The following is a 72089-nucleotide window of genomic DNA, read 5'->3' as shown; positions in this document are numbered from 1 at the left end:
AGTAGTCCTCATTCTGCATCTCTCATCTTTCATTTTGCATCCCTTAGTGTTCACTTTGCATCCCTTAATCTTTGCATTTCAGCCCCAAATCTACGTCTTACATCTCCCCACTTGCATTCTTGCATGCCCAAACTTCATCTTAAAAACTTTAACCCTCATTCCATGTGTCCTAACCATCATTTTAAACCTTAATTCTAGTCCTAGCACTGTCCTTTACCATTTGGCTCTTTGGAACATCAATTTGGAATTCACAGAACCTAAAATTACCCTAGTTTCAGCCCAACTTACCAACTGCACTCTAAAACTACCAAATGGCACTCAAAATGGCCTCAAGTGCACTAGGGGCACATTTGGCTCTATCAAAAAAAACTTGGTCACCTATAAACCCAACTTAGACTTCCAAATAGCATTTTGGGACTTTAGGAGTGTCACTAGGTGCCTAGATAGGTCTGCCTTTCTTTGTATGTCCTGAACTGCATTCTACATCTCCTAACCTTCATTTTTGCACACTTTTGGCTTCATTCCTTAGTTCATAACCTTCATTCTATACCTTCAATTCTATCCCAACATCATCCCCAACCATCTATCTCTCTGGCATATCAATCTGGCAATCACCAAATCTAGAATCAACATACATTCAACCTAGCCTCCTAACTGCACCATGAAACTAAAAAATACACTTAAACTAGCCCCAAGTGGACCATAAGCATAGTTGGTGCTATTTAAGTGCACTTGGTTCTATCATAGAACACTTGGTTACTTGTATGATCATTTTGGGCCTCCAGACTACATTTTGGGACTCTAAAACTACATCTAGAAGCCTCTATAGGTCCTCATTCTGCACATGACAAAAAACATCATCTTGCACCCCAAAATTAATTTTTCATCTTAGGACCTTTGGAAATAGTATATCAAATAATCATAATGCTCATTTTGATCCCCCTAAACATCATTTTGAATCCAAACCCTTTGAACTTAGTCAAAAATTGAAACAAACTATGAGTCCTAGAGTATCTCCTAATGGTGATGGATGATGGATCTTGACTAGTCCTTTTGTCATTTTATCATTTTCATTGATCAAATTCTATCTATGTCTTGATGGATTTGACCTTGTTATATTTATCAACTTTATCTTTTTGTCTATTATCTCTTTTTAGTCAAGATCCAAAGTCCATCTTCACAAGGTTAAACTCTTAGACAAAATACTTTCCAAAGATTTGATCCTATGTTCAAAACCTCACATACACCCTTTTCATAGCATTATGACATTCCTAGTCTCCCTTAACATCATTTTGATTAACCCTAGTTGCATATCCTATATTGCCCAAAACCCTAGCATCATTTCCAATATCAAACCCCATCAACTTTTCTATCAATCAACTTGTCTTCTTGATCTCATATCCACATTTTGCATGTCCTAAATGTCAGTTTGTGGTGATTGATCAGGGAAGTAATGTACATACTTCATAAATTATTTTTTTGGCTATTATTCACCAATTTATGGCTGATTATTCATCAATTTATGGCTGACATGTTATAACTAATTTTAACCCTAAAGTGGAAAAAATACTTATATAAAAGGGTTTAGGGTTAGGGGTTGTTTCATAAGGTGTGATGCAAAAATTTCTTCTTGTGGCAATATTGAGTTGTGAGGGATTATAGATTGTAATTAGGTTGTAATCACTAGATCATAATAATATTGGACTTGCTATTTGGTGGATGTAGCTTAGGGTTTAAGTGAACCACATTAAATCTTGGTGTCTTATGTTCTCTTTTGTGTGATCTATTATTTTCAGATATTGTTTATAATTTTATGTAATTTTTATTTTTGTCTAAGGTTAATCTTAACAAATGGTATCAGAGTGAGGTTGTTTTTTAGCTACTCTCTATAGGAAAGTGTCATGGTTGAGTGAGAGTCTTATGATTGAGTGGGAGTGATGGTATATGAGGACAATCTAAAGGATAAAAAGTTTAATGGGCAGAAATTTCAGTTATGGAAGATGCAAATGGAGGATTATCTTTATCAGAAGGATTTATGGAAGCCATTGGAAGGAAAAACCAAGAACCAGGGAACTATGAAAAATGAGGACTAGTATCTTTTAGACAGAAAGGCACTTGGAAACATTCAATTATGCTTGGCACCATCAGTGACATTTAGCATTACAAAAGAAAAGATGATGAAAGAGTTGATGAAAACCCTAGCGACACTATATGAAAAGCCCTCTCCTTCAAATAAGGTATTTCTCATAAAAAAATTATTTAATTTGAAAATGGAAGAAGGTGGATCTATTGTGGATCATTTAAATGAGTTTAATACTATTACTAGTTACTGATCCTCTATGGGTATTAATTTTGATGAAGAAATTAGGGCTCTCTTGATTTTTTGGTCTTTGCTTTAAAGCTGGAATGGCTTGGTAATGGATGTGAGTAATTCTATCTCTAGATCTAATACCATACAATATGATGATGTGATTGGTGTTATTTTGAGTGAGAAAACTCATAAGAAAACCTTAGGTGGATCTACATCAGGAAGTGCTTTGAATGCACAAAGCAGAGGTAGAATGATTGAGAGGAAATAATTCTAAAAATTGTGGGGAATCAAGAGGAAAGTCAAAGGGGAAGAGGTCTCAATTGAGAGGACCAAACAACTACTAGTATTTTGGGAAACCAGGGCATAAGAAGAAAGATTATTGGACTTGAAAGAAAAATGAAGGAGATAAACCAGAAGGGAACAAGGAGGTAGATGTGGTAAGTAACAAATATGAAGAGGATGCTTTTTGTATGTCTTTAGAAAGTATTGAGGATTCATGGGTTTTAGATTCTAGTGCTTCATTTCATGCTACACCTCATAGAGGTTATTTCATTGATTATGTCCAAGGGGATTTTGGTCTTGTTTATTTGGGGGATAATGAACCCTGTTAGATTGTTGGAAAGGAAAAAGTTAAGATTAAGTTGTAGAATGAGAATTATTGGCTACTACATGAGGTAAGACATGTTCTAAGGCTAAGTAGGAATTTAATTTCAGTAGGGCAACTCAGTGATGAGGGTTGTGTAGCTACTTTTAATGATAAAAATTAGAAGGTTTCAAAAGGTTCCCTTGTAGTAGCAAAATGAATGAAAGTAGGCACTTTATATCTTTGTACAAGTCATACTGTTCCCTCTACTTTGATTGTTTTAAAGAGAAATGAATGTTCAGGAATAGTTGCTGCAATTGAGCAGGGAGAACAAACAGGTTCTGTAGATTCTAATACGACATTGTTGTACAAAAAACTTGGGCACATGAGTGAGAAAGGTATGAAAGTACTTCATTCAAAGAAAGTTTTACTAGGTCTAAAATGTGTCAATATGGATTTATATGAAATCTGTGTATATGGAAAACAAAAGAGAGTGAGTTTTATGAAGATTGGGAAGGAAAATAAAAGTGAGAAATTAGAGCTTGTGCATACAGATGTATGGGGATCGGCTCAGGTATCTTCCCTTAGTGGCTCTCATTATTATGTTACATTTATTGATGATGCAACTAGAAAAGTATGGATTTATTTCCTTAGACATAAATATGATGTATTTCAAACTTTTAAGAAATGGAAATGCTTGGTTGAGAATGAGACTGGTAAGAAATTAAAATGTCTTAGATCTGATCATGGTGGTGAGTATTGTAGTCATAAATTTGAAGATTATTGCTCCAATAATGGTATTCATAGAAATAAAAATATTCTAAGGAATCCACAAGAAAATGGATAGGCCAAATGCATGAACAAGACTATAATGGAGCATGCAAGGAGCATGAGGATACATACTGGGTTTCCCCTTAACATGTGGGTAGAGGTTGTCAATACTACTATATATTTGATTAATAGAGGTCCCTCTATTCCTTTGGGTTGTGGTATTCCAGAAGAAGCATGGACTCATAAGAAGGTGAGTTATTCTTTTCTCGAAACCTTCGGTTGTGAAGTATTTTCTCATATAGGTTTTGAAAATAGAACCAAGATGGAAGTTAAGTCAAAGAAATGTGTATTTGTTGGATATGAAATTGATGAATTTGGTTATAGGCTTTGGGATTTTGAAAATTATAAAATTTTAAGAAGCATGGATGTCATATTCAATGAGAAACTGTTGTACAAAGATCTACTGCAGCAACATGAGAAGAAAGAAGATGATTATGTAGTGCTAGATGACACTCCAAAAGATGATGTTCCAACACTTCCTCATGATGTGGAACAATCACAACAAAAAATACCATACACAACAGTCAATTTTAGATGGTCAACAAGGATAAGTACACCTCCAAAAAGATTTTCTCCCTCTTTATATTCTATTTTACTTACTGATGCTAGTGAACCAGAATGTTATGATGAAGCTGTGCAAGTGGATACTAAGATTTAGTGGGAGTCTGCAATGACAAATGAAATGGACTCCTTGCTGAAAAATAAGACTTGGGATTGATGCAAGCTGCTTTTAGGTAAACGATCTTTACATAATAAATGGGTTTCCAAGTTGAAAGAAGAGGATGGAGGTAAGAAAATATTTAAAGCTAGGTTAGTGGTAAAAGGATTTGCATAGAAAAAAGGTATTGATTTTGATGAGATATTCTCTCCTATTGTAAAAATGACTTCTGTCCAAATTAATTTAAGTATTGTGGCTACTGAAGATTTTCATTTGGAGTAGCTTGATTTTAAAACAACCTTTCTTTATGATGATTTGGATGAAGAGATATATATGGCACAACTGGAGGGATTTGAAGTCAAAGGTAAGGAAAACTTAGTGTGCAGATTGAAGAAAAGTCTATATGGCTTGAAGCAAGTACCTCAACAATGGCATATAAAATTTGATAGTTTTATGCATGAGCATGAATACAATAGGTGTCATTTCAATTATTGTGTTTATTTTAAGAGATTGGATGATGATAGCTACATTATTTTATGTTTATATGTTGATGATATGCTTGTAGCTGGTTCTAACATGGATCACATTAAGGGGATGAAATGCTAGTTAGCACATGCATTTTCTATGAAGGATTTGGGGGCAATAAAACAAATCCTTGGTATGAAGATTTATAGAGATAGGAAGAACAAAAAATTGACATTATCTCAGGCTGATTATATTGTGAAGGTGTTGAAACATTTCTCTATGGAGAATGCTAAAGCTGTCAGCACAACTTTACCTAGTCATTTGAAGTTGACTAAGGAGATGTGTCCCAAGACACAAGAAGAGGAGGATAAGATTTCCAAGGTACCATATGCTTGAGCTGTAGGAAGCTTGATACATGCAATGGTATGTACATGGCCAAATATTTGACATGTAGTGGGAGTTGTTAGCAGGTATATGAGTCATCCAAGGCTTGAGCATTGGAATGCTGTTAAATGGATTCTCATATATTTTAGAGGAACATCTAGTAAGTGTCTACATTTTGGGGACTTTACTATTGATTTACAATATGCTAACATAGATTTGGTAGGGTATATTAATGATAGAGAAAGTACTATAGGTTATGTATTTACTATTGGTGGGGCAACTGTGAGCTGGGTTTCTCAATTGCAGAAGGTTAATGTGTTATCTACTACATAGGTGGAGTATGTTGCTTCTACAAAGGCAACCGAGGAGATGATATGGCTTTAGTTCTTCTTGGAAGAATTGGGACACCTTTAGAGGGATAATTATTTGTTTATAAGTAGCTAGAGTGCTATTCATTTTGCGAAGAATTCAACTCTACATTCAAAGACAAAACACATTCAGTTGTGGTACCATTTCATTTGGTCAGTTTTGGATGATGGATAGTTAAAGCTAGACAATATACATACAGATGACAATCTAGTGGATACGTTTACAAAGGTAGTGACAAGGGAGAAGATGAACTCCTCTTTAGCTTTGGTTAGTCTTCTAGACTAAACTCAATAAAAGAACAACATGGTCTAGGGTGGTTTGATCTAGTGGGAGCCTCATGGACTAGCAAAATAGCTACAAGATCAATCTCCAAGTGGGACATTATTGTCTAGTGTGGAGTTTGATCAGTCCCCAAGTGGGAGATTGTTAGTTTGTGGTGACTGCTCAGGACAGTACTATACATACTTCATAAATTTATGGCTGATTATTTGCCAATTTATGGCTGACATGTTATAACTAATTTTAACCCTAAAGCAGAATAAATACTTTTATAAAAGGGTTTAGGGTGGATTGTTTCATAAGGTGTGATGCGAAAATTATTTCTTGCAGCAGTATTGAGCTGTAATGGTTATGGATTGTAACCAAGTTGTAATCACTAGATCATAACAACATTGGACTAGCTATTTGGTGGACATAGTCTAGGGTTTGGGTGAACCACATGAAATCTTGGTGTCTTGTGTTCTCTTTTGTGTGATCTATTATTTTTTGATATTATTTATATCTATATGTAATTGTTATTTCTGTTCGAGGTTAATCCTAACACTAAACATCATTATCAACCTTAGCATACCTTCCTTTTCATAATCCAACTTGCATATATTAACCTCTAACATCATTCCCAAGTCTAAAATCTAACTCTTAATTTTGCATACCATAGAGTCATTTTCATCCCCTTTAGTCAAAATCCAAAACAACATTCACATTTTCATTTGCACCTCTTTCGCTAGGACATTTGCATCTTGCATATCAAAACCCCAGGTCATTTTATAGCTCCATAGATTGCATAACATACCTAAACCCCTAAAAATAAAAAAAACACTTATATCTTGCATACCCATGTCCTAATTAATAAATTTTGGCCTATTTTACCAATTGCATACCTTCTGCTTACCAACTACATACCTTGAGGGCCCCAAGTGCACCAAGGGTATAGTTGGTAGTTTTAGGGTGTAGTTGACAGTTTTAGAGCACTGTTGGTAGTTCTAGAAGGCACTTGGTAATGAGGGATTTCATTTTAGGTTCTAGAACTCTAAATTTCATTCTCATAGCTTGCATTGCATCCCTAAACCCTAGAAAACACCTAAAAATACTCAAATCATTCACACTTTGAATTTTTAGCACCCTAACACATCTTTTTACCAATTGTATACCTTTTTCTTACCAACTATTGAGCTGTCATTTTACATGAAATGATAGGAATTCTTGCGAACTCCTCTCTTGAAAAGCTGATTCTGTGAATCAACTCCAAGGTTCTAAGTGATCTTGTGAGCTACTTGAATCCGCTCAGTTGAAAATAAATGTGAATGTTCACAAGGAGGCCTTTTCTGGTTTGTTTTGATTTTAGATGAGATGAAGAATCTGCACACTATTTCACAAATAACACTAAAAAAGAACTATGTTTTTGTATTTTTATATTTTTTAGGAATGCAATCTAACAATGTAGCTAGTATGAAATCCTATTTTAACAATGGGGTTAATAAAGAAAATAATAATAACTTTAAAGAAAATAACATGAAATTAAAATCCTAACAGACATAAGCTACAGAAAACAACACACCTACAAGTTAAGCTTTCACAGAAATTGGTAAGTAACCAATGAAAGTAGGAGCAATGCTTCCTCAATTCCACTAATGCAATAATTGGTGAGAAACTTAGTAATCGTATGGTATTTCACTCTTCATCAAATTTCAAGGCCATAGAAAGTGCACTCATGTGAGATAGAGAGTTATGCAGGCACAATTTGATGATTTCTTCTCAAGCTAGATACATCAGCAAAATTCATCAAATTGTAACAAACAACAAAACTAATAAATCACACAACCAAAAAAAGTAATAAACCTTTGGCTCAATCATAATTCCATGAACAAAATCAACAAAAAATATGACACATTCAAGCAAGAATCACTACACTCCAAATGTGAGCACCAAAAGCATAATTTTATTGCAAAATAACAACGGACCTCATTACATATTACAATGGGGTATTTATAAGAAATCATCTCCTCAATTTGTGTTGAGAGAGAGATATTATTCATGCAATAAAATGCTTTTAATCAACAAAATAAAATAATTATATACAAACTATGATCTAATTGGTGCTTAATATGACTCCATCCATATTTTATTCATTAATTAGATGCATGAGCTTTTACATGTCAAAAAAAAAGAAAGTATGAGAGAACAAAGAATGAGAAAGCTTTGAGTCAAAGTGGAAGTGTCTGGAAGTGCCAAAATTGGAAGCTGATCCTTTATTGGGTGTTTGTAGGAGTTAAACTACCTTCAGAACATGCTTTTGATGCATGGGAAGCTCTATTTTTGGAATTGGTAGTTAATTGTTGACAATGCTTTTCTAAAAATGCACACCTGTGAACCTATGGAGTTGTGCACCTCAAAATGGTCCAAAATTTCAAAAAGTATTTGAAGTGGGTTGAGTTTTTATAGATCTATACATTTTTTTCAATATACATGAGTCAAAAGTCTAATAGAGTTTCAAATTCTCTTAGTAGAAGATAACTTTTGCTGAAAAAAATTAAGATTGAGGTGGTTGGGTTCAAGGAACTTAGTAGTTTGTATCTAAAGGCTCCTAATTTTGGTGAAGTGTGAAAGGATTGTATAGAACCTATTACACTTGACAAGATGAAGTGTTTGGATTTCATAATCTAAGATGGTATGTTATTCAATGGAAGCCAATTGTGCATTCCAAGAAGTTCAATGAGAGAGAATCTCATCAAGAAGAAGCATAGTGGAGGCTCGACTCACTTTGGTATAGATAAAACCATTGCTTTGGTTGTTGAGAACTATTATTCATCATAGTTGTGACAAGATGCCAAGAAGTTTGTACAAAGTTGTAGAGTATGTCAGATGGAAAAAGGAGTGAACTAGAATGTAGGGTTGTATTAGCCATTACTTGTACTAGAGAAGCCATGGGAGGATGTTAGCACAAACTTTTTTCTTGAATTATCAAGGACTCAACAAGGGCACGATTCTATTTTTGTGTTGGTTGACAAGTTTTCAAAGATGATACATTTCATTCCTTGTAAGAAGACTAGTGATGTTGTACATGTGGCAAAGTTGTTTTTTAGAGAAGTGGTGAGACTACATGGTCTACCAAAGAGTATAGTTTTAGATTGAGATACCAAGTTCATTGGGTATTTCTAGCATACATTATGGAAGAAATTAAAGATATCTGGGTTTCGTTCTTCTTCATCCCAAAGCTATGTTTGGATGTCTTCCCTTGAATTTTTCTATAATCTCAATAATTTTACAGCATCTAGTAAATCCAAAGCCTCATATTTTTCCTTGACCTTCTGTTTATAATTTTCTACTTTAATTCGAGTGTCAGCAAAATCCATGAGTTTGGTATCCAATTCTAACAAAGCTTCTTCAATCCTGAAGGCTTGTTAGATATCTTCATCATTAGCAGCATCCACGAAAGTCCTCTTAAAATTCTCCACTACTACCTATATAGGGAACAACTTCTCTTGTTCCTCATCTTTACAAATATCTAAGCATGCATCGCTATAGTGTCTGTCTACTTCCAAAATTTGCTCTTGGGCTTGGTCCTTGAGCCGATGAATCTCTGCGTGTAACTTTTCCATTACTTTTTTACTATCTGCTATTTTCTCTATCCAATCATCAATCATGTCCAACTCTTCCCCTATATATACATATATAAAAACTATGTACCTTTTCCCCTCTATGGATTGTAAAATTTGTAAGTCCTTACTCAAGGCCCTTACTTCATCCATAATGTTGAAGTCTTACTTCAAAATTGCCACCATTTTATTCACGTTCTCCTTTGTAGTGTGTAGTAACTTTAGGTTCCCCTAGATTATTACAATTACCTTCTCTTCAAAAATTTCTTGCCACTATTGAAAGGCTTTCAAAAATGGATCCACATGTATAGCTCCCCCTTCTCAAGTATGGTATTCAATGTCTCCTCAGGATGCTCAGGATCAAGAGGACCAACTACTTCGGCCATATATCCCCTCAAGATCTCATTTTTCCTTCAAAGTGTTTAGAGTTCAACCTCTTCCTCCTGAAGACTTCTTTGATTCCCATAGTCACCATCAATTGGGATGTATCCCATGTAGGTTTTCCCAGCATAACCTCTTTGAGTTGATAATCTTGGGGACCAAGACTTTCTACATCTATGTCTTTAGGAGGAATGACCAATTGTGTGAACAACTCCTGGTCCTATGTATTATTGACAAATGCCAATAGTCTTGCCTTATGTAACGGGGACTTAGTCTTATTCAAAATCTCAAAAATCTCAAAAATTTCCTCCTCATCAGTATGGAATTGAGGTTTGGTACTCCTCATTATTTCTTTTCGGAGCCATCTTGGGATGTGCTCAGCTAAAGACTTGCCTTTTGAGGAAGGAGTATGCTCTGCCACCTCCTTCCCCTTATCACTCCTCCTTGGAGTTATTTCCTATTGTGAGGGCTCTCCTTTTAAGATCTCTATCTTAGTAGACCCTGTAGCTTGCACCTTAGTGTCTTGGGAAGGTAGTTGAGAATATTCCACCATTTTTCCCTCCTTTGACCCCTAATCAGTTGCCATTTGTTCTAGTTCCTCCCCTTGTGATGGTTCCTTTCGAACCTACTCCTCTTCTGAACTTTTGGTTAGAGGAGTAATTGAGCCTTTATCTACTGCCGTGACTTGTGGTGGAGATGGGGGAGTAAGATCAAGACCTTGTGAGTTTGGTGGCATCTGCATATAGTCTTCTTGTTGAGGATCACCTATAGGGGTATCCTTGATCTTATCCCCAACTAGCTCTATTCCGACAGGTGTAAAATAAAAATTTGACATTTCAAAAATGTCATCACCCTCCTTACTTTTCTCATCCACCCACTATTGTACATCATCTTTCAAAGAAGAGACTTCCAAGGGTCCTACTTGGATGAATGGTGATGTGCCCATAGTACTCCTCCTTTCTTGCTCTGTGGCTCTAGCTAGTCAAGTTCTTTTTTGTAGGGGCACTTGTTCCTCTTCATCTATTTCCTCTTCTTCTTTCTCTTCTCATTCTAGAATGGTCTTGGGAATAGACAAAAAAAGACCAAAAAATACACCATTCTCTTAGTCACCCTTTTCCTTTTCTTCATTTGAATCTTAATCCTCTTTTTCTTTGTAGAGGCAGAAGGTGATGCTAGCTCTTCTTGTGAAGGAGGAATGTAAAATTGCTAAATCTCTCCATCTTCCAACTAGCTAGGCACAAAGGGAGATAATTGAGGGTCATCCTGGACTTGAGCAGCTCCAGTATCTTTGGACCCTTGTACACTCCCTTCCTATTGCTAGGAAGGTGCTTGCACTTCACCCTATTCTATTTCAATCCCTTGAGGGGAGGTCCACTTCCTTTTGTTCTTTCCCTTCCTCTCTAGAGGATGATAGTATCCAACCAGGGGATCAAGTTTGTATACTATCTCTGGCTTGATGGGAGACTAGGCCACAAAAGTAGGAATTGCAACTTTCTTCCCTCTACCTTTCTTAGGGTGGGCTTGAGCATGAAAGATCACAATGTTAGGTAGTGGATCAAGTTGAAAAGGCTTCTTGATCCAATCCTTTGTCATTCTGATGACATGCCTTGCCTGATGATTAATATCATCACCCTCCTCCCTGGCAACCTTGACATTCATGATGGGTCTCTCTCCTATTTTGTCTAAGTTGAATAGAAGGTCCATCAACTCCTATGAATCTTGTTGCCTTATTTACTCTAGGATGTTTAGTTTGAGAGCCATCTCTACCAAATAAAATGTCATCCTATAATAGTCTCTTATACGAACATCATAGTCATTTGTTGCATTCATCCAATGGTCTTCAACAACATCTTCATGGTGGAACTCCCTGCCAGCTAGATTCTCCACTTTCCTGATATTATCAAAATAGAGCCTAGGGGAATTGTACTCCTTGAGGGGATAATTCTCCCACTCCCACTTAAAGGATGGAATATCTTGCTTCCATTTCACCTGGCATGGTCCTATGAGCAGAGTCCATGTCTAACAAGGTCTTTGTTGTCTCTTCACCCTCTCATACGTAGATTCAATCTGTCGTGCAATCTCCAATAGCACCAGTTTGTCACTTAGATATCTGGGGAGCTTCTTGGGGTTGACAGAGGCTCTAGCTATTCGCAAATATGTGAATGTCTTAAATTGGATGTAATAGGCTCTGAGAGCTATTATCTGCACTATTGCCTCATCAGATAACCTCTTTGCATAATCACCCTCTATGAATAGGATGACCGCGGTGATGAATGTGTCATTCATGATTCTGTATTCCTTGCTCTGTGCTAAGAGCTTCTTTCTCACTAGCTGAGGGTAGACAATGTAGGGCCAGACACTAGGATCCTTCATATTGCATCTTTTGTACAAACTGGGGTAGTTTGTCACCTTTGCTGCTAGTAGATATACCATATAAGAAGTCATATAGAAATTATTCTTGTCTTTGACTGCCCACAATTGCTCACATAGGTTTTTACTTAATAATGTGGCCCAATCTAGTGGCATCTTCACCATCCTGATTGTCTCAATGAAATTGACCATGAAAGCACTGAGGTGGCAAACTACTGGTAGACCCATGACTCTTCTCAAAAGAATGATGGAATAGCCAATATCCTCCTTCATATATCCCATAGTCATGTCCACCTTTCCTATGACCCTACCTAGAGGAGTCTTCTCAATGAGATAGGAGTATTGGATGATTTTTGATGCTTCTTTCAGGTGCTCCCTATACCACCTCTCTGCTGCTTCATAGGAGAGTCTTATGAATTGATCTGCCCTCAAGAGATGAAAGACCCTTTCAATATTGTTAGGTCGTAGGTCTAGTACAACTTCTCTAGTTACAATCTTAACCACTCTCTCTTTAGGAATGAAGTGTTTAGCTAATTTCATGATCAACTTCACTGATTGCACTGATATTGGATGTGAAGTTGTGCTCACCAACCTTTATCGGATTAAGGTAGATACCAGAGCAGATCTTTTCTTAGGCTTGTTATAGATTATGAGGAACTCTCCCAAGTTAGTGTGTCCTAGATTAGTATCCTTAATCTCTGTATAATCATCTTGGAACCTTGACTTTGATGGCACACCTTGGAACTTGAACACAACAGGCTTAGGTGCCATTTTCTCTCTAGATGTGGATGCCATTATATATACACAAAACAAGCACAATGTTTATTAGTTCAAAATAATTAAAATGCAAAATCATTCAATTATTTATTAATGAAAAATAAAAATAAAAATAAAAATAAGATGCTCAATTTTGGTGCTTTTATTTATATTTATTTTTAAAATTTTTAATTTTTTTAATTTTTAATTTTTTTTTTAATTTTAAAATTTTGAGGGTTTTGGTGTGTGGCAATGGAGGTGCCCATGCAGCGCGTTCGATGGTGTGCATTTTGGGGAGCATAGTGCATAGTGAGGAGGTAGTGCAGTTGCAACATGAAAATACATGCACGACATGAAGTTTGTTGCACGTAGCAAAGTGTGCCACAATGAGGGTCACATATTATGTGCAGTGTGGTAGGATGCATAGGTGTGGCACAGAGTTTGTGGGACACGATGTGGAAAGGGTGTGCAGTACAGAGGGGAATGCATGTGGCACTACAATGCATGCTTGTTGATGTGCACAATGTCGAGAGTCATGAAGAGCATGCACTACAAAGAGGGTTTTACGTGGTAGAAGATGAGAGTGGTGCAGGTGTGGCACAAGGTATACATGACACATGGTGTGTTGTGTGCACTGTGCATGAGGGGTGGTGCGGCAAGGAGTAGATGCATGACACATGATGCAAATGAAGTGCGCACAATGGAGGTGACACGTGCACCCTTTTTTTACAAGTGTGAAGCCCAGAAGGGGGTCAATCATCGTGCATAGGAGTTTTGGAGGTGGTTGCTAAAAATCAAAATGAAAGAAGGGTGAAGTGTTTGGGGGTGGCTGTGGTTTATATAGCCCTACCCACCCTTGTGTTGTGTGACACCCTTTCACAAATGCGTAGGTGCGTGTCGCTCACCACCAAGGGTGGTGCGCCCACCGTGCACTACATTAGATGTGCAGGTTCGCAAAAAAAAGATTATTATTATTATTTAATTTATTATTTTTTAAATTTAATTATTTTTGTCCTTTTCCAAATTTTGTTTTGGTTTTTCTTTTTCAATTTTTACTTTTTTTTGACTCTTTGAGATTCTCGAATCTCGAATTGTGAGTCCAAGGATGGAAAAAAAGTAGGGGTCCCCATTCCTAGAGGGGAATGGGGTGTGCATTGTGGAACCACAACAAATATCCTTGAAAAAAGGAAGAAATGACAAAGGCATTTCCTCATCAGTAAACATCCTTTCAATGTGTGTCAAACACCAACAAAACTTCGAACACTTTGAGTGTATTTTGAATGACTTTGCCATCAAAACTTTAGGATCTAGAACCTTCAAGCTTAGTGTGTGATTCGTGCATTCATTCCCATTGACCTCTCAAGTTATAGTCATTTTAGGTTTTCAGACAACTTAGAAACCTTCTTCCACTCCTCCTAGCTCATTCATTGAAAATCTTCACAAAGGTTGTTTACCGATTTCTTGCTTGACTAAATGAGAGAATTAGTTCGAGGGCTCTTAGCGAGCTGTCACTTTCTTTTAACTTTTTGGCAAATTTTGAGGAATCATTCCATGTAGCTTGTAATGTTACTACTTGATGAAGAAATATTTTAGTACAAGATACTTTATTTTATAATTGTATTTTTTTGTCATTTTAGATCTTTAGAATCCTTCAGTCTTAACACCGACATTTTTTATTTCTTTTTCTTTTTTAAAAAATTTTTGTATCCTAACTACACTTAGATTGATTAGCCAAGACATCAGTGTCATTTCTTGGATTCCATCTTTGGTTAACATCCCTTGCGTTCTTCTTTTAGAACTTTTAGAAACTCTCACACCAAACAATGATCTTTGCAACCCTTTGAGAAGACCCCTCTTGTTTGAACCAATTGAAGTTTGGATCATCCCTTGCCATATTTGACTTTAATTTGACAACACCTAAAACAATCAATTTTTTAAATTTGCAAAGTGTTGAGAACTTGTTGGTCTAGAACCTTGATTTTTAGATTGAAAGTCTCTCCATTTTTGCATGCAACGTCTGTTTCTTAGTTGGTATAAGACACACAATCATCCACATGTTTTGACAAAGAAATACCTCGTCCTGAAATTAGAACCAAAAGAGTAGTTAGTAAGATAAAATCTCAAGTGCACCTCACCCCCCATGGACTGACATGACTTTAAAAGAAAACACACAACTAAAAGAAAAACACTCTTGTAGAAAATAAACACACTTGTGGGAATAAAATCTAATTTAATTGCAAAAATAAAATCCAACTAATTTTTGTTGTTGTTGTTGTTGTCTTTTAGGTTTCAAAATAATGTTTCAAAAATTGCCCATTTACTGGCAAGAGAAGAAATTCCCCCTGTAAGGAACTGAGCCTAAAAATGCTTTCTCTAAGAATTTCTATGATCTAATAAGGGCTTGTCCACATGCATTGAAAGTTGGTATGGCTGCCTAGCTAATCTTTTGCCTTATCTCAAAGTAGAACAAGGTCAAAAACCCTAGAAGATTTTATCGTGACTTGCTTGTCGAGCCATCTTTTCATGACAACTTGATGTTTAGCCATATGCTCCAATGTAGCAGTCTACTTTTTGTCCATCTCTAAAAGATTCATCCATCTGATTTGTACTTTGTCAGTATGCTTGACATATCCACTCATGAATCTTGAGGTTAAGTAGGAACAATGGTTCTTCTCTATAAACAAGCAAGTATGGAGAAGTCCCCAAAGCATTTTTGACTCTAACTCAATCTATCCATAGGGCATATTTTAGTTGCATACACCAATTTCTAGGGTTCTCCTTCAATAATCATCTTAAGTTCTTGTTCGTAGATTCTGCCACCCCATTTCCTTATGGGTAGTAGTTCGAAGATAACTTGATAATGAATTGATTTTTAGACATCCATTAAGTCAAGAATGGGGATGCAAAAGTAGATCCATTATCACACACAAGGGTGAATGGCATTTTGAATCTGGTAACAATATGTTCTTCCAAGAGGTCTATTACCATCTTAGTAGTGCAATTTTTGAATGTTTTTTCTTTTGTCCAACATGTACAGTAATATGTAGTGGTGATGATAAATGCATGCCCTTTTGATGATGGTGGATTGGCCAAACCAATAAAATCTAGCCCCCACTTTGCAAAGGGGTGCACCTTGTACACTAGTTTGCTCTAAATATTGTGGGCCAAAAATAACCCAATCTCAAGATCATATGAGTAATTTCTTTTACCAAACCATGTCCTATACCATACTTGTCATGAAAATGTTTCAATACTTCCTTTGCTTCATCATAGGCTAAGCACTTTAGATAGATCCCTTCATAATTTCTCTTGTACAACTTTCTATCATGTAGCATATACGACTCACACTTCATTTTGATTCCTCTACATTGTGAGCAATTCATCCAACTGGGGCATTGGTCCTATAGTCGATAATAAACAATATCCTGATACCAAATGTATGTCACCACACCTTGACCAATATCAATTTGAGATACAATCATTTTGTTCTGATCATCTTCATTTGTTTCACTATCAAACTTAAATTTCTTTTCATTTCCATCCTGGTTATCAACTATCATTCTTGACAACCCTTGACTTCTCACTAATCTCATAGGTTGAATTTCTAGATCGAATTCTTGAAGTATGGCCATCTATTTACCTCTCCTTTCACTGAGTTCATTCTGCATCAAAAGTGTCTTTACTACTGGATCAGGTACAATTGCATACACCTTACTTCTTAGTATGTAATGATAGAAATTCTTCATAGCCTTGATTAATGCAAAAGTTCTTATCAAGGTTTGAGTAATTCAACTTGACATTCTTCAGAGGGCAACTCATGAAAGCAATTGGTCTTTCATCTTCCTTTTCCTTCTTCTACGTCAGGATCCCAACACAAGAATGTTATGAAGCAAAGGAATATATCTTAAAAGGTAACTCATAATTAGGAATTACTAAGATCAAAGCCATAGAAATGGCCATTTTGATATCTTTGAATGATTTCTTAATCTTTGGAATCCATTCCATCTTAGCCCCTTTTTGAGTAAATCATTAAGGGGACAAACTATTTCTATGAATCCACTTATGAATTTCTACAAAAAAATATCTTCCCAAAGAAAGACTTGAGTTCTTTTCAACCATGGGGAGGTGACAACTTTAGAATAGCTTCAATTCTATTAGGATCGATAGAGATTCCAGCTTTAGAAATGCTATGACCTAGGAGCTTTCCTTTAGTGACCCCAAATGAACTTTTCTTGGGATTGAGGGATATGTTATACCTACGACATCTATTGAATACCCTCCTTAAATCAGCAATGTGAGTGCTTCTATATTTTGAAAAGATGGTTAAATCATCCATGTAGATGACTATATACTTATTTACCAATCCCTTAAAAGCTTCATCCATGGCCCGCTAAAATGTAGCCCCTACGTTAATCAATCTGAAAGGCATTCTCTTGTAGGAAAAAGTTCCCCATTTAGTTGTAAAAGCTATCTTTAGTTGATTTCCTTCATCAACCATCACTTGATTATGTCCTAAATATTTGTCTAGGAAAGACATCATTTTTGAACCATTTACAATTTGTAGAACCTCGTCTAGTGAGGGTAAAGGATAATTGTCCTTTTGAGATGCCATGTTCAAGTTACAAAAATCCATACAAAGGATAATCTCTCCAGTCTTTTTCCATACAGGAACCAAATCAGCCACCCATGTAGAATGGCAGATGGGGAATATGATCTTGGCATCCAATAATTTCTTAACTTCTTTCATTACTAGTGATTCAATGATAGGATTAATAGGCCTTTGTCTTTGTCGAAAAGGCTTGGCATCTGGTTTCAATGGGATGTCATGGGTTATAATCTTAGGTCATATGTCTTTAGTACCTCAAAGCTCTAAGAAATAATATCTTTATACTCAGTAAGTAATTTTAGCATTGCTTACCTTTCTTGTGCATTGCGCACTTTTCCTATCCAAACCATTCTCGGATCATTTTCAGTTCCTAAGTTGTATTCATCACACTTCTTGATCCCCTTTTCTTGTGTCATTCTTTTATTAAGTGTTGATTCATCACAATAAAAAATGTATTCTAACTCAACCATCCCCTTTGGAATAGTGTTAGTCTTTAAATTTAGGATCTCATTTTCATCATCAAGTTCACCATCCTTAGTGTGTCATTTGGATTGTCATCAATTTCTTGTCCTTTAAAGTGACCACTGCACATGATAAATTCAAGTATGTGTTGATCATCCTGAAAGACTTGAAAGTTTGTAATGTTGTCCAGAATAGATAGAGCAACAACCAACTCTACTGAATATATTTTCAATTTCATTCTTTCGATTGGTTTTAGTGCACTCACTGAAATAGTGAGAGCATCTTCCACCATGTTCTTCCTCCTTGGAATAGACCTTATGTTTAAAGCTTTAAAATCATCTAGTAAATCCCATACTCTCTTCCTGTAAGCAAGTAACCTTTTTTCATTGTAAGAGTATAATGATTTTACTTGCTGAATAACCAACTGAGAATCACCTTTGACTATGAGAGCTATGACTCCTTTCTCAAGTGCAAAGAGAAGTCCTCAAATCAACGATTCGTATTCTGTACCATTGTTAGTACATCTAAACTATAATCGACATGCTGTGTAAAAGGACCTACCTTTTGGGTTAAGCAATTCTATACCTGTGCCAACCCCTAATTTACATCTAGAATCATTGAAGCAAAGTGTCCAAATTGGATCTTCCTTGGGCTTTCTAACCTTGTGTTTGTTCATTCTTAACTTCTCTTTCACTTGAGAGTTAAAATATTGTTTCTTGGGAACCCATTGCAAAATGTCATGGGGTGGACTTGATGATTCCCCTTTATAACATGTTGATAGAGGAAATCTATGTTTTTCTTGTTTGTCTTGAATTTCCTTTATCAATTCTTCAATTTTGTCTATTTTGGGTTTAGGATGAATGACGACTAAAGTCCACCCTTGGCCTTTCACGTACCATCTTCTTCTCTAAATTTTGATCATCCCTAGGGGAGGAGAAGACAAACCTCCACCATCTAAAGAGGTATCACTATATGATAAATTTAGATCTTCAATTTCCTCTTCAACCTTCTCTATCGACTTAGTTGAGTTTATAGGACTTTGATCTCCCACGGGTCCCTTTTCTAGAATTTGGTTATCCTTGCCTTGCATCATATGTGTTAACACCTTTGTGAGCTCTTCTTAGCATGATGAGAATTTTAATTCAGAGTGGCTAACTTTGTGTAATTAGAAAAATCCTAGGAGGAGTAAGATATTAGGGTCAACTTCTTCTCCCAAGCATTGCAAATTAGTCACCATGCTATCTATGAATTGTGTCAAAATCTCATCCTGATTGCTTGATGTTTTGGTGGAAATCATATCAAATGCCATCACTTTGTATGAGCCCAAATTAGAATGGAGGAAGGCCACCTCATTTGGAGCATTGTATTTTGTGACCATCATTTTCAATTTGGGTTCAACATCTATCTTGATTTGATTGTTCAATCCTTGCCATGGTAACCATAACTAAGTGAAATATGTAGAAAACCATCCTCTTAGGCATTCCATCCATTCTCTACTCAGAAGCAACCCATATGTATTTGGAATTTCAACTACATGTATATCAATGACATCTTGAATTCGAGGATCAACTGTCAATTGTAATCAAATGTCTTTCAATATGCCGATGAATTTTACCTCTATTTTGTCCAACTATATCACTATCCAGTTGGAAGGTTGGGGACTTACCCCTAACCTTTGTGCTATTGATAGTGGCATGACATTATATGAAGCTCCTAAATCAATCAAGCAATTCTAGAGATTCTTTCCATATATCCTAATGCTAAGAAAGAATGGGGGTACTTCAACCTTGTCTTTAAACATAGTGGGCATCACTTCTACAACATTTACTTGTTCAGACCCTACTTCTCGAGGAACAATATTCTCATTATGGCATACCTCTGTATGATCCAGAGTCATCATGAGCGCTTCTCATTGTTGTAGACAATTTTGCAACATGTCAAACATGGACATATTTTCTTTGGTTCATTTCAAGTCTTCAACAACACTATACTTTTCAGTAGACCAAGTGCAATTTTTCAATAACATAGGTATGTTCAGTTGATTCTAATTCTATTTTCCTCCATATGGTGGCCTAATTGGTGTTGGATTGTTACTTGCTCTTGGATTAGGAGGAGTTGGTTATAAAGCTGGAGGAATTCCATCTGTCAAAGGTTCCTTTCTATTTCTCAGATTATATGTATTTCAATTGTCATTATGAAAAGCAAACACCTCTTCATGCTAAAGGTCAGGTTCTTGACTGAATGGAAAAGAGAATTCTTCACTAGCTAGTTGTTCTACCTACATATTCTATATAGAATCATAGGATTCTAGTAGCATAGCATTAAACTGTATAGGAGGAGCATTGACATTCACTTGTGAACTTTGAGTCATCTCCTAATTCCCATTATAATATGAACCATCATTGTTGGATGCATTTTGATTATTGTCATACTAATTAACATCTACATATTGAACATTGTTATTATTGTTGTCTGCAAGAATGCTTCCATTATTTGGCTGAGTGTTCCACTATCAATTTTGTCTTTGGAAGCCATTATTACAATTAGGAGGATTAAAATTGTTCCCCCCATTATTGTTTCCTGCATTATTGTTGTTGTATCTACTAAAGTTCCTATTATAATTTTGGCCATAATTGTTGTTGTAAGGACTAGTGTTGTTTCTTTGGAAGATGTTGTTCTATCCTTGTGACAACCTTAGATGAGTCAGTTCATTGTTCATTTGGGGCATAGTCTTTTTCATCTGACCAAATTTGGAAATAAAACCATTGTCTACTTCAGTAGGCTCTACTGCCTTTTGCTCAAAGCAGGGAGCTTTCAAAGGTTCAAAGCCTGGATACATTAGAGCAAGACTTTGCAAAGTGGGTGCCTATTGTAATGGAACTAGATTCATAGGTATGAATAACTAGGCATTGTGGGTACTCTGACAAGGTATGTTGGCATCGTTGTGATAGTTGGAGTTGGAAGCATTATTCCTCCTCAATTAGGATTAGCTTGCTTAGTGGAGGTAATTGCTTCTGTGAAGACTTTATCCGATGTGTTAATATTTGTTATAGGAAGCTATAGGAATTATTCTCAGAAAGATAATAGTAAGATGGTCCATAGCATTCAGAACAATCTAAATGGAAGTGATGGTTGAAGTGAGAAACCATCTCAGCTAGATCCCTTTTGATTGATATGAATTGTTGATATATCATAGTCAGGTTAATGAATGTTTTAAATTGTTCCGGGAATAATTTTTTGAAAGTATTCCAATCTCCAATACATCCAGGTGGAAAATTAATGTATCAATTGAAGGCAATTTCCCCCAAAGAGTAGGAGAATAAATGAAGCCACATCCTCATTAGCAACCTACTTTCACTTGAAAATTTCTTTGAATACCTTGATGTGATCTTCGGCAATTCATGTCTCACCATAGATAAAGCTTGGGAATTTTTTTTTAGGATTCTTAGGGAGGTCATGGAGTGCACCTCTCAATTTTATTGGCGAGTCTAAAACATTTGCCAAAAAGGCCATCAAAGGGCTTGGTGGTTGTTGAGGTGTAGCTATTGAAATATGTGGCAGTCCACCAGGTGGTTGGAGTGGAGGTGGAGTTGAAGAAGATGATGAAAGTTCAAATGAAAGTAGGTGGATTCAGGGTATTCCCTTATCACTATGTGGTCTATGAAAATGGGTAAGCTCAAGAAACTTGTGTGCACTTGGTGAAGACCTCAATGATCACTAAAATGGGGATTCTGGATTAGAACCCTCTAGTTTGCATCAATTCTAGAAAAAGTAAACCTCTATAGAAGTACACTTTCTCACACCATTGAATTTTGTGCACCACAAAGTTTTGTGAATGTACACACCTATGTAACTGTGGATTTGCATACCTACGGAGCTACACACCTACAAACCAAAATTTCTCAAAAACTCAAAAATTTTTCTAAACTTGTGGGAAGGGCAAATTTTTGCAAAAAGTGTAGAATTTCAAAACTTTGGAAAATATTCCTTCCTTTTTCGAGAATCAAAAGTGTGGCCCTCCTTCTAGTGCCACTTCTATTGGCCTGTTGTTTTACACAATGCTAAATAGTAGGAATTCTTGTGAACCCCTCTCTTGAAAAGTTGATTCTATGAATCAACTCCAAGGTTCTTAGTGATCTTGTGACCTACTAGGATGTGCTCAGTTGAAGATAAATGTGAATGTTCATGAGGAGGCCTTTGTTGGTTTGTTTTGATTTAAGATGAAATGAAGAATTTGCACACTATTTGACAAATAACACTAAAAAAGAACTATGTTTTTGTATTTTTATGTTTTTTAGGAATGCAATCTAATAGTGTAGCTAGTATGAAATCATATATTAAGAATGGGGTTAATAAAGAAAATAACAATAACTTTAAAGCAAATAACATGAAATTGAAATCCTAACAGACATAAGCTATAGAAAACAACAAGTCTGCGAGTTAAGCTTTCAAAGAAATTGGTAGGTAACTAATGAAAGTAGGAGCGATGCTTGCTCAATTCCATTGATGTAATTGTCAGTAAGAAACTTAGTAATCGTATGATATTTCACTCTTCATCAAATAAAAAGGCCATGGAAAGTGTGCTCATGTGAGATAGAGAGTTATGAGGGCACAATTTGATGATTTCTTCTCAAGCTAGATACGTTAACAAAATTTGTCAAACTGTAGAAAACATTAGACCTAATAATCCACATAACCAGAAACAAAGCAATAAACTTTTGGCTCAATCACCATTCCATGAAAAAAATCTACAAAAAATATGACACATTTAGGCAAGAATCACTACACTCCAAATGTGAGCAGCAAAATCATATTTATATGATATCATCTCCTCAATTTGTGTTGAGAGAGAGATATTCTTCATGCAATAAAATGCTTTTAATCAACAAAATAAACTAATTATATACAAACTACAATCTAATTAGTGCTTAATAGGACTCCATCCATATTTTATTCCATGATCCTTTACATGTTAAAAATAAAGAAATTATGAGAGAAGAAAGAATGAGAAAGCTTTGAGTTGAAGTGGAAGTGTCTCGAAGTGCCAAAATTGGAAGTTGATCCTTTACTGGGTGTTTGTCGAACTTAAACTATCATTAGAATGTGCTTTCAATGCATGGAAACCTCTATTTTTGGAACTAGCAATTAACTATCAGTGGAGCTTTTCTAAAAATGTGCACCTACAGAGCTGTGGACCTATGCACCTCAAAATGGTCCAAAATCTCAAAATTTTAGTGAGTGTCAAAATTGAAATTCTGGCATCTGGGTTTTTTTCTTCTTCATCCGAAAGCTATGTTTAGATGTTTGCCCTTGAATTTTTCTATAATCTCAATAATTTTAGTCACATATAGTAAATCTAAATCCTCATATTTTCCTTGACCTTCTATCTAGAATTGTCTACTTCAATTTGGCTGTCAGCAAAATCCCTGAGTTTGGTATCCAATATTAACAAAGCTTCTTCAGTCTTGAAGGCTTGCCAGATATCTTCATCATTAGTAGCATCCACAAAAATCCTCTTAAAATTCTCCACTACTACCTCTATAAGAAAAATTTCTCCCATTCCTCATCTTCAAAAATATCTAAGCATTCATCGCTATCGTGTCTCTTTGCTTCCAAAATTCTCTCTTTAGCTTGGTCCTTGAGCTGATGAATCTCTATTTGTAATATTTCCATTACTTTATTACTATCTGCAATTTTCTCTATTCAATCATCAATCATGTCCAACTCTTCCCCTATATATACATCTATCAAAACTCGATACCTTTGCCCCTTTATGGCTTAGAAAATTTGTAAGTCCTTACTCAAGGCCCTTACTTCATCCATAATGCTAAAGTCTTGCTTCAAAAGTGCCACCATTTTATTTATGTTCTCTTGTGTAGTGTGTAGTAACTTTAGGTTCCCCTAGATTATTAAAATTCCCTTCTCTTTAAAAATTTTCCCCCACTGTTGATAGGCTTTCAAAAATGGATCCACATGTGTAGCTCCCTCTTCTCTAAGTATGGTATTCAATGTCTCCCCAGGGTGCTTAGGATCAAGAGGACCAACTACTTTGACCAGATATCCCCTCAGGATCTCATTCTACCTTTAAAGTGTTCAGAGTTCAACCTCTTCCTACTCCATGCTCCTGAAGACTTCTTTGATTCCCATAGTCACCATCAATCAGGCTATATCCTATGTAGGTTTTCCCAACATAACCTCTTTGAGTTGATAATCTTGGGGACCAAGGCTTTCTACATTTGTGTCTTCAGGAGGAACGACTACTTGTGCGAACAACTCTTGGTCTCGTGTATTGTTGACAAATGCTAATGATCTTGCCTCATGTAATGAGGACTTAGGCTTATTCAAAATCTAAGAAATCTCAAAAATGTCCTCCTCATCAGTGAGGAATTGAGGTTTGGTACTCCTCATTATTTCTTTTCAGAGCCATCTTGGGATGTGCTTAGCTGAAGACCTACCTCTTGAGGATGAAGGAGGGTTCTCTACCACCTCTTTCCCCTTATCGCTCCTCCTCAGAGTTGTTTCCTATTGTGAGGGCTCTCCTTTTAGGATCTCTATCTAGTAGACCCTGTAGCTTGCACCTTAGTGTCTTGGGAAGGTAGTTAAGAAAATTCCACCATTTGTCCCTCCTTTGACCCCTCATCGATCACCATTTGTTTTAGTTCATCCCTTTTTGCTGGTTCCTTATGAACTTGTTCCTCTTCTAAACTTTGGGGCAAAGGAGTAATTGAGGCTTTAGCTACCATCATGACTTGTGGTGGAGATGTGGGAGTAAGATCAGGACCCTATGAGTTTGGTGACATCTGCATCTTGTCTTCTTGTTGAGGTTCACTTGTAGGGGTATCCCTCATCTTATCCCCAACTAGCTTTGTTCCAATGAGCATAAAATCAAAATCTAACATTTTAAAAATGTCATCACCCTCATCACTTTTCTCATCCATCCACATTTTTACTTAATCTTTTGAAGAAGAGACTTCCAAGGGTCCTACTTGGGTGGATGATGATGTGGTTGTGGTACTCCTTCTCCTTTCTTGCTTTGTAGCTCTAGCTAGCCGAGTTCTTCTTTTTAGGAGCACTTGTTCCTCTTTATCTATTTCCTCTTCTTCCTCTTGTCCTTCTAGAATGATCTTAGGAACAGACAGAAAATACACCATTTTCTTAGTCACCCTTTGCCTTTTCTTCATTCGGATCTTAATCCTCTTTTGCTTTGTAGAGGCAAAAGGGGATGCTAGCTCTTCTTATGAAGGAGGAATCAAAACTTGCTGGCTCTCTCCCTCTTCTAACTGGCTGGGCACAAAGGGAGGAAATTGAGGGTCATCCTAGATTAAGCAACTCCAGTAACCTAGGACCCTTGTACACTCTCTTCCTATTGCTAGGAAGGTGCTTGCACTTCACCCTATTTTGTTTCAATCCTTTGAGGGGAGGTCCTCTTCCTTTTGTTCTTTCCCTCCCTCTCTAAAGGATGATAGTATCCAACTGTGCGGTCAAGTTGGTATACTGTCTCTGGCCTGATGGTAGAGTGGGCCACAAAGGTAAGAATTGTAACTTTCTCCCCTCTACCTTTCTCAGGGCAAGCTTGAGCATGAAAGATCATGGTGTCAAGTATTGAATCATGTTGGAAAGGCTTCTTGATCCAATCTTTTGTCATTCTAATGTTATGCCTTGCCCAATGATTAATATCATCACCCTCCTCCCTATCAACCTCAACATTCATGATGGTTCTCTCTCTTATTTGTTTGAGTTGAACAAGGGGTCTAGTAATTCTTGTGAATCTTGTTGCCTTATTTCCTTCATAATTTTTAGTTTAAGAGCCTTCTCTGCCAAATACAAAGTCATCCTACAATAATCCCTTATACAAACATCATAATCATTTATTGTGTTCATCCAATGGTCTTTAATGGCATCTTCATGTTGGAACTCTCTACCAGCCAGACTCTCCACTTTCCTGATATTATCAAAATAGAGCCCAAGGGAATTGTACTCCTTGAGGGGATAATTTTCCCACTCCCACTCAAAGGATGAAATATCTTTCTTTTGTTTCACCTCGTATGGTCCTATGACTAGGGGCCATGTCTAACAAGGTCTTTGTTGTCTCTTCACCCTCTCATACGCAGATTCAATCTGCCATGTGATCTCCAATAACATTAGTTTTCCACTTGGACATTTGGGAGCTTCTTGGGGTTGACAGAGGCACTAGCTACTTACAAATATGTGAATGCCTTAAGTTGGATGTAATAGGCCCCGAGAGCTGTTATCTACACTATTGCCTCATTAGATAACCTCTTTGCACAATCACCCTCTATGAATCAGATGACCACAAAGATGAATGTGTCATTCATGATTCTATATTCCTTGCTCTATGTTGAGAGCTTTTTCCTCACCAACTAAGGGTAGACAATGTAGGACTAGGCATTAGGATCCTACTTGTTGCCTCTTTTGTACAAACTGAGGTAGTTTGTCACCCTTGCTGCTAGTAGATATACCATATAAGAAGTCATATAGAACTTCTTCTTATCTTTGACTACCCCCACTTTCTTATACAAGTTTTCACTTAATGTGGTGGCCCAGTCTAGTGGCATCTTCACCATCCTAACTGTCTCAGTAAAGTTGACCATGAAAGTGCTAAGGTGGCTAGCTACTGGTAGACCCATGACTCTGTCAAAAGAATGATGGAATAGCCAATATCCTCCATATATCCCCTAGTCATATCCACCTTTCTTGTGACCCTACCCAAAGGATTCTTCCCAATAAGATAGGAGGATTAGATGATTTTTGATGCTTCTTTTAGGTGATCCCTATACCACCTCTCTATTGCTTCATAGGAGAGTCTTATGAATTGATCTTCCCTTGGGAGATGAAAGACCCTTTTAATATTTTTGGGTCATAGGTCTTGTACAACTTCTCTAGTTACACTCTTAACCACTCTCTCTTCAAGAACGGAGTGTTTAGCTAATGTCATGATCAACTCCACTGATTGCACTGATATTAGATGCGAAGCTGCAATCATCAACCCTGACCAGATTCAGGTGGATACTAGAGCAGATCTCTCTATGGGTTTGTTATAGATTCTGAGGAACTCTCCCAAGTCAGTGTATCCTAGATCAGTGTCCTTAATCTCTGCATAATCATCTTAGAATCTCAACTTCGATGACATGCCTTGGAACCTAAACAAAATGAGCTTAGGTGCCATTTTCTCTCTGGATGTGGATGCCATTATATTAACACGACACAAGAATGACATTTATTAGTTCAAAATAATTAAAATGCAAAATCATTCAATTATTTATTAATGAAAAACTAAAAGTACAAACAAAAATAAGATGCTCAATTTTTGTGCTTTTATTTATATTTTTAAAATTTTTATTTTATTTAAATTTTTTAAATTTTAAAATTTTGAGGGTTTTGGTGCATGACAATGGAGGTACGTGTACAACACATTTTGTGTTGTGCGTGGGGTGTGTAATCACCTAAAAATGGTCATCTAGACTATTAGCCCCCTTTTCAACATTTTGGCTAAATTAATTTAATCACTTACCTAAGTCAAATTGCTAATAATCAATTTATTTGATTATAACCTATAGTTTGATTATGCTATCCTCAGTTCATTATTTGATTAAAAGAACATGTCCCCTTTTAATTAAATAAAAGACTCCATTCTTCTAACCCACTTAAAGTGCACACATAAAGTCCTTTTTCTATTTTGCAATTAAAAGAAAAGGCTTTGTGACTTTTGTCTTATATGACAAGTCAACTTATATTCTATTGGTTGATTTGTGTGTGCACATGGATCACTCCTATTTTCGAATTCCACCGTTGATCATCCACCATCTTCATCTTGATCTCCACCGTCCATACATCTTTAAAAGGGAGAGAGCTTTCCCCCTCGATCCTCATCTTTTGAACATTGTTATGCTGCAGGTTTTTTAACAAGTTTCTTTGGAGCTTTGTGGAGAACTTCTATTTCTTGTCTACATTCTCTCATACCATAGCATTTTAGCTTAGATTCATGTTGCATGTTAGTTTAGTTTCTATTTTGCAATAATCTATCTCACATAGCTTAATATTTGGATTGTAACACTCATATATGTTTTAGCAAAGCTCCATTTTGCATTCTCATCTTAGCTTAATCTTCATTTGCATTGCATTCTTGAGGAACTCCTTGGGACATTTGCATTCTTGCATCTTGTCTTTGGAACCTCCCATTGCATGGTTTACTAGCAAGAAGAGTATCTCTAAGGCTCATCTGAGAGCCCTTGAACTTGAAATACACTCTCTTGCACTCCGTGGATAGGGAGCTCTAAGCCGGCATCCAAGCATTCCAAACTCATGGAATCGTTTGGATAGAAGGGTTTAGAGTGTGACACTTTTCGAGTGTACAGGGTGCATTTTGGGGAGGCATAGTGCATAGTGAGGAGGTAGTGCGGGTGCGGTGCAAAAATGCATGCGTGACACCAAAATTGTTGTGCATGACAAAGTTTGCCGCAACAAGGGTCGTGTGTTGCATGTGGCATGGTGGGATGCATAGGCATGATGTGAAGTTTTTGGGATGTGATGCAAAAAGGTCACTTGGTGCAAAGGGGAATGTGCATAGCATTGCAATGCAGAGGGGAACGTGTGCAGCATTGCGGTCCATGCATGATGATGCGTGTAGTGTTGGGAGTTATGAAGAGCACGTAGTGAGAAGAGGATTTTTCATAGAAAAAGATGGGAGTGGTGTGTACATGACTCAAGGTGTGTATGGTGCATGGTGTGTGGTGCATGCTATGCGTGAGGGGTGACACAACAAGGAGTGGATGTGCAACACATAGCGTAATGAAGCACGTGCAGCAGAGGTGATGCATGCACCCTTTTTTTACAAGTGCAAAGCCTGGAAAGGGGTCAGTTGTCACATGCTATATTTTTGGAGGCAGTCACCAAAAATTAAAATGAAAAAAGGGTGAAGTGTTTGAGGGGGCCAAAGTTTATATAGCCCTGCCCACCTTTAGGGTGCGCGACGTGCCCCTGCACAAATGCGTAGGTGCACACCATGCACCACATTAGGTGCATGGGTTTGCAATATTATTATTATTTTAAAATTTTATGATTTTTTTGTCCTTTTCTGATTTTTTTTTATTTTTTAGTTTTTTTTTATTTTCTCAATTTTTACTTTTTTTTGACTCTTTGAGATTTCGAGATCTTGAATTGTGAGTCTGTGGATTAAAAAAAAGTAGGGGGTACCCATTCCTAGTGGGGAATGAGGCATGCATTGTGGAACCACAACACCAACTAATGTTGGAGCATAGTTGGTAGTTTAGGTGCATACTTTGGAAGCAAAGAATCCATTTAGGGTTTCCTCCATTGCATTTGCATCCGTAGGTATCATGCCAACACTTACAAGGACATAATCAGCTTAGAGTCCTGAAGAACTATATCAACCCTTATTTTTTGAGGTACAAACACAACCAAAACCTTGTTCAAGACAAAAGAAGAGCAAGCAATCCCAACAATCACTTGAAAAAGATCATATAGAAGTCTCACAACCTTTACTCATGGACCCATTAAGGATGTATCCACAAGATCATAACCATCAAGGAATGACACAATAGACTCAAAGAAACACACCTACTATGCCACATCAAAGATCATTCTTCCTTGAAGGTGCCAACATACCTCCACCAGCTAGTGACATATCACTCGAGTCTTCAGATACTGAAATGTTAGAACCAAGTAGACATAGTTCTCACAATAACAAAAGGTCCACTCAGAGACATAAGAGACTCAAAGATAGGAATATCATTCAAAATCCTAATGAAGAGTTACTACAACAATTCAAACAACTATTCAAACAAGTTGAAGTATTGGGAGTCGAGAAGAAACATGCTCTATACGTAGAAAGGGACTTAGTTCCTAATCCCTTTGACAAAAGTCTGTATATGCCTCCATTCCTAAAATATTTTGAGGCACCAAGATTTGAAAAATATCAAGGAAAAGGCAAACCAGTTGATCACATAAGAGAATTCTATGCCTCTTGTACTAAACTTAGAGATGATCCCACCTACCTCATGAGACTGTTCCCTCATTCTCTAGGTGGGTCCACACTCGAATGGTACTCCAAACTTCTTGGTAACATACAATCTTGGTCAAAATTAGCAGACAAATTTATCTCCCACTTTGCCTTCAAAATTACAAATGAGGTGAAATTTTTTATTTCTGATCCATTAAACAAAATATGGGAGAGCCATTCATCATATTCTTATTACACTGGAGAAACTTAGTTAGTCAATGCTCACTAAACATTCCTAAAGAACAACAAGTTAATCTGTGCATTGAAAACCTAGTCCTCAACCTAATGTATAAAATCAAGATTGAAAATCCAAGCACCATTTTTAAGTTGATGAAAAAGGGGGCTAGTATTGAAGATGCCCTAATCCACAAAGGCATCCTCAAAATGAACAAGGTAAACACCAACACAATATTGTCTATTGGCAAAGCAAAATTTTTCTTCAAAAACAAGAATGTAACGAATGATGGCATTCTAGATGCACGAACGATCAACACAACATAACCTCAACTGAATCTAAAAGGTGAAAACCCTACAAATTCAGAAACTCCCAATCAAATACCATCTTAACAATAGAAAACTAAGACTTCTACACAGGACAGATTTCAAAGACATCCTAGAAACCAAGACAAGAAATTCACACCCTTGGGAATACCTCTCGACACTGCACTTCAAAAATTACTGAGTAATAAATTCTTGCAGTTACTCCCAATAAAGGATGAGCCATCAACAAAAGAATAATGGTGCAATGATAAGAAATTTTTTTATTATCACCCTACTAGAGGACACAAGATTACTTCATGCTTTGAACTAAAACATAAAATCCAAGATCTTATCAATGACAATATAATTACTATTGATCCTTACTTACTAGCATCTAATTTTGATCTTATCATCTTTAAAGATCCTTTCGGAAATCATGACAAATAAAAGGCCTCTAGTTCAAACTCAAAGTTGCAAGCTAATGTGAATTACACATGCACTAGATATGACAAGACCATAAATTATTTTAATGAGTTTGACTCCTATATATCCACATTCAACTTAAAGGCTGAGGACCCTCATTGTGTTGTCACTGTGCATTGTACCAAAATTACTCTACTTGGAGCTCCTTCTAGACCTATGACCCTAGTTAGACCTAACACCTTTGCTAGACCTACGACCCTTGGTAAACTAGCTGATCTCACTTCTTGATATTATAGCCTTGTGGACTAGCTTGGAAGAAACCTTGCACAAATATCCATCTTGGAACTATTGTGCGTGTACCCCCAACATCAAAAGAACTTGGACCAAATCCTCAAAGAGTCAATATTCCTAGATAACATTGATGTTGCCTAGTTCTAGGCCATGGTTAAGAACCTATCTGCATCACAACATATAACCTTTTCCCTCGAGATATTCCTAAGGAAAAACCCAATCACAATGATCCCCTTCATCTTGAAGTCTTTATCCATAATGCCAAGGTCAGATGTGTCTTGATAGATGGAGGAGTGAAACTGAACATTTGTATCCTCAAAGTTGTCCAAGGTCTAGGCTACTTTGAAGAAGATGTAGATCCCTCTCACAAAATCACAATAAAGGCCTATGATGATAGTGAACACTTTTCCAAGGGTGTTATCATATTACCCATAAGAGTTGGTTTGATTACTGAGAATACATTATTCTAGGTCCTAGATATCAAAATGATTTGCAAAGAGATACTAGGACTCCCTTGGATCCATGCTATGAAAGTAGTGCCCTCTACATACCACCAATGCTTAAATTTTTCCTATAAAAATGTAAATATTACCTTTCCTAGTGTTCCAGACCCATTCCAATTTTGTTCTAGTCTTAGAGGAACTACTGCATACCAAGTCCTAACAAACCATGCAACAAATCCACTCGAGTCCTCCAAATATGTTGATCCTTCCAAACTCACATCCAAATTTAGAGGAAAGCTTAAAGTTGAAGACCAAGGTTGTGGTGAGTATTCCATGTCCCATGCCTTTCACATTGGGAAACTCCCTCTTTTTCCCAAGTCATATGGTAAACCATAGCTTATGGAGATTAGGCCTAAATTCACATTTTAGAAGAAACCTTCTATGACTTTCACTAGTGGAGGTGGCTTGCATGAAGAACATGTTTATGAAAAAACATCTACATGGATTGAAAATGCTAAAGCAGAACAAGAACCTACTCATATATCCTCAGATAAGTATGGATCTAGATTTTCCATCATGCAAAAAAAGGATATGATGGATGTAGTGGCCTGGGACCTCAAAAATAAGGTATTATTTAGCCTATTACTATAGAAGGAGGAATATGACAGATGTAGTGGCCTATGACCTCAAAAACAAGGTATTACTCAGCCCATTACTATAGAAGAATGACCTCATAGCCTGGGAATTGGACTCAAAATATTTTTTTTGGTCTCCCTAATATTGAGTCATCCTCATCTAAGAATGTGAATGATTTGACTAATGAAAAGGCATCTGAGAACACGCCACTTGAAACCATAGAAATTGCATCCAAGATTAATGACCTTGATACCTCCTTTGGTCTTGATCACATCTTTGATCCCAATGAACTACCCATACAAGATAAGCACATCACTAGCAATTCTACCAACCCCTCAACTCATCTAGAATGTTGTGATGAAATAGGTTGGGACCCATGCCCTCCCAGCTCTAACAATGGTGCTTATGACCCCTTTGATAGAAATACCCATATCCTTGCTTTTTACCAAAGATTATTCAATACCAATGATATAATTTCCCTAATTTACCCTAGACTTATTGATTGGGGCCAACAAGGACCACCAATATTTGACTAGTTTGAAAATGATGATGCCATTACAAAATTCTTTGAGCTCTTGGAAGACTTACCATGAGGAGATCACTCGTTAGGATTTTCCATTAACCTAAATATTATGGCATACTTTGGGGAGTCAACTCCATCTTCCAATCATAAATTTGGGAAAATAGCAAAAAAAGACAAAAGTATGTCTCTTGGTGAAAACTAAAAGGTGCCATTATACCATGAAAAAGTAAAAATAAAGGACATGTCCAAGGGTGAAAACCTCTTTGAGGCACCCAAGGATGGAAGATTGTACATACCCCTATTGAAGGAAAGATCAATATTACTTGTGAAAATGATAAAAGAGATAAATCTGGGAACACCTAACAACTCTAAGATCATATATTTTGCAGCCTCATTATCACTAGAGGAAAGAGATGAGTTTGTTAGATTCATTCTAGAAAGGAAAATCAACTTCACCTAGTCTTATGTAGACATGCCTGGATTAGATCATGAGCTAGTCCTCCACCACTTGCCACTAAAACTATAAGTGAAACTAGTAAAGAAAAAGTTGAGAAAGATGCATCCTCAAGTTGCTCCCCTTGTCAAAGCCAAATTGAAAAAACTATTGGACACAGGCTTCATAAGACCCATTGATTATGCAGAGTGGATATCCAATTTGGTACCAATAAGAAAGCACTCCAGGGGCATTTGAATATGCATAGACTTCCATGATCTCAATAAAGCATGTCCCAAGGATGACTTCCTATTACCAAATGTAGACATCATTGTAGACATGACAACTAGATATGAGATGTTATCACTGATGGATGACTTCTCTAGCTACAACCAGATCATATATTCTCTAGAAGATCAACACAAAAAAAATTTCACATGTCTTTGGGGAACTTATTACTAGAATTTCATGCCTTTTGGCCTTAAAATTGTTGGGGAAACATATCAAAGAGCAACGACTACCATCTTCCATGATTTCATGCACATCCTGATAGAAGACTATCTAGATGATTTACTTTGCAAATCTCCTAGAGGAAGGGATCATTTGGTAATCTTAGACAAAATATTAAATAGAATGGAAAGTAATAAGCTCCATTTGAATCCTAAAAATTGTGCATTTGGGGTTGTTTTTGGCAAGCTCCTAGGTTGCATTGTTTCTCAACGAGGGATAGAAGTTGATCCTAAAAAAGTGAAAGCAATACTCAAAATGCCTCCAAAAAATCTAAGAACATTAAGAAGTCTATAAGGTAGATTAAAATCTATCCATAGATTCATTTCACAACTAGCAGATAAATGTCACTCATCCCAAAATTTATTATGCGAAGGAATATCCTTTCAATGGAACAACTAGTGTGATGAGTCCTTTCAATAGCTCAAAGACTATCTTCTAAATCCTTCAGTGTTAATGGCTCCTCTTCTAGGAAAACCATTAATTTTGTATATTTTAGCCACAGAGACAACATTAGGAGCTCTCCTAGAAAAAACTGATGAACAAGGAAGAGAGAAACCATTTACTATATCAATAGAACACTTGTGGGATATGAACTAAACTATTCACCCATTGAAAAAGCTTGCCTTGCTGTCACCTTTGTAGCCCAAAAGTTGAGACATTACATTCTCCATCAAAAAATAATGCTTGTCTCTAAGATTGACCCACTAAAGTATCTCCTAAACAAGGCCACTCTCATAGGGTGCTTAGCCAAATGGGTTATGATCCTTAGTGAATTCGACATCAAATATGTTGATAAAAAGGAAATCAAAGGGCAAGTGATAGCTGATCAGCTAGGAGAAGCACCTATGATAGATGATCATCCCATGTTGATAGACTTTCTAGATGAAGCCATATTTAACATAGATATAGATAATGATGGAACCTTTACTTTGATGGCTCACATATAAGAAATAGTTCATGAGCTAGCATTATGTTTATCACTCCACAAGGTGACATAATCCACAAGTCATATAAGATAGCATTCAATTGTACAAAGAACATAGTAGAATACAAGGCAATGATCATGAGACTAAAGTTAGATATCCAATGGAACATACACCATTTGAAAGTTTTTGGTGATTCCCAGTTAGTCATCTGCTAAGTCAGTGATGACTAGGAAATCAAAGATGATAAGTTAATGCCTTACAAGTAGATGACAAACTTTCTCAAATCTAAATTTTTCACTATCTTTTTTCATCAGCTACCAAGAATACACAACAAGAAAGTTGATGCTATGGCCACTATCACCTCTATGATTGATATGCCTCAAAATTTTGAACATTGTGAGTTCATTGGCAAGTAACTTTTGACTCCAATATTTGAAGTATCTCAATTTGAGTTTGTGTGTGAACTTGTTGGTCCCAATTCCCCTTGGTATCAATACATTTATGATTACCTACATGCCCAAATCCTACCCCTTGAATTATCCAAGAATGAACATCGAGACTTTATCTACCAAGCCACTAGATATGTCATCATTGATGACACCATTTACAAGAGATCCTTTGACCAAATCCTTCTTAGATGCCTTGACTCATAAGAAGCTGCAACTACTTTACATGAGGTTCATGAAGGTATATGTGGATGCTATTTCAATGGTCTGAGTCTAGCCAAAAATCTTGTCAGAGTTGGATATTATTGGTCCATCATGGAATAAGATGCCAATGATTTTTCCAAAACATGTCATAAGTGCCAAATACATAGTAATCTGATCCATCCATGAACACACGAACTACAACCCATCATATCTCCATGGCCCTTCTCATAGTGGGCATTTGATCTTGTTCGAGCTATTTCTTCTCCTTCTGACAACCATAAGTTCATCATCACAACAATAGAATATTTTACCAAGTGGGTTGAAGCCATCCCTCTGACTTTCACCACTAGAAATTAAATTTCAAGGTTTATTTTGACCTATATCATATGTTGGTATGGAGTCCCCTTGGATACTGTTACTGATTATGGTAGTTAATTTCAAAAAAAACATGTTGATAAACTCTACGTACAATACAACATCTACCATGGATATTCTAGTATTTACCATCCACAGGGAAATGGATAACCAAAAGCATCTAATAAGACCATTGTCAAGATTCTCCAAAAGACTGACAATGATTCCGGTAAAGACTAACACTTACAACTAAATCCATCTCTTTGGACCTACAGAACAAGTGTGCATGCTCTAACTGACACAACACAATACTCTCTTATCTATGGCACTGAGGCCATACTTCCTATTGAAGTTGAAATTCCATCATCAAGAGTATCCCTACAAGATGTTGTTGATGATGAACACTACAAAGTATCTAGACTTCATGAACTTGAAATACTCGATGAGTAGAGGTGATCCACCTTGACACATCTACAAGCTTACAAAAGCTAACTCAAACAAAGCTATAAAAAGAAATTTAGAGGTCGTCATTTTGAGGTTGATGATCTAGTCTTGAAGATGAACTACAAGACTCAGCAACATAGAAAAAAACTAGGCAAATTTGAACCAAATTGGGAAGGACTCTATGTAGTTATTGCAACATCTGGGTTTGGGGTATATCAACTCATGACTCCAAAAGGTGAACCACTGCCCTTTTCCATCAAAAACATGCATCTTTGCAAGTACTATACTTGACTCTGTCTAAAAGTCCTAAAAAATAGCAAAAAAATGGCAAAAAGTCCTAAAAAAAAAGAAACAAAAAGTGAAAAAAGTCATGAAAAAATGAATGCCTTGATGAAAAATTGGCAAACAGGCATCTTCACATGAAAATTTGAGTCAAGAGAAAAATTTCAACTAAAAGTGAAAACCTTGAAAATAGGTTCTTTGGGCAAGTACCATGTTAAAAACATGGCGACCAGGTGCCATGTGTAATCAGTTGTTGCTCCTCCATCTATTAGGATTCCCTCTAGTTTTTACCCCTTTTGTCAATCCCTGATCATATCCTTCATATTGCAAGACATTCCTTGTTCTTGATCATGGCTAATGAACTCATGGATATCCCTTGTTATCTTATCCAAGTGTCACCATTTTGTACATACTTTGTCCTTGGCCTTTGTACATAGTTTGTGTCTTATCTAGAGGCATATAACCTACATCATGTGCGAGTTTGAAACTAAATTGGGGGCATGTCCCTAAGTACATCTTATCCATTGGATTTATTGCATATTATATTGGAGCTAATGCTTGTGAATCCTTTATGATCTTGCAAAAATTCAAAAAATTCAAAAATGATTCTAAAAACTCTTAAAAATTCAGATACGATCCTAAAAAAATCTTAAAAATCACATAATGTCCTGAGAAAAGCCAACAAAAATTCATATACTGTCCTGAACAAATTCATAAAAATCATAAAATGTCTTGAAAAAAGTAATAAAAATCATAAAATATCATTAAAAAAACCACTAATAATCATAAAGTGCCTTGAAAAAAACCCTAAAAATTATAAAATGTCTTGAAGAAATGAGTCACACAAAAACATCAAATATCCTCACAAAAACACTAGAAATTCCAAAACCCACCAAAAATTTGTAATAAAACTTGTAAATACTTACTATGAATAATCACCCTTTTTGGTTAAACACTCGCATTGTGAAAGACTGAAACTCAAACCACAACACTTGAATGACAATCACACTATCTAAGCAATATGAACCAACAATCAACCCAACATGTAAGTATGAACATATCAACTTGAACCAACAATTAGACCTATCACAGTGTCAACCTGTCAAACACTATCTGCATACCTAAAACACTTAAAAATAAGTAATAACAGTCAAGAATAGCTATTGGCTCATGCTGGTTAGTGAGTGATTTTTTTTTTGCTTTATTTTTCTTTGATCATGTTCCTATGCTACTTGATGATATAAACTGATCTATGAGAGTGGTCAGGATGGTTCATGGTCACTTTTTCACTTTTTTTGTCTGTTAAAATGTACCTTTGAGAGTCTGGGGCATGTATATATGCCTCAAGAAGGACAAGGTCATTTTCTACTTGCATCATGCTTGTTTATGCAAAAGGTTCACATTTGTACTTTGGCCCTTAATGCCATGATGCATTACATTCCCTCTGCCATATCAAAATAAAGCTCCATTGACATATAGTGCACTTTATGAAAGAAAAAGTCCTTACCTCATACTAACTATTCCTTATCTCATCTTCTCTATCTTCTAACATCTGATTCATCTATCACCATGGTCTCATACTCTAATACACCAAAAGCATTATCATCCTGCAGTCTTGCATATGTCAAAAAGTCAAGAAAAATCCAAAGTAATACACAAATACAATAAACATGGCATTCATATGATTTTACATTTCATTTGAATTCATTCCATATCATTGGCATACATTCCATGAGAAAAACATGTGGTAACAATAAATATATCACTTCCTACGCATTTGATATCACTAACCAACACATGATGCCATCATATAAAAGTCCACATAGAAAAGAATAAATGCATCCATATAAAACATATCCAACACATACATAATCCATCTCATATAATCATCATAACATAGTTGCATCTCATAAATGTTTCACAAAAGTATCAGAGTACATGGCCATGCTTTACATCAATACTAACTGCCCATAGGCATGAACCATGAAAGAGCATAACAGAAATTCAAAATAGAGAGGCCCCTCTATACAAGAGCATATTTTTGTCAACCTATGTTGTCCTAAGCCTTGTGGCCTTTGTCTAACCTTCAGGATGACCCCTTACCTATTTGTGGTGGCCTCATCAAGCCCATCACCTACCCACTTCTCTGTATCCTATGTGTCCACTGAGAGTGACTCCTTGTTGACCAATAGCTCTCTACTCTTTGCCTTGGTGGTACTGCTATCTCATAGTGATCCCTCTAGTACTATGCCTCTGTATGTGCTACAACCAACATCATGGCCATCTCTTAGAAGTTTAGATCTCTAATGCTACTAATAAACTCCTGTGACTCTTGTACTACCCTCTCTACTTTGTGCATTGGTACATCACTTTCTGTGATATCCTGATCGCTCTCTACTATCACTTCATCTCTCGTTGCTATCAACACATCCCTCTCCACCACAACCTAGTCTAACTAACTCTGGAGCCCTCTGATCACCTCAATAAGTTCTAACTAGCTAGGCCCTCCTATACCAATACTAGCATCCCCCTAGTGAACTACATTGGATCCTTCTCTACATCCATCACTATCGCATCCACATCTATATCATCCTCATCTCGTCCCCCATTTTCCTCATCCCCACCCTCCTCGTAATCATCCCCATCCTCTCCCCCATCACCATCCCCACCACCATTCCCACCCCTACTATTTGGACCCTCCTTATCATCATCTCCCTCTCTCTCATCTCCCTCATCACCTCCCTCATCATCCTCATCCCCATCCTCCTAATCATTATCCCCCCATCATCATCCCCCACATTAACATCCTCCTCTCCATCCTCTCTATCCTCATCCCTATCTCCTCCCTCATCATCTTCCCCATCCCCCTTCTCATCCTCCTCCTCACCCTGATCTACCTAAGATCTCGCTAATGGTATCAACATTGTTGGATCTGTTAGTGGCCTTAGACGATGCTATAAGGTTTCGATGTAAAAGATTTTGAGTGTACATTTTTGGTGCATCCTCATGATATACTATCTCATGAAGCTCTTGGTACATCTCTACCAATATCGCAGGCCCCCATGCCATCCTACATGGTCGGGAGATCAGATCATATACTAGCCAACCCCATCCTAGTGGAAAGCCCTTCTGGCCTCGGTCTGTCACTAGGGCCTGGGCTACCAAAGAACATAACAAGCTGGGAAAAAGATAATCATATCCATACTAATTCATCAATCTCTCCCAACTCAGGTGACGATCCAAAATGGTCACATCCTGGAAAAGCTCCTACACTCACGCTCGCCCCTCTGTCAGGGTCGTATCATAGTACACCTATGCCATCATGAAAACTTAACATCAGTACACCTGGAATCCAATAGTGAAATGGCTAAATCAACAAACTACTAAACCAAGTAACTTACCAACTCGCCATGGCATGGCACTTGCAGAATGTGATATACTTCCTCCAAGGTAATCGACACCTCGCCGATCGGTAAGTGAAAGGTGTTATGCTTGCTATGCCACCTCTTTGCCAACGCAGACAGCAAACCGTGGTTTCCTTGAATATGGGGCATCCGTACAACCCAGCGCAAGCCCATAACCACTAGCGCAGTCTGCTCCTCATCGCTCAAATGCTGCACAACGTGCAAACCAACCACCCTGGGAGCTTTAATCTGTAATGCCGGGAATACCTCCTGTCTAGGTAAAATAAGAAATCATCAGTAATAGTCACATGATGAAAAAAAAGCATTCAGAAAAAATAATAAAACTCTTTGTACGACACTTTTTACAAAGAGAGTGCGACACTTTTTTTGAAACAGTGTCGCGCGACATTTTTTACATGGTAGTGTGACATTTTTATGTCGTGTGACATTTCGCACCATGTCATGCGACATTTGGGTGTCGCTCATGCGACACATTTTCCCGAACGGTGTGACACTTTTTTTGAAAAAAAGTGTCACGCAATAATATTTCTGAAGCCGTGCGATACTTTAAAAAGTATCGCGCAAATTTTTTTCAAAAAGCTTGAAAACGTGCAAAAAACTCACAAAAAACTCAAAAAAGCAACAAAAAGATAGTCACTTACCGGTGCCCCATATCGCTCTGGCCGGTTGTGCAACTGGCTGCGCTCGAAATGGTGTTGATGAAGAGGAATGTTCACCTGAGCCATGATGCTATGTGGACCACATAAATTCTCTCAAATCACAAAAAGACAAATGAATAGTGAAAATGACACTTGGACCCCTTTTATAGCCTCCAACCTCATTTTGACCTAATTTTTTACTCCTCAAAATTGCGCGAAAATTGCACCCCTAGCCAATTTCAATGTCTTGAATCCATTTTTGAGATTGAAATCGAAATCTGAGTTCATCTTAATGGTCAAAATCACATTTTAAAATTTTACCTTCTTCTGAGCAGTTAGCTGACCGTTTGAGGTCTAATCTTTGAATCGTCGCTGGGGCATCTTCATTTCTTCATGTCTTCATCATTTCTATGCTTCATATCTACTTCTAGTCACCTTTTCACATCTAAATCATCTTTCTACTAGCTTTGACCTAATTTTTATGCTATATCGTTCAAGGTCAAATCTAGTCAAATTGGGGCATTTTAACAGTTTCTTATAGTCATTCTTGGATTTTAATCATTTATCTGTCATATCAGACATTGCTATATCTCAATTTTCTCATGTCTAGCTAGTTTTTGCTTCCTCTTACCTCATTTCAATTCCAATCCCGAGGGGGCAGAAATACTCTATTGCTGATTGTTACATCTATCTATTTCTTAGGAGCATTTGTTTGACCTTATCACTTGCTCTTGATCTATTCGCTTTGCTAGATGTTAGAATTCTTTTTGAATCCTAAAATCATCTTCCTAATGTTCAGTACTACCGCTATCAGGTTGTGCATTTAGGACTTGCTATCTATTTCTGCATTTCATTCTTTGGAATCAGATATCTATATCTATCATCGCCTACTTGTCTTTGATTTTCTTTTGCATAATGTGTTCCCAGATCGATCATGCATTAGTCAAAGAGGGGCAAATGTAATCACCTAAAAATGGTCATCTAGACTATTAGCCCCCTTTTCAACATTTTGGCTAAATTAATTTAATCACTTACCTAAGCCAAATTGCTAATAATCAATTTATTTGATTATAACCTATAGTTTGACTATGCTATCCTAAGTTCATTATTTGATTAAAAGAACATGTCCCCTTTTAATTAAATAAAACACCCCATTCTTCTAACCCACTTAAAATGCACACATAAAGTCCTTTTTCTATTTTACAATTAAAAGAAAAGGCTTGTGAGACTTTTTTCTTATATGAAAAGTCAACTTATATTCTATTGGTTGACTTGTGTGTGCACATGGATCACTCCTATTTTTGAATTCCACCATTGATCATCCACCATCTTCATCTTGATCTCCACCGTCCATACATCTTTAAAAGGGAGAGAGCTTTCCCCCTCAAAGAATCCATCCTCATTTGAATATGATCATGCTGCAAATTTTCTAACAGGTTTCTTGGGAGCTTTGTGGAGAACTTCTCATTTCTTATCTCATTCTCTCATTCCATCATATTAGCATAAGATCATATGGCATTCTTAGCATAGTTGCATTTTAGTTTAGCTTTGATTTCTTGCAATAATCTCACATAGTTTAAATATTTGGTTTTGTAATACTCTCATCCATGTTTAGCATAGCTACATTTTGCATTATCATCTTAGCTTAGTTTCCATACTTGCATTGCATTCTTGAGGGATTCCTTAAAGATATTTGCACTCTTGCTCTTGTCTCAAAGAACCTCCTGTTGCATGGTTTACTAGCAAGAAGTACATTTCTAAGGCTTGGCTGAGAGCCTTCATGCTGAAATACTAACTCTTTGCACTCCGTGGATAGGGAGCTCTAAGCTGGCATCCAAGCATTCCAACTCATGGAATCATTTGGATATAATAGTTTAGAGCATGACACAATCAAGTGTACACAAACCACCTATCATATGCTAATTTTGTACTTGGATCTACCACATCCACTGCTGATCTCTACACCCTAGGCTACAACTCCTCCAACTGGGCATAGGCCACCTACATCCTAATTGGTGCCCCCCACTCTTGGATCTCTACTCTGGACCATGCAAATAATGCTAGACTTGTCAGCACTACCTATCTTCTCCCAAACTATTAGCATACCCACTCTAGAAGGTACATCTGTATCACCAAATGACCAATCGCTATGCACCCTATCAGATAACACTCATGTCTATAGTATGGGAGATGGATCTCATCATCATCCCACCCTAGGCATTCCCTATATAGCCTGTAGATGATCTGCCTAAAGAACTAGGTGTACCCTAGCAATCCTTGTGCTAGTATGCCTCTGTAGCTATATGAATAAGGCATATCCTTGATTGGCTCTCTCTCTACAAGCATCCTAAAGAAACAATATGCTCATATGCCCATATTTGTAGTAATTTCCCTCTAGTACTAAATGTCAGTACACCCCTGTATGCCACCTAATGCAGATAGTAGTACAACATCGCCAACATGCAAGGTCCCCATGCAAACATGGTCCCATCCATCACCATCCTCTCTAAATCATAATCCCATCCAATAGGGAATCCATGTCCATGACAATTTGGTATCAAAAATCTACCTACAACCCAAAAAATCACTACCATAAGAAGCTCATGTTGTGCCACTAGTAGCTCCCATTTGATCTCATAATCTCGGATCCCCAACTCTACATCTCCATATCCGAACAATTGGTGTAGTGCCACTTTCCTAGTTGTTGGGTCATACATAACCAACTCTTCATGAATTGGAATTCGAAGGATGTACCATAGATCCTCTAAGGTCATAGTCACCTCCCCTATAGGAAGATGGAAAGAACTAGTCTCTGAGTGCCACCTCTCTATCAATGTTGTCAGCAACGGTCTATTCCCTCTCACCTCAGGCATGAAAGTAATATGATACAATCCAAGTCCTACAAAGATCTCATGCTTACTAGAAGTCATTTGATGTTGCAACATTAGGCTCTAAGGCCTATGTACCCTCATTCATAATAGGGGTAGATCCTCTTGCATAACCATGTAGTCCGTGTCAACCTTATGTGGCATTATACCCAAGTTTAACCTATGTTTGACACAAGTTTGACCTAGTTTTCCCTTGGTTTGACTAAGTTTGACTTTTTATCAACATGTTTGACTAAGTTGAGCTATGTTTTGAACATATCTACCAAATTTTGGGTCATTTCGAGCGCATTTGCATCATTTTGACCCTTTATCTATCCATCTGTTAACTTTTTTCTTAAATTTGAGCTATGTTTGACTAAGTTTGACTTTTTATTGAATATGTTTTCCTAAGTTTCCCTATGTTATGAATGCATCTTAGGGTTTTGTTTCCTATTTTACCTCCCGCCAAAATTTGAATTCAAACACTTGAGCCCTCCCAACGGTCATCTTCCATATTTTAGTACTATTTAATGGCATGGAAATATTAAAAAAAAAATGATTAAAACTTTATGGTACTTCTTTATTTCCTAAATTTGTTTCTTCTTACCCGCAACTTTTTGCACTGTTAGATCTATGGTGATCTACGATGGGTGCTTTCTTGCATTTTGAAAATGCACTACCTTTACATAATGTGGGGAAGCCCCTTTGCGATGTGTGGATTAGTGGGTCCAGGTTCTTGTGGGCTGCAGAAAGGAGGAAAGTTAGTCCAGTTGGCAATTCTATTGACACCCACTTTCCTGCATTTTGAGTTCTGTCAGATATCCTAACATTGCGGGGAAGCACTTTTTAGTCGCATTGCAAGTGGGTCCGTCTTCTTTGAGCCATCATAGACATGATAGACAAGGTGGTAGGGTGAGTTGGCAGTTTGATTAGCACCCGCTTTCTTGCATTTTGACTTCTGTCAAACCTTTTGACAATGCGAGGAAGTGCACTTGTGACACATGTCCATATGAAATCATAGTGGATATTCACAGAGGTTCAGAAGGTACAGGTTATGTGCACCGTCTGATGCGATTAGATTAATGGATGGCAAATGCCCACAAGATGAAGTTGCAAGAAGATTAAGGAATTTGGGCAAGCACCCTGGTGACACCTATCCCACAACATCCCATGTTCCCAGTTTTACCTCCCACCATCAGATCTTCAAGGATCAATGACTGGCATATGCCCGCAAGATGAAGTTGCAAGGATGTTAAACAATGCGGGCATGCCCCTTTGTGACACCTGGCTAGTGTGACATCATGGGCCCATCTTTCTCAGAAGGTGAGGATAGCTCATCCTTGGTGGTAGTTGTTAGGCAAGTCAGAGTACAATGGAAGTGTTTCATTGGGTCGTCCAGCTGACTAGGTATGCAATCCTGCAAAATTTATGGTCATCGTAGATTTAAAGAGGATCAAGGGCTGACACTTCCCCACATTAACAAGATGCAAGGAAATTAAATAATGAAAGCAAGCACCTTGTTGTTGCATGTCCTTGTGGGGCCAGGTCACTGAGGTGGCTATTGAGGTGTTTGTGGGCCTGGAAATTTTAGTGGGCATGCACAATATAATGAGGACCTTTCCCAATCATTGATCTCATAGAGATTGATGATCGGTGCTTCCCTACAATATGGAGATGCAAGGAATTTAAGTAATGTGGGAAAGTTCCTAAAGGACATGTGTCCCAACAAGCTTGACCAAGGTATTAACAGTTAGCATTAATAGTTGGGGGTGGTAGTTACATCACGGTTAGGATTTTTGAGGAGGTGGCACATTTAGTTAAAAGATATGGTCAACCGCTTGGGGACCCTGTAGAGTGGCAAAACAAAATTAGGTCACTGGTCCACGTGGCTCATCCTGATGGTAGGATTTGGTTGACTTGCTGACCTTGTTGATTCATGAGTCAAAAAATGAAGGGAGTCAAGTTTTCCTGCGCGATCTGATCCCTGTGATGAACTCCAACCACCCTTGAATGAATGCTAATCCTAGGAGAATGCTCCCCCAGTTCATCTATCTACTTGGTCAGGAAATTTAATAGTGCCATTTCTATCTTCTCAGGGCCCTATTCCAAAAAAGATCATATATCATTGCATCTAGATCTATGCTTAGATCAGATTTTCTTCAGATCTCCATGATTATTCTCTGTAGAAATTAATGACAGTGGTTGTAGAGTAATTTTAGTTGGAAAATATCTCAGTTATGCCTAAGCTATAAAGGAAAATTTTGTAGATTTTGAAAAGGTCAACTCTTCTCTGACTTCTTTGATATTGCTCTGCAACTTTAGTGTAAATTCCCTTTGCCTCTGAACTATATGACATTCTACCTTATCTCCTTCAGCATTGGTGTCAAGTGCAAGAACTATTTGCCTCCCATTAGTGTATTACGAATATCTGCAATATTACATGACTGTATCTCTTTTGGCTTATGAATGGTATATAAGTGAATCCTCTCTTTCCTTGTGTCATTCATTTGGGTTTTTTGATCTGCATGTGATTGTTAGATTAAAGCAAGTTTGAATGTGTATATTTTTTTGTGTCATGGTGGTTCAATAGTGCATGTATGGGTAGAGATTGGTTTGAACACTCTATTTTGGTGCATCACCCCCTTAGATTAGAATAGGTAGATTTTCTTTCGTGCATTCCTTCTCCCTTTTCCTCTCCAAGAGTAGTTAGGTTCACCCTGATAGTAAAAGAAGCTAGCCTTCTCTGAAGCCTCAACCTCATAGTTCAAGTTCCATAGCTTGGAGGTTGTTTCCATGTTTCACAAGGGTGTCCTTAGGTAAAAACTTTAGATGTGGGTGCAAAATTTTGTGACAACAATTTTTGGCACGCCTGGTGGAACAATTTTTAGAAGATTTCAAGATTAATACCAAGGAGATAGTACTGGCTTCAATATTCAAGCCTTCAAGAGGCTCATTCTTCAAGTACTTGGCGACTCTGAGCTTCAAAAACATTTGGTTCCAAACCAAAGTTGCAGTAGCTTATGCCCAAAGCTGAAACAAGGGCATCTTCTAGAGGTAAATTTTAGTACCAAGAGCTTTCATTGTCAAATCCTAGAAGAAAGAAGACTAGAGTATCTCTATCACCAGTTAGGAGTACAATAGCAACAAATACACCTGCAAGATCTATCTCTACTCCTCCTACTATTAGATCTCAGCCTAGATTGCCATCAATACATATCAATAGATCACTTGTCTATATGGCACAACCCAGAGCCCATACTTTTGCCACCTTTAATGGTGGAAGTCCTCTTTTATTGGCCCAAAGCCACGAGATACACTGGTGAAACTTCTATCTCTCCCTCAAAACACATTTGAGAAGTTGCAAATGTCTATAATATCCATGGTATTACAGAGGATGATGTTGTAGTTAGATTTCTAGCCTCATCCTTGAAAGGAAAAGTGCTACAGTGGTATAGAGGTTTTGGCTCATGGTTCTATAACAGATTAGAATGGATTAGGAGCAGGATTGTGCAAACACTTTGAGGACAAAAGTGACCATTTTTCACTTTTAGAACAATTGACTACTATAAAAAGAGCCCCCCATGCATGTATGACTGATTTCATCTATAGATTTCAAAAGACATGGGATAGAATACTGGCTTTAGTAAAACCTACCCCTGGTAATGCCTTCTTGCATTACCTTAGAGCTTTTAACAGTGACATTGCCACTACAATCCAAACTATGGGAGGAGATACCTTGCCTAATTCTTATTCCATAGCAATAAAGTTAGAAAACATCCTAATACAAGGAGGTAAGCTAGCTACAAGGCCTCCCATGCCTTTCTTTCTTGATGTTCCAAACCACCAACTGACAATGGCTCCTCTTCCCAAAATTTCCACATCACAATCCCCTATTCTAATCACTCAAGCTTCCACATCTTCAAATGGAATAGATGAAATCAAGGAGATGATGCAATCTATGATGCAGAACATAGATAAGAGATTGCAGGGCCAAGAGAAGAAGCTGGAGGATAGTTTCTCTGTGATGCAGAAAATGAGCAATAAGGTGGTGACTTTAGAAAGACAAAAAGCTCAAGGTAGTAAGGTTCATCAATTGCAACATCAAACTATGAACAGTGGTAGGCCTCCAAATTAGAATTATGGGAACAATTCTTTTGACTAGAATAGGTAGAATAGTCATGCTTCAACCTAAAATGTAAACCAAAGCAGGGCCATAGTTCCTCAAAATAACATGGCCCAAGATCAAGATTTTTGTCCCTCCTGTAACTACTCCTATGCTTGTTGCATGTGTCAAAAGGCTGAGTCTTACTTGGATTTGACCATCCAAGATCCTGCAATAGGAAAATCATACAAGAAGGACCAATTTAAAGAGGCCTCATATATGCAAGGACAAGGAGATTGCTCCTTTATGAATCATCAGGTGGAGGAACATTGTAATGTAAACCATGATTCCATTGCTCACAACACTAGGAGCAAAAGAAGAGCTATTGAAGATGCTACCCCTCCTCTTCCCAATTAGGCCTCAACTTCAAATGCAATACCTCATGAGCAAGCAGTAAATGATCAATAAAATACCCTTCAGCAACAAAGGCGAAATAATGGCAGAAAAGATGTAAGTGATCCTCAGTTTGTTTCATCTAAACCTCCTACAAATGAAGCCCCCAAGGTTTCTACCAAAGTACCTACTACAACATTTAGTGTGGTAGAACAAATGAAGAAGACAAATGTGAATATTTCCATGTGGGATGCTGTTGCTACTATACCCATGCAAAGGAGGTTGTTGTAGCAAGAATTGGAAAGTATTGAACCAAAGGATCAGCCACCCAGCATGGAAAGTGCCACAAGCCTAGTACCACCATCAAGGGAGGAAAAAAAAAGTAAAAAGGTTAGACCCCCTCCATTTTATGTTTCTTTAATCATAGGGGATAAGCTAGTCCACAATTGCATGATTGATTCAGGGGCTAGTAGTTCAGTGATGCCTAGGTGTGTTGCTGATTCTTGGGGAATGAAATATGAGCCTGTCGTTAGGGATGTGTTACAGTTGGATGGTAGTACTATCAAGACTATAGGGATCCTTAGGAATGTGGAAATGGCCCTACATGTATGCTCTTGTTGTACTATAACTCAAGATATATCCATCACTAAAGTCAAGCCACATTTTGCCATCTGTCTGTCAAGATACTTCACTACCCAAATAGGTGGTTACATATCTTGCGATTGGTCATATATGTTTTTTAGAACAAGGTATGGGACCAAAGCTTCCATCAAAGTAGAGCAACTAGCCCTCCATCATATTGAATGCTACATCCCTAATCTCATCAACATGAACTGCACTATCCTAGAAATAGATCAGAATGACATAGTGAATGAGCCTACTACTTCCCTAGCAAAGATACCTAATTTTCTCTTAGATGAATGGGCTAATGCATATCAATTTGATCCTATGCCAAAAAACCTTGAGACAGGCCTTAGTACATATTGTATATTAGAGAAGGATGCCCTAGTTCCCAATCTTATGGAGACTAAACAAGATATGAGTGGGATATGGAATATGTACTTTGATGGCTCAAGGAATAAGAATGGATTAGGGGCTGGTGTGATGTTGATTTCTCCTGCACAAGTAAGGTACTACTTCTCTTTGAGGCTGTAGTTTAGTTACACTAATGATGTGGCAGAGTATGAATCCTTGATTCAGGGTCTCCTACTTGCTCAGAAAAAGAGGAATTCAAGCCTTAAGTGTATATGGAGATAGTGAGTTGGTGGTTAACCAAGTGAGAAATCAGAATATCACCAAGAACAGTTTGCTCAAGTCTTATAAACATAGGATACAGGATCTGTTTGAAGGTTTCAATGCATTTAATATTTAAAGAATCCCTAGAAAAGAAAATAGACATGTTGATAGACTTGCAGCAATAGGTGCATCTTATGATGTGTCCAGGAATCTTGAGGAGAAGAAGAAGCAAAGAATAAAAATGGTAGTAAGGCCTACCATCCTTGATAATGACATCCATTGGCAAGTGTTTGAATTTGATGAACAAATTGTAAGCTTCTTGCAAAATGAAGCAAAATTTTCAGCTAGAAACTAGTCGTGACTGCAGGATTAGTATGATGATGAAATCATTAATCTCAGTTCCAACAAATTGCCTAAGGGTCTCATTACCTTAGAGAGTGTTTTTAACCTGATGACCAAGCAAGAGGCAAAATCATGAACTTAGCTGTTGATGAGGATGATCATACCCCAGTCATGATTGCTGATGGAAAATTCTTAAACATGGGGAAGGTATATTCTAAAATTGAGCAAGAAAGTTTTATTCATCTATGCCAAGAATTTAATGATATATTTGCTTGGACGTATGATGATTTAAAGGGTTTTGACATCAAAAGTTGAGGACTGCACTATGGGCTGATAGAATAACACCTAAGAGGTCAACAAGAAATTCACCATTTATGTTGGTATATGCTAGAGAATCAAGGTTTTCAATTTCATTAGAATTCCCATCCCTAGAACTAGCTCACCATCTAGAGCTAATTAAAGATGATGCCATGATAGTAAGAATGGCAGAGCTGATGGAGCTAGAAGAGAAAAGAAATTAGGCCATGTAGACCCTAGAAACACATCAGCAGTAGGTGAAAAGGAGCTTTGATAGGAAGGCTAGGGTTAGAACCTTTAGGGAGGGTGATTTGGTTTTGAAATGGGATGTAGACAGGGAAAAACTAGGGAGGCACTAAAAATTTGGTGCATTGTGGAGTGGTCCCTATCTGATTGTCAGTTGCAAGCAGGCTAATGCTTTTCAATTAAGCAAGCCTGGTGGTGAAATTTTGCCTATCCTAGTCAATGGGATCTATCTCAAACCAGGTTTCTGACAGGGGTTGGGGTTTCATGTACATAGGTAGCTTAGTTTTTTTCCTATTGATTTCCTACTTTCCAAGAAGTGCATGAGCACATGTGTTTTGCAAAAGGTTTTTTGGTCTCTGGTTTCAGTTGTAAAGGGTGGGTTTTTCGGGGTTTCATTCTCATAGAGGTAGGGTTAGGGTTTTGCAATACATTGATCCACATTTTTTTGACTCTATAGCCCAATGGACGCATAAAGTCATTGGTTATATGCATAGCTGGCTTGCCTCCCCTTTGAGTCATTGTAATGAACCCTTTTTGGGGGTCATTCATTTATCTACAATTTTCCTTCTATTTGTATCCTTTTTGCCATATTTTCTCTGGTTGATATAATTTACATACTGATATTGCATATTGTTCACTTCAAACTACTAGGCTATGTTGCAATTCTTGGCTAACCACTTTCCTTGTTAGGCTGACTACGATACTTATTCCTTGTCTTACATCTTATTCGATGCTCTCAAATTTCCATCTTTCTTAAGACACCATCTTTTAATGCAATACTTTTCTGTGTCTACTTTCTTGGTTATTGCAATTGGTGAATAGGTATATTGAATTCCTTCTTGATGCTCCTTGTTCCCTTCCCCATCATTAAGTTATCGCGAGTTGGATATTTTCATAACAATACTTCTACTTTCAATGATTGTCTTTGCATATCATCTTATGGATCTCCTTGCCTTGCTTGATATTTATTTATTTCCTATTTGACCAAATCATCTCTCTGTAGAATCCTTTGAATCATTGCGATTGTCTCCACATCTGATATTTCCTAGCTTTCCCACTATGTTTCTATATTTTTGACTTCTTTGTCAGACGTTACTATCTCCATTGAGTTGGTCTGTGTATATTTCCTTCCCTACTTATATTCCACACCGCTTCAATGATCTTTGACTATGATTTGATAGTTAGATAAATCTTTTTTCATATATTTCATTCTCCTATTCAATGATCCTTTAAAAGATATTGAATGTCTCCTTATATCTTGTAATAAGTCACGTCCCTAAAGATAGGTATGTTTGAACTTTGCTTGCCTCAATCACAACACTCCATGATTTATACTAATCACTCCTTAGCCACTTAATTATCTCTTTAATATTGATTTTAATTATTTGTTGGATGTAATCAAATTCTTTCAATTCAATTTGATTATTCTTATGTAGACAGTGATACTTGTATTGTGCTTTAGCCATAAATAAAATGCATAATTCTCCATGTGTAGGTGTCCATTTATTAATGCCAAAGTCTTTTTGAAATACGGTTTACACATTAGTAGATAGTCACTAATACTAAGTATCAATTCTCTCCACAACCATGAATATATACTATATTTTAATCCTTTTATACAACATATTCTTACATTTAATATTTAAATGCTCGTATTTAATATTTGTTGTACTTTGGAAAAGACACTTTTGATGATATATATTATAATATATATCATAATTATATTATCATTATCTTTAATTAAAATATAATTCATGTTATAATAAATAAGTGGTAATATTGGTTTAGCTTATTAGATTTTATATCTTTCATTATAAATAATTTTAATTTGGATAATAATACTCTATAAGTTATTATTATTATTTATTTAACTTCATCAATATAATTATTATAATTATAATTATAATTTATTTAATCTTATATTGACTCTATAATGTATTATTATTATTTGATTTATTAATAATGATTTGACCCATAAGATTACCTTATTACCTTAGTAACGTATTATTATTATATCAATAATATATTATTATTTATCCTTTAATAATATATTATACCATTAATAATATATCACTATTTCTTTTAATATATTATAACATTAAGAAATAATAGATTTATTTATTCATAATAATTTACTTGTAAAATATTATTATTTTAATTTTAATATTAATATATAATACTTATTTATTATTTAAGTTATATGTTAAAGTGGGGACATTACAGTCAGAAGAAATGTTGCCTATTTTTCCTCCCGCCAAAATATGAATTCAAACACTTGAGCCCTCCCAATGGTCATCTTCCATATTTTAGTATTATTTAATGGCATGGAAACTTTATGGTACTTCTTTATTTCCTAAATTTGTTTCTGCTTACCCGCAACTTTCTGCGCCATTAGATCTTTGGCAATCTATGATGGGTGCTTTCCCACATTTTGAAAATGCACTACCTTTACGTAATGCAGAGAAACCCCTTTGCGATGCGTGGATCAATGGGTCAAGGTTCTTCTTGTGGGCCATAGAAAGGAGGAAAGTTAGTCCAGCTGGAGATTCTATTGGCACTCGATTTCTCGCATTCTGAGTTCTATCAGATTTCCTAACATTGCGGGGAAGCGCTTTTCAACCACGTGGTAGGTGGGTCCGTCTTCTTTAAGCTGTCATAGATAGGATAGACAAGGTGGCAGGGTGAGTTGGCAGTTTGATTAGTGCCAACTTTCCCACATTTTGTCTTTTGTTAGACCTTACAATGCGAGCAAGCACCTTGGTGACACATGTCCATATGACATCAAGGTGGATATATGTGCATTATCCGATGTGATCAGATCAATGGTTGGCACATGCCTGCAAGATGAAGTTGCAAGAAGATTAAGGAATGCAAGCAAGCACCCTGGTGACACTTGTCCCATGACATCCCATGTTCCCAGTTGTACCTCCCACTGTTAGATCTTTAAGGATCAATGACTAGTGCATGCCTGCAATATGAAGTTGCAAGGATGTTAAACAATGCAGGCATGCCCCTTTGTGACATGTGGATAGTTGATGTCATGGGCTCACCTTTCTTAGAAGGTGAGGATGGCTCATCCTTGGTGGCAGTTGTCGGGTGGGTTAGAGTACAACAGACATGTTTCATTGGCCTGTCTAGCTGACTAGGTATGTAGTCCTGTAGAATTTATGATAATTGTAGATTTAAAGAGGATCAAGGGCTAGCACTTCCCCACATTAACAAGATGCAAGGAAATTAAATGATGCAAGCAAGCACCTTGCTGTTGCATGTCCTTGTGGGGCCAAGTCACTAAGGTGGCTGTTGAGGTGTTCATGGGCCTGGAAATTTTAGTGGGCATGTGCAGTATAATGAGAACCTTTCCCGATCGTGGATCTGATAGAGATCGACGACCGACACTTCCCTACAATATGGAGATGCGAGGACTTTAAGAAATTCAGGAAAGTGCTTGAAGGAAACATGTCCCAGTGAGCTTGGCCAAGGTATTAATAGTTAGCATTAACAGTTGGGGCTGGCAATTACATCCCAGTTAGGATTTTTGAGGAGGTGGCATAATCAGTTAAAAGATATGGTCAACCGCCTAGGGACCCTGCAAAGTGGAAAAAAAAAATTAGGTCACTAGTCCACGTGGCTCATCCTGATGGTAGGATTCAGTTGACTTGCTGATCCTATTGATTCATGAGCCAAAAAATGAAGGGAGTCAAGTTTTCCCATGTGATCTGATCCCTGTGATGAACTCCAACCACCCTCGAATGAATACTAATCCCAGGAGAACACTCCACCACCCCAATTTATCTATCTACTTGGTCAAGCAATTTAGTGGCATCATTTCTATGTTCTTAGGGCCTTGTTCCAACAAAGATTAGATATCATTACATCTGGATGTGTGCTCAGATCAAATTTTCTTTAGATCTCCATGATTATTCTCTATAGGATTTAATGGCAGTGGTTGTAGAGTAATTTTAGTTGGAAAATATCTTAGTTATGCCTAAGCTATAAAGGAAAAATTTGAAGATTTTGAAAAAGTTGACTCTTCTTCGATTTCTCTGATATTGCTTTGCAACTTCAGTGTGAATTCCCTTTGCCTTTGAACTGTATAACATTCTGCCTTATCTCCTTCAGCATTGGTGTGAAGTGCAAGAACTATTTGCCTCCCATTGGTGTATTGTGGATATCTGCACTCTTACATGACTGTATCTCTTTTGGCCTATGAATGGTATATATGTGAATCCTCTCTTTCCTTGTCTCATTCATTTGGGTTTTCTGATCTGCATGTGATTGTTAGATTAAAGAAAGTTTGAATGTGTATATTTTTTGGTGTCATGGTGGTTCAATAGTGCATGTATGGGTAGAGATTGGTTTGAACACTCTATTTTGGTGAATCAGCCCCTTAGATTAGAATAAGTAGATTTGCTTTTGTGCATTCCTTCTCCCTTTTCCTCTCCAAGATTAGTTAGGTGCACCCTAATAGTAAAGGAAGCCAACCTTCTTTGGAGACTTAACCTCACAGTTCAAGTCCCACAGCTTGGAGGTTGTTTCCATGTTTCACAAGATTTTCCTTAGGTAAAAAATTTGGACGTGGGTGCAAACTTTTGTGACAACAGGTTTTGAGCATGTGGTCCAAGTTTTGAGTCATTTTGAGTCTGCTTGCACCCTTTTTAGCCCTTTACATCACTTTCTATCAATATTCACCTAGTTTGACCTAAATTTGCCTTAAGTTTGACCAAGTTTGATGTAAAGTGCTCCCCTTAATACCATATACTCATAACAAAAACAAAGAAACAAAAAAAAATGTGAGAGAAAAATATGGACTTGTTATTTGCATTACAAATGTGGAATTACAGAATTCATAAGTACAATATGTTAAGCCACATGGGTGCCTTCAGTACAATAATCTACTAGACAAGCTACAAACTATCACCTAGAGCTATCCTAGATAATGTTTAGGCCTTTCTTAAATAGGTAGTTTTTTCCCATTCAGGAAGGTTTTAGATGCTTAAACTTAATACCTAGGGCCAACAGACCCTAAGAAAACATATAGAGTCAGCCAAATACATCTTTGACAATTATTTTAGAAGTTTTAGGTGGCCCAACTTTGGAAGGCCATAACTCATGAACCGTTGCTCTGATTTTCTTTATAACCACTTTTAAAAAAATTATAGCTCTTGATCTATAGGCTTGAAATTGCACTAGTGCTTTTCTATCGAGTTTTCAAACCTCATCTAGGTACTCTAAGGCCTCCAACAATGAGCCTGAAGATTTTTTTTTGCAAATTGTTTCGCTAAAAATCTGCAATAACTTCTCTGATCCTTAAGCTAGAGCAATGAAATTTTTATGGTAGGCTTATATCTCTAAAATGAACCTTCTTATAGAAAATGAGAATATTTTGAGCTCATATGACAAACTTACTAAAAAGAACAATTTCCCATAAAAAATAACCACCTTGTCTACTAGTCCTTATAAAATATAAAAAATTGAAAATAAAAATATTTTTGGGTGATGCAAGATTGCCCTTACACTCGAGATGCTCCTACATCAGACACCTGGGGTAATTTGAGAAGTGACCCCATCATGTCTTAGGTGTTTAGAGGAAAACCAAGATGGTTAACCTCCTCCTTTTCTAGCCATGATGAATCCTCAATTGGTCTCCCTTTCCATTTGACCAAATATTCCTCATAAAATCTATTTCTGGTACTTTTCCCAACATGAATATCTAGTATCTCCTCAATCTCCTTTGTAGCCAAACTAGTTGTTGGAATGCTCCACTACGCTTCTAAAATTTCATCTCCATCACCTCCTTCATAATACTCTATCAAATCTGAAATATTAAATACTATTGACATATTTAATTCAGCAGGCAACTCCACTTCATACGCATTGCCAGAATCATGCCTCTTCACTATCTTTCACGGTCCAAACTTCTTCATCTTCAGCTTATTATATGTACCCACTAGAAAATGCTCCTTTCTCAAATGAACCATGACTTCATCTCCAACTTGAAATTTCTTATATCTCCTTTTCACATCTGCCTTAGCCTTATACTGTGTATCCATCTTTATGATGTGCTTCCTCACCTCCTCATGGATGTTCTTCAAATGTTAAGAAAAATCTTTTGCTTATGCACTACTTATCTCTCCTTTATCCAACTTCCTTAATTCAAAAATATTTCTGGGACTTTTCCCATATACAACTTGGAATTGTGATTTACTAGTACTCCTATTGACTAAATTATTATATGAAAATTTTTCTTCTGGTAAAATCATATCCCATCCTTTTGGTTTATCTCCAATCAAGCATCTTAGCAAGTTTCCCAAACTGTGATTCACAACTTCTATTTGTCTATTAGTCTGTAGATGATGTAATGAACTCAACTTAAAATCTATCTTCAACTTCTTCCACAATGTATGCCAGAAATACCCAACAAATTTGGTATCTTGACTTGAAACTATACTCTTTGGCAGATCATGTAATCTCACCACTTCTCTAAAAAACAACTCTGCTATATGAACAACATCACTAGTCTTCTTGCAAGGAATTAAATGTGCCATCTTTGAAAACTTTTCAAGCACCACAAAAATAGAATCATACTCACACCGTGTCCTTGGTAATCCAAGTACAAAATCCATGCTGACATCCTCCCATGGCTTCTCTGGTACAGGTAACAGTTGTTACAACTCTATATTTTTTTTAACTCCTTTCACCATTTGACATACTCAAAATTTTTTTACAAACTTCGTCACATTTTTCTATAACTATGGCCTATAATAATTTTCAGCAACCAAGCCTCTAGTTTTATCTCTACCAAAATGTCTAGCCAATCCTCCACTATGTTTCTCCTTCATGAGATTCCATCTCATTGAACTTTTGGCAATGCACAACTAGCTTCCTTTGAACAACATATTATCCTAGATCATAAAATCCAACCACTTTGTCCTATCAAGTGTAATAGGTTCTATACAAGCCTTCCACACTTCACCAAAATTAGGATCATCTAGATATAAGGTACTAAGTTCCTTGAACCCAACCAGATCTATCTACATTTATGTCAGAAAAAGTTGTCTTCTACTAAGAGCATCCACAACTTTGTTACACTTCCCACTCCTGTGTTTCAAAACAAAAAAATGTATAATTTTTCAAAAACTCAATCCACTTTAAATGCCTTTGGTTCAATTTTCCTTGACTATTCAAATATTGCAAATCTAGATGATCAATATACAAAACAAACTCCTTGGGAAGAAGATAGTGTCTCCACTTCTTCAATTCTTGAACTATAGCATAAAATTCCTGATCATAAACAAAATATTTTCTTTTTGCATTATTCAACTTCTCACTAAAATAAGCAACAAGTCTACCTTCTTGGCTCAAAACAACTCCTATTGTAGTACCACTAGCATCATAGTCTACTTGAAACACCTTGTTAAAATTAGAAAGTGCTAAAACAAGCAACTCAGTAACTTTCTATTTCAAGAGATTGAAACTCTTATCTACTTCTATAGTCCACTTAAACTCTTTCCTATCCCCTCTTATTGTTTTAGTCAAGGGTCCACAAATACTGCTAAAACTTCTGATGAACTTTTTGTAAAATGTAGCCAGTCTATGAAAAGATCTTACCTTTGTTGCACTCCTTGGAGTAGGCTATTCAAGGATAGCCTTCACTTTCTCTAGGTCCATTTTTAGACCTTCTCCTAAGACTACAAATCGTAAGTAGACCAACTCCTTTAGAAAACTGCACTTCTTTAGGTTTATCAACAACATTTCTTCCCTCAACTTATCAAACAACTTGCGAATATGGACCAAATGCTCCTCCAATGTATTACTAAAGATCAATATATCATCTAGGTAAACAATAAAAAATTACTCAGAAACTCCTTCAATACCTCATTCATGAGCCTCATGAAAGTTCTCAGTGCATTGGTTAGCCCAAAAGGCATGATTAACCACTCATACAATCCTTCCCTTGTCTTGAAAGTAGTCTTCCACTCATCACCTTCTCTAATATGAATATGAAGGTACACACTCTTTAGATCTATCTTTGTGAAATACTGAGCTCAACTCAAACTGTTGATCAAATAAGTAAGATTGACAAATGAGTGTCAATACACTTAACCATTTTCACTACACATGCAAAGTTACAGATAGTGTCGAGTAGACCAGAAGATAGTATGTGCTAAGAAAGTTACAATAGGTGCCAAGAAGACGAGACCAATATGTGCTGAGTGACTCAGGATCCAATAGGTGCTGAGTGAGACAATAATTCTATACGAGTCGAGTAATGCAGGAAACATAGTGGATTCCAAGCAATCCAGAATAGATGATGTCGAGCATTAGTGTTACTTCATGTATCAAGCAATGCAAGATTAGCATAAGAGTTTGTACCAATACAAACCATGATGTGAAATGATTATGCATGACTCATGATAGGATAAAAGGATAAGATCAAATCCTCACAACCACCTATGCAATCCCCATGCACCCAATCAAAAAATTGGAGACTACATGCAGCCAATGGGTGAATTTCAAGGGTTTGAGCAGGAACACTTGAATCAAGGATGCATAATGAACCACTAATCTTTATAGGGGAGTCTTGATGCCATTGAACAATGTGAGAGTAAGAAGAGGAGTCAAAAGAAGAAGGAAAAGCAGAGCCTATTGTTAAGGTCATTGCAGAATATTGGTGTCAAAGATTTAGTGGAAAGGATGGCATTTACACATCTAGTTGATCAGAACAGAACAATGAACATAATCAGCAGATCAGATCTAGTAGAGATTAGAGATAGAAGAGAAAATCAAGACCATGAGATCAGCATTAGAGATTGCATTAGATTAGGTGTATTATTCTAATACTCTCTCACAATTGTATTAGGAATCTGAAAATCCTATTGAGTTAGGTGGGTTTAACAACCTTATGTAAATCCTTTAATAGGGTGGCATTCTAAGTTGAATGTTCTTAAGTCCTCTAACAAGGCATACTCCTAATAGGGTGTAGAAATCCTTTAACAGGGTCACATTTAACAGTGTGTTGTAGCCTTTAATAGGGAAGGCCTTTAACACGACCAACCATCAGAAGTGGTTGAAATCAATTGCTACAGTAATTTTGTGGGTATCATCCCCACCCTAGTTTTACCTTCTTATTCTTGGAGGGTTTTTGGGTCACCAAAATTTCAAGTGTTATGTGGTGATGCATGTTTGTTTCTCATGATTGTTTAATGTTTATATGCATGCATGTTAATTTTATTTATATGTTATTAAGGGTTTAAAAGTGGTTAAAAGGCCAATACTTCTGATTCACCCCCCCCCCTCTTAGAAGCACTCTTCCTATTAAGACATTCCAACACAAACAGTCCATAATATCATCCATCCTTGGAAAAGGAAATCTATACTTGATGGTGATCTTGTTGATAGCATGAGAATATATACACATCCTCCATTCTCCATTCTTCTTTGTTGCTAACACTACTAGTACAACACATGGACTCAGACTCTCTCAAATCAACCCCTTCTACAACAACTCATGAACTTTCCTGTTTAAGTCTTTACTTTCTACTGGTGTCATTCTATGCACTACCTTGTTTGGCAAACTAGCTCCTGGAACAAAATGCATTTGATGATTGATCTTCCTCATTGGAGGTAATCCATTAGGTACATTATCTAATACAATATTAGAAAATTCTCCCAGCATATCTGCAACTTCTGCAAGTGTCCCCTCTACTTCTTCTTTACTATCTTTAGGAATTATAGAAAAACACATTTGCTCATGCTTCATACCTTTAAGAAACTCTTTTCCATCAACAAAACATATTCTAGCAGCATTACATACCTTTTCTTCTTTATCTTTCAATGGTTTCAACTTATGTTTCACTCCATCCTTAGAGTGTAGTTATTTTCTCGCCCATCATGTACAACATGCCTGTCAAACTGCCATGGCCCACCCAACAACATATGACATATGTCCATGGGTATGATATTACATAGTTCCTCATCTTGGTAGCTTCCAATCTTGAACTTCACTCAACACTGCTCATTGACCATGACCTTGTGGTCATCTTGCACCCAAGCAATATGGTATGGACATGACTGTTTCTACTTCTTTAGCTTCAACTTGGTGACCATCATTTATGACACCAGATTTTTAGTACTTCCACCATCAATGATCACATCACAACACTTATCTTCAAATTTTCACCTTGTGCAAAACAAGCTCCTTCTTTGCTCAGGTTCATTCTCACCACTTAGTAGGACTCTTTAGTTAACTAGGACTTCTCCTCTTTCAACATCTTTAGAATGCGAGGATCTAGCATTGTTGTGGTACCACAATGCATGCCCCATTCCCTAGGAGGAATGGGGACCCCCTACTCTATTCTTTTGTTGTTGGGCTCCTAATCTGAGATTCGAAACATTTTGTGGTCTCACTGGACCCCTAGCTTAGGTCTCAAGGTCCTGGTGGAGAAGTAATATCAACATAATAAATAATAATAATAAAAAAGAAGGGTGTGAACTAGTGCACCTGAATTGGTGCATGATTTGAAAAGGAAAAAAAACCCTTTGGTGATGCACAAAGTGCACACCTATGTACCCACACAAGTGCACATTTTTCTCACCACTAAAGGCGAGGTGGGGCTATATAAACCCCTACCCCCCTCCTCATTTTTCACTTGTTCTCTTAGAAAAATACTACATTTTTCAAATGACTGCTATGCATTTATTTTCTTTGAGGCTTTGCACTAATAGGTGCGACATCACCATGCCATAAGGGCTGGTGCACACTAGCACACCTAACTTGGTGTGCAAGTGTGCACTAGACCCTTCATAATTTGAGTCAAACAAACCAACTTCAAAACAAATGCAACAATAACGGGTGCAAAAAAGAACATCCAGCTTGGTGCACTACCGCAAACCCTAAGTATGGGAAAAGTAAACAAAAACTGGTGCATATTTATGCACCTCACCTGGTGTGCAAGTTTGCACCAATGCCTAAGCAAAAATAAAACAAAAACTTAAAAAACAAAACTTTTAACCACCAAATTTGGTGCACATTTGAACACCTAACATGGTGCACAAAATCTTAAATGCACAAACACAAAACTTACAAAAAACAAAGGGAGTGTGCCCTTGCGCACCTAATTTTTGTGTGCAAGTGTGCACCCATATATATCAAAATGCCAAGGAAATAAGGTGCACACCTATACACCTAATCTAGTGTGCAAGTGTGTACCTTATATCTAAAAATTTGAGGGGATAATAGAATATTTTTCACACATATGGTTTTGAGATTAAGTATTATCTTTGCCTTGTTATTATTTATTTTGAACTAATAAATATCTTCCTTGTGCAGATATAATGGCATCCTCATTCCGCGAGAAAATAACACCAAAACCTGTTGTATTAAAGTTCTAAGGTGTGTTGTCAAAGTAAAGATTCCAAAATGATTATGCAGAGATTAAGGATACTAACTTGGGACATACTAATTTGGGAGAGTTCTTAAAGATTTACAAGCCTAAGGAGAGATCAGCCACGGTATTTGCGTTAATCCAATCAGGGTTGGTGAATGTAGCTTTGCACCTGACATTAGTACAATCCTTGAAACTTATAATGACATTTGCACAACATTTTTTTCTTGAGGAAAGGGTAGTGAAGAGCATGAATAGAGAAGTTATTCTTGACCGCAAACCCGAAAACATTGAAAGGGTATTTCATCTCCCTAGGGCAGATCAGTTCATCAAACTCACTTATGAGGCAGCAAAAAGGTGGTATAGGGAACATCTAAAGGAGGCTATAGATATCATCCAATCCTCTTACCTCATCGAGAAGACTCCTTTAGGAAAGATAATAGGGAAGGTGGTTTTGAAAAGGGGGTATATGAAGGAAGATATCGGGTACTCTATCATTCTTTTGAGTAGGGTGATGAGTCTATCAGCAGCAAGGCATTTAAATGTTTTCATGGTAAATTTTATTAAGACAATTAAGACAGCAAGGATGCCACTTAATTGGGCCACTAGATTGATCAAAAAATTGTGTGAACAATTGGGGGTAGTCAAGGACAAGAAGAAGTTCTACATGACTTCATATTTTGTATATCTATTAGCTGCCAAGGCAAAAAACTATCCTCGGTTGTATAGGAAGGGTAACATGTAGGATCCCAATGTGTGGCCTTATATTGTCTACCCTCAATTGGTGAAGAAGAAGCTTTTGGGATAGAGAAAAGAATACATAATCATGAATGATGCATTCATATTTGCTATCATCTGATTCATAGAGGGAGACTATGCAAAAAGATTATCTGATGATGTAGTGGCACATATAATAGCTCTCGGGGCCTATTTTATCTAGTTCAAAACATTCACATATCTAAGAGTAGCTGGTGCCATTGTCAAACCAAAGAAGCTCCCTAGATAGTGATAGACCAATTTTGTTGGAAATTGCAAGATAGATTGAATCTGCATATGACAAGGTTAGGAGACAACAAAGACCACATTGGACATGGCCCCTAGTCATAGGACCATATCAAGTGAAGTGGAAATAGGATATTCCATCTTTTGAATGAGAGTGGGAGCGATATCTTCTTGAGGAATAAAATTCTCCTAGGCCATGTTTTGATAATATTGGGAAAGTTGGGAGTCTGGTGGGTAGGAAATTTCACCATGAAGAGGCTATCAAAGACCATTGGATGAATGCAACAAATGACTATGATCTCCGTATCAAGGACTATTATAGGATGAATTTGTATTTAGTTGAGAAGGCTTTAAGAATGAGCATTCTTGAAGAGATATTTTAAAAAGATTATGGGGAGTTGTTGGACCCTCTATTCAGAACGGAGAAAATTAAAGAGAGATCCATAATGAATGTCAAGGTTGACAGAGAGGAGAATGATGATATTAATCATCAGGCAAGGCATGTCATTAGGATGATGTAGGATTGGATCAAGAAACAATTCCAACTTGATCCAATACCTGACATAGTGGTTTTTCATGCACAAGCTTTCCCATACAAAGGTAAAGGGAAGCAGGTTACTATTCCTACCTTTGTGACCCAGTCACCAATAAGGCTAGAAATGGTATACCAACTTGACTACCTTGTTTGATACTATCACCCTCCAGAGAGAAAATGAAAGGGCAAAAGAAAGAGGAGTTCTCCTCAAAGGATTGAAACAGAAGAGGGTGAAGTATAGGCACCCCCTCAATAGCAAGAAGTAGATGTGTAGGGATTAAAAGACACTAGGGCTTCTCAAGACCAACTAGATCCTCAATTGCCACCATTTGTGCCTAGCCAAACAAAAGAGGGTGAAATCCAACAAGTCTCTCTTCCTTCATAGGTAGAACCGACATCCCCTTCCACGTCTAAGAAATAGAAGATGATCAAGATTCTAATGAAGAAGAGGCAAAGGATAATTAGAAGGATGGTTCCTTTCCCATCTATCCTAGAACCTATCCCTGAGGGAGATGAAGAAGAAGAAGAGGAAGAGAGGAGGAGGATGTGCCCATATGAAGAAGAACCCAACTAGCTAGAGCCATAGAATAAGAAAAGAGAAGAAGTTCCATGGTGACACCACCATCCACCCTAGAGGAAACTTTGGAAGTAACTTCTTTAGAAGATGAAGTACAAAAATGGGTGGATAAGTAGAGTAAAGAGGGCAATGACATATTCAAGATATTAGATTTTGATTTTATTTCCATAGGGATGGAGTTTATTGGGGATAAGATCAGGGATACCCCAACAACTGAACCCAAACATTAAGATTAGATGCAAATGCCTCCAGAATTGCAAGGTTTTGATCTTACTCCTTCATCCCTAGTATAGGTTCCAGTGGTAGATAAAGAATCTATTACTCCTTTGCCTCCAAGTTTCAAAGAAGAATAGGTTCAAAAGGAGCCTTTACAAGAAGAGGAGCCTTAGCAAATGACAACTGATGAAGTGTCAAATGAGGGACAAATTGTTGAATATTCTCAACAAACCTCCAAAGACACTGAGGTGCAAATAATAGGTTCCACATAAATAGAGACCATAGAAGGAGAACGTTCAAAAAGAGAAAGAACTCTGGGGAGGAGTAATAAGGAAAAGGAGGTAGCTGCACATACTCCTTCATCCTTGAGAGGTGGGCCTTCAGTTGAATCAATTCCAAGGTGGATGAGAAAAGAATTAATGAGAAACATGAAATGATAGTTTCATGCAGATGAGGAGGATATCATTGAATTGGCCAAGGTCTTGAATAAACCTGAGTCCCCATCACATGAAGTGAGGTTGTTGGCATTTATCAACATCACTCAAGATCAGGACTTTTTTGCTCAAGTGGCCATCTCCCCTCCTGATGTAGATGCATAAAGCTTAATCCCACAAGATTATTAAATCAAAGAGGTCATTCTTGGGAGGCCCACATTGGATACAACCAGATTGATGGTGAACATGGGAATAAAGGAAGTTTTCAGAAGCATGGACCAGGAAGGGGCTGAACTTAGAACACTTTGAAGGCAAAATGTAATCTTGAGAGGATATCTAGCTGAAGTTGTTGGTCCCCTAGATCCTGATTACCTCAAGGAGACCCTAAATAATGTACTCAGAGAAGGGATAGGTGTGCATTTGGACCCATTTTTGAAAGCCTATCAGCAATGGTAGGAAAGTTTTGAAGAAAAGTGTGTCTTTATCATCCAAGGGAATTTGAAGTTATTGCACACTACATAGGAGAATTTGAATAAGATGGTAGCAATTTTGAACTAGGATTTCAGTGTAATGGATGAGATAAGGGCCTGAAGTAAGGATTTATAGGTTTTGCAAGCTATAAAAGGGCTGAGATATAGGATTTTGGTAGATGTGTATACAGTAGAAGAGTTAGATTTGATTGATGATTGGATTGAGAAGATATTAGATAGTAATAAAGTAATAGAAACATTACATGTGGAGACACATTAGCTCAAGGACCAAGGCTGAGAGTGAATTTTGGAAGCAGAGAGACATTAGAATGATGTGTGTCTAGAGATTTTTGAAGATGAGGAATGAGAGAAGTTAATGCCAGTATAAGTAGTAGTGAAGAGATTCAGGAAGATTTTTGAAGAAGCTACTAATGATGAGGACATTTGCCAGGCTTTTAGGATAGAGGAAGCCTTATTAGAGTTGGATACCAAGCTTGAGGATTTTGCTGAGACTTGAATTAAGGTAGAAAACTATAGACAAAAGGTCAAAGATAAATATAAGGCTTTAGATTTACCAGACGTGACAAAGATTACCAAGATTATAGAGAAATTCAAGGTCAAGCATCTAGACATAGCTTTGGGATGAAGGGAAGAAAAAAAATATATATCAAAATTTCAATTTTGACACTTAATAGAATTTTGAGATTTTGGAACCTTTTGAGCTACGTAGGTCTACAAGTGCACCAACAATTAATTGCCAGTTCAAAAAATAGAGCTTTCCATCCATCAAAAATGCATTTTGATGGTATTTTAACTCTGACAGATGCCCAGTAAAGGATCAACTTCCATTTTTGGCACTTCTAGACACTTTCACTTTGACTGAAGGCTTTCTTATTATTTCTCCCTTATAAATTCTTTTTTATTGACATGTAAAGGCTCATGCATTGAATTAATGAATAAAAATGGATGGAGTCCTACTTAGCACCAGTTACATTGTTAGTTTTTATATAATTAGTTTGTTTTATTAAATTAAAAGCATTTTATTGCATGAAGATATCTCTCACTCTCAACACAAATTAAGGAGATGATTTATTATAAATACTCCATTGTAATATGTAATTGGGGGCTACTGTTATTTTGCAATAAAATTATGCTTTTGGTGCTCGCATTTGGAGTGTAGTGATTCTTGCCTAAATGTGTTTTTTTTTGAATTGATGTTCATTGAATTGTGATTGAGCCAAAGGTTTATTGCTTTGTTTTTGGTTGTGCAATTCATTAATTCTGGTGTTTGCTACAGTTTCGACGAATTCTGCTGATGTATCTAGCTTGAGAAGAAATCATCAAATTGTACCTGCATAACTTTTTGTCTTGCATGAGCACACTTTCTATGACCTTGTGATTTGATGAAGAGTGAAATATCATACAGATACTAAGTTTCTCACCAAAAATTGCATCAGTGGGATCAAGGAAGCACTACTCCTTCTTTCATTGGTTACCCTATGATTTCTTTGAAAGCTTAACTCATAGACATGTTATTTTCCATAGCTTATGTCTATTAGGATTTCAATTTCATGTTATTTTCTTTAAAGTTTTGTTATTTTCTTTACTAACCCCCTTTTTTAGAATAGGACTTCATACTAGTTGCATTGTTAGATTGCATTCATAAAAAACATAAAAGTACAAAAAACATAGTTCTTTTTTGCGTGTTTTATTTTGAAGTAGTGTGCAGATTCTTTGTCTCATCTGAAATCAAAATGAACCAACAAAGGTCTCCTTTTGAACAATCACATTTATCTTCACATGAATGGATTCTAGTAGGTCACAAGATCACCCAAAACCTTTGAGTTGATTCACAAAATCGACTTTTCAAGAGAGTTCACAAGAATTCCTGCCATTTAGCATCGTGCATAATGGCAACTCAATAGAAGTGGTGCTAGAAAGAGGGCCACACTTTTGATTCTTAGAAAAAGTGGAAAATTTTCCAAAGTTTCAAAATTCTGTGCTTTCCACAAGTTTAGAGAATTTTCCAAGTTTTTGAGAAATTTAGGTGCGGAGGTGCACAGCTCTACAGGTCTGCAAATTTGCAGGTGAATAGGTGCAAAAATTTTTGTGGTGCACCTAATTTGTGAGAAATTGTACTTCTATAGAGGTGTAATTTTTCTAGAGTTGGTGCAAACTAGAGGGTTTTGATCCAGAATCCCCATTTTAGTGAGTGTTAAGATCTTCACCAAGTGCCCATGAGTTTCTTGAGATTACCCACTTCTGCAAACCACGTAGTGATAAAGGAATACCCCAAATTCAACCACTTTCATTCAACTTTCATCATCTTCTTCAACTCCACCTCTACTCCAACCACCTAGTGGACCACCACATGTTCTAATATTTCCACCTCAACAACCACCTTTAGGTTTGCAAAATCCTCCGATGGCCTTCTTCGCAAAAGTTGTAGACTCACTAATCAATTTGAGAGATGCACTCCATGACCTCCCCAAAAATCTTGAGAAGTTTTACCCAAGGTTTATTTATGGAGAAACACGAATGGCTGAAGACCACATTAAAGTGTTCAAAGAAATTTACAACCAAAAATAGATTGCGAATGAGGATGTGGTCCTTCATTTATTCCCCTACTCTTTGGGGGAAGTTGCTTACAATTGGTACATCAATTTACCACCTAGATGTATTGGAGATTGGGACACTTTTGAGAAATTATTCCTAGAAAAATTCAAAACTTTTGTCAACCCAACAATGATACATCAATAATTCATATCAATTAAAAAGGATCTAGCTGAGATAGTTTCATGCTTCAATCATTGCTTCCATATGGCATATTGTAGGTTGGAAACACCATATACTATACCAGTTGAAGCAAAAATTTAGATTTATCTAAATGCTATGGACTCTCTTATTGCTATCTTTTTGAGAAGGCTTCCTGTAGAAAATATCAATACATTGGAAAAGGTCTTAGCAAAAGCAATAACCTTTACTAAGCAAGCCAATCCTAATGAAGGAGGATTGATGCTTCCAGCCCAAGCTATCACAGAAATGCCAACATACCCAGTTAGAGTACCCACCATGCCTATTCAATTTGTACCTATGAATCCAGTTCCATTACAATAGGAACCTACTCTACAAAATCTTGCTCTAACATATCTAGGGTATGAACCTCTGAAAGCAGCCTTCTTTGAGAAAAAGGTAGTAGTCCTTGCTAAAGAAGAAAATAACTTTATTTCCAAATTTGGTCAAATGAAAAAGACTATGTCACAAATGAACAAGAAATTGACTCATCTTAGGTTGTCACAAGGACAGAATAATAACTTCCAAAGAAACAATGCTGGTCCTTACAACAACAATTATGGCCAAAATTACAATAGAAACTTTAATGGAAACAATTACAATGCAAGAAACAATAATGGAGGGAATAACTTTAATCCTCCGAATCAAAATAATGGCTTCCAGAGATAGAACCGATAGTGGTACACCCATTTGAATAATAGAAGTATTCCTATAGATAATAACAATAACAACATTCAATATATAGATATCAATTAGTATGATTATGCTCACAATGCACCTAACAACGATGGTTTGTACTATAATGGAAATCAAGAGATGGCTCAAAGCTCACAGGTAAACAATATTACTCCTCCTATGCAATTCAATGCTATGCTATTAGAATCCTATGACTCCATGCAAATGGCGTAGGTAGAACAAATAGTTGATGAAGAGTTCTTATTTCCATTTAGCCAAGAACCTAACTTTCAGCATGAAGAGATGTTTGCTTTTTTTCAATGACAATCATAATACATACAACTTGAGAAGTAGAAAGGAACCTCTAACAGATGAAATTCCCCCAATGCTACAACTAACTCCTTCCGATCTAAGGGTGAGCAATAATCTGGCACCGGTTAAACCACCATCTGGGGGACAACAAAATTAGAACCAAGTGAATATACCAACAGTATTAAAAAATCCTACTTGGTGTACTAAAAAATACAGTGCGGTGGAGGACTTAAAATGAATAAAGGCCAATATGCCTATGTTTGACATGTTGCAAAACTATCCACAACAATGAGAGGCACTCATGAAGACTCTAGACCATACAAAGACTTCCCACAATGTGAATACTACTCCTCAAAAGAAAGTTTTGCAAGAAGTTAATGCTGCAGAGGCATTGCCCATTATGTTTAAAGACAAGGTAGAGGTGCCCCCATTTTTGCTTAGTATAAGAATATATGGGAATAATCTTCATAATTTCCTTATTGATTCAGGAGTTTCATGTAATGTCACACTATTATCCATATCACAAAAGTTAGGGGTCATCCCTTAACCTACCAACTGGACACAATAGAGGTGAAAGTCATAGGTGTATTGAAAGATGTGTGGATACAGTTAACTAGTTAACCCATGAATTTAGGATGTCATTGATATACATGTGGTTGATATCCCAGAGACATATGGATTACTCCTTAGTAGAGAATGGATGAAGTGTCTAAGGGGATAGTTTTCCATTGATTTCACTCAGCTTTGGTTACCATGGAAAGGTCTGAACATTCAATTCAAAATAGATGTGGAGCTAAAGTTAAAAAAGATGAGCATAGATTACAATGCCGCTAATGAGGTAGTCTTCTTACAAACAGATTTAGGCTCCTACAAGTTGATGGTTTTTGATATAATTTTGACCAAAAAACCAGATGATCAAGATATGGACTCCATGATTTCAACCCCAAAAGGTGAGGTCGTAACACAATTCATAAACCATATGATGGCTAATTTATAATGTCTAGCAGACAAAGCTGATCCCAATATCCTTCTCCTTCTAGGATTTTGTCAATTACATAAAGTTAACCATTCAGAGTTTGAATGTTCATCATGTCAAGAAGTAGTTGCTAAGATATTAACACAAATGGTGGGGGTAAAGAAAGTCGATGACCCACAAAATGAACCTGCAAAAAACCAAAGTCTTACAAACACATCTAATGTTGTTGAAGAGATCAAAGGGGAAACTAAAGATCAAAATGCATCATATAGAAATACCTCTTCAGACGATGGAGGTTTTTCTTCTCCTCCACTCAGAATGATCAAAGTACAAAGAAGAAGATGATACATAAAAGACTAGGGATGTACTTTAGTGGTCATTTTTCCTCTACCTAAAGTTGAAGGAATTAAAGAACTGATAGGGGAAATTCAAAATAAAAAAGAAAAGCACACACCCCCTCTATCAAAAATTCAAAATGGAGAACCATCAAGTCCACCTCTCAAAAAACTAAAATGGGTTCCTAAGAAACAATCCTTTAAAGCTCAAGTAAAAGAGAAATTGAGGAAAAATAAGAATAAGGTTAGAAAATCCAAGGAAAGCCCAATTTGGATGCTTCACTTTGATGGTTCTAAATGAAAATTAGGAGTTGGTGCAGGTATTGAGTTAATTGGTCTAGAAGGTAAGTCTTTCTACATAGCATACCGATACTAATTTAGATGTACTAACAATGTTGCAGAATATGAAGCATTGATTCAAGGACTTCTCTTTCCACTGAAGAAATGAGTTACAACTCTCATTTTCGAAGGAGATTCTTAGTTGGTTATTCAATAAGTAAAATCACTATATTCCTATAACAATAAAAGGTTGCTTGCCTCTAGGAAAGGGGTATGGGATCTACTAGATGATTTCAAAGCTCTGAACATAAAGTCTATTTCGAGAAGGAAAAACATGGTAGTAGATGCCCTTGCTATTTCAGCAAGTGTGTTGTAGCTAGTTGAAGGAACAAAGTTGAAATGATTTTTAGTTGAATTGGTTGTTGCTCTGTCTACTCATGACAATATCACAAACTACCAAGTTTTTTAGGATGATCAACATATTCTAGAATCTATTATGTGTAGTAGCCACTTTAAGGGACAAGAAATAGATGACACACTTGGGAATATCATAACCCAGGATGAAGACGGAATCTTGAACTTGAAAACTAATACTATTCCTAAGGGGATGATTGAGTTGGAGCACATATTTGATAATGATGAATCTACATTTAATAAAAGAACCACTAAAGAAAAAGGTACTAAGGAATGTGATTCATACAATTTAGGAACACAAGATGATCCCAAGATGGTAGGGATTGGGAAAGCATGCAATTTACAGGAAAGGGAAGACATGCTCAAGTTGCACATGGAATATAAGGATGTTATCACCTAGAGTTATTAAGAACTAAAGACATATGATCCTCGAATTATTATGCATGATATTCCACTTAAACCTAATGCCAAACCTTTTTGACAAAGGTAAATACCTATCAATCCCATCCTTGAGCCTTTGATAATGAAGGAAGTCAAGAAATTGCTAGATGCAAATATTATTTTCCCTGTGCATCACTCTACATGGGTGGCTAATTTAGTTCCTGTATGAAAGAAGACTAGAGAGATTCAAATTTGTGTAGATTTTCACAATTTGAACTTGGCATCTCAGAAGGACAATTACCCATTGCCCTAGTTGGATGAAGTCTTACAAATTGTGAATGGTTTAGAAATGATGTCTTTCTTGGATAGATATTTAGGCTATAATCAAGTAATGGTAGAAGAAGAAGATAGACTAAAGATTGAATTTACAACCAAATGGAGAACCTTTGCCTATACGAGGATGCCATTTGGATTAATTAATGCAGGGGCTACATTTTAGTGGGCCATGGATGAAGATTTTAAGGGATTTATTAATAGATGTATAGTTATCTATATGGATGACTAGAGTATCTTTTCAAAAGATCAAACTACTCACATTTCTGATCTATGATGGGTGTTCAATAGGTGTCATAAACATGGCATATGTCTCAATCCCAAGAAGTGTTCATTTGGGGTCACCAAGGGAAAAATCCTTGGTCATGTCATTTCCAAAGCTAGCATATCCATTTATCCTGATAGATTTGAAGCCATTTTGAAGTTATTGCCCCCCAACAATCAGAAGGAACTCAAGTCTTTCTTTGGGAAGATAAATTTTCTGCAAAAATTCATAAGCGGGTTTGCAAAGATTGTATGCCCTCTTAATGATTTACTCAAAAAGGGAGCTAAAAAAAAATGGGTTCCTGATGTAAAGAAATCATTTGAGGATATTAAGGTAGCCATTTCCAATGTTCTAGTATTGGTAACCCCTAATTACAACCTTCCCTTTAAGATATATTCCTTCACTTTAGAGCATTCATGTGTAGGGATCTTGACCCAAAAGAAGGAGAAGGAAGATGAAAGACCTATTGCTTTTATGAGTTTCTTGTTGAGAAATACTAAGTTGAATTATTCTAACCTCGAAAAATAGTCTTTTGCCTTGTTTAAAGTGGTAAAGAAGTTTTGACCTTACATATTAAAAAGTAAGGTGTATGCTATCATACTTGACCCAATAGTAAAGACATTGTTGATGCAAAATGAACTTGGTGAAAGGTGAGGTAAATGACCTCTTGACCTAG

This window comes from Cupressus sempervirens, chromosome 2 (assembly GCF_028749045.1).
Source record: "Cupressus sempervirens isolate cs-2001-9-10 chromosome 2, ASM2874904v1, whole genome shotgun sequence".
In the NCBI taxonomy this organism is placed as follows: Eukaryota; Viridiplantae; Streptophyta; class Pinopsida; order Cupressales; family Cupressaceae; genus Cupressus; species Cupressus sempervirens.
The sequence above is the reverse complement of the archived record's forward strand: the minus strand, read 5'-3'. Positions refer to the sequence as shown.